Source organism: Glandiceps talaboti, chromosome 4 (assembly GCF_964340395.1).
Source record: "Glandiceps talaboti chromosome 4, keGlaTala1.1, whole genome shotgun sequence".
Classification (NCBI taxonomy): Eukaryota; Metazoa; Hemichordata; class Enteropneusta; family Spengelidae; genus Glandiceps; species Glandiceps talaboti.
This window is the reverse complement of record NC_135552.1, coordinates 15,629,694-15,684,693: the sequence shown is the minus strand read 5'-3', so window position 1 is coordinate 15,684,693 and position 55,000 is coordinate 15,629,694. Positions and strand designations below refer to the sequence as shown.

At 37.4% G+C, this 55,000-nt stretch overlaps 1 protein-coding gene across 4 annotated transcripts; it reads right to left on the bottom strand.

The window, feature by feature from the left end:
- Window positions 1-9,944: 9,944 nt before the first annotated feature.
- LOC144433952 (uncharacterized) lies at window positions 9,945-43,308 on the bottom strand. 4 transcript variants are annotated; one of them, XM_078122366.1, is made up of 3 exons: window positions 43,081-43,308; window positions 12,184-12,611; window positions 9,945-11,241 (listed from the first exon to the last, which is right to left on the bottom strand). In XM_078122366.1, the coding sequence occupies exon 3, from the start codon at window positions 11,222-11,224 to the stop codon at window positions 10,637-10,639; it is 588 nt and encodes a 195-aa protein (XP_077978492.1). In that variant the 5' UTR covers window positions 11,225-11,241; window positions 12,184-12,611; window positions 43,081-43,308; the 3' UTR covers window positions 9,945-10,636. The 4 variants fall into 4 exon arrangements, with proteins under 4 accessions (XP_077978492.1, XP_077978491.1, XP_077978493.1 ...); XM_078122365.1 differs by lacking the exon at window positions 43,081-43,308 and adding an exon at window positions 14,574-14,719; XM_078122367.1 differs by lacking the exon at window positions 43,081-43,308 and adding an exon at window positions 12,739-12,963.
- Window positions 43,309-55,000: the final 11,692 nt, after the last annotated feature.

Genomic DNA, 55,000 nt, shown 5'->3' with positions numbered 1-55,000 from the left:
TATATTAAACAGAAAACATCTCACTTAAAATACCCAAAATAATAGGAAACCAGTTATTTTGAATCAATTTTCTCTGAAATATGTACACAATGTAAAAGCAGATAGATACCACATCACATCTACATTCCAGTAAATATAAAGAATATCCTCCAGGGCGTTTACACTACCATTAATTGTTGGAAATTTGGAGGAGGATAGGTTCATAACTTGACATGAGTTGTGAGTTAATGTTTCAAATAATTAAAAAAAGAATAATTTAAGATATATATATATATATATATATATATATATATATATATATATATATATATATATATATATATATATATATATATATATATGGATGGATAAATGAATGAATGAATGAATGAATGAACTTGATGAATGAATGAATGAATGAATGAATAAATAAATAAATATATAATAAATAAATAAATAAATATATAAATATATTTATGAATAAATAAATAAATACACGTACATATATATTGATAAAATATACATACATCAATAAATTTGTAGTCGTAATTTTTGTTTACTTAGACAAGCTGTTACTTGAGATGTGGTGTTGTCTATTGAGAAATACAACACAAAGTAACGGCTTTCTACTGAAATGTACAAATAGCTTACTCGAACACAGACAAGATATCAACAAACTGTACAAAGACCCTTTTTCGCATGCTGTATGACTTATACAATTTGTACTGTGAAATCCGCCTTTCAGATTAAAGTAAATCATTCTACAAATATTGTGCCTGCCTAACCACCAAATTAGATTGGTTGGCTATCACTGCAGCTTAGCAACTGAATTATTTTTTATTGATATCAACTTGCTATTAATAGGAGGTCAGAGGTCGTGTAAACACTAAATGACTTATACTTGTTTTTGTCATATAATAAGGAGTCCAACTTCCGTGATTTCTTGATAATATTGCATCATTTATCAGAGTCTACTAACTGTAGAACAAGACAACCATGTATTCGTGGTAAAGTTTGCGCAATGCGCATGTCTGGGTATTGATTTGTTCTTGTTCAAGTTGTTGACAAATACGGTGCGTCGTTTACTTTAATTTCACACAGAGGACTTTAGCACACTTTATTTGACACATGATAGGACTTAGCACAGTTTAATTTCTCACATATAACTTAGCACACTTTAATTTCACACATAGGACTTAGCATACTTTAATTTATTCCACACATACGACGTAACACACTTTATATTTCACACACGACTTAGCACACTTTATTTCACACATAGGACTTAGCACAGTTTAATTTCTCACATGCAACTTAGCACACTTTAACTTCACACATAGGACTTAGCACACTTCAATTTCACGCATAGGACTTAGCAAACTTTAATTCACACATGAGTTAGCACACTTCATATTTCACACACGACTTAGCACACTTTGATTTCACACACACGACTTACCACACTTTAATTTCACACATAGGACTTAGCACACTTTAATTTCATTCACATACGACTTAGCACACTTTATTTCACACATACGATCTTGCAATGACGTACATTCATAAAATGATTACGGTCAGACCAAGCAAGTATGCGCAAACAACCATGAGCTATCAATCTTATGCGACCCCCATCCCCACCCCCTCCATCCCCATACCCCATTCCTTTGAGTATTTTACTTTTCCTCCGTAAACTTTTCACAACACGTTACCCAATGCTAAAATTGTTGCACAATGTACACATGGACAATGTACAACGGCAGACATTGTGAAAGCAGAGGACAGAGTAATCGCATGTCGTCCAAATTAATAGTTTGAATACCGTAACGAGCTGTCTCCTGTAGCGCCAATATATATGTTAGCAAATACAGAAGCTGAAATGTACTTCATTGATTCCATAGTGACAGTTAAATTGTATTAGGTAATCGACAGAATCTTGTAAATATCTAGGAATTTGTTCATTTCATTTGGAAATGTTATCTTTGGCATTGTTAATATAACTTTACAGATGATGGGAGTAAATCCGTCAAAGTGGCCGGTACTGGTGACCGGGACCGGTGACTACAATATGAAATGCTCATTCCACATGAATAGGATTAGACATTCTCTCTGCTATTCAATGTGATACAGTGAATTTCACAATACCGTGCAGCTTTTCTGTTTGACACACCCACACAGACTGAAACCAACAAGAAACTGCACAAGCCACATTTTGCTACATTTAGTCTATATGAAATAAACAATTTAAATGTTTTGCAACTCCATGCAGACATTCGGGCGCCAATGTTTTTCTTAGTATCAAACACCCCTATAAAGGGCGCGTAAAATGCGGTGTTCATTTGATGTCTGTATGGTGGCATGTGTAGTTCATTTCTCTTAGACAAAATGTAGCAAGAAATTGTACTCATTCAATCTTGCTATCTTAAAGTGTAGCATGTCCAGTTTCTTATTGGTTTCTGCGTGGTTGTATCAAACAGAAAAGCTGCACGGTATTGAGAAATTCGCTGTACTCCCTCTAGAAGTAGTTACAACAGACTGAAGACATTATTAGCTATGCATGGCTGGAACAAAAGTCAGAACGGACGCAGTTCTGTTGCAGTGGGTGATTCATATTGCTCTGTCTATTTGACTGATTGCAAGCACTATAATAAAATTGTTGCACGTGTCTGTCTTTTGCAGAGGGTGATACTAAACAAGGACTAAAGGCAGCATGCATTCCTGTCACAATTTTGACAGACAAAACAAACTCATGATTATACACTACATGCGGACTATACCATGCAACAATTGTACTACAAAATGTATATACATCCACTCTGCAAGAGGCAGGCAGAAGCAATTGTCTCCGTTCTGACTTTTCTTCCCGCGCAGCTCACTTTCTTCTGCTGTAAAAAAATATTTCGAGAAAGCACTAATTTTTCAGATTTATCTTGGCCGTGTCAGCGTTTTTGAAGCATAAAACAACATTTTAAAACACAAAACGTTGATTTGAACCCAATTCCAATTTAATTTATAATTTACTAGAAATCAGATTAAATTTTTGAGATTGGTTGCATAACATGCTACGTGGTTAACAGGCGATAAATGACTAATACGACAGAGTGTCACTTGACATTTTAGTAGTGTTGACTTAAAACCTGTTTGAGTAGTTTAACTGGCATTTATACACGCTGTCGTGACTACAGGATATGAGTTGTCCGTCGAGAACGAATTTAAGCATTTCAAAATGGCTTCCATAATTATATAGGAAGGTTGGATGTAATACATACCATTAGTGAAGACGTGCATCTATTAAATGTAGTACTTCGACACTTTATCAATAACTGTCAACATAATTTTTTTAGGACGTTATCGATGTTGTACCTTCTAAGCGTACATCCAGATCATTCTTTTTAGAGATTTAATTTTCCCCCGGAATTTTGTAAATCATATACATCTGTATCTATCGTTTCCCAATCATCCATGTTTTTAAAATTTGTAAAATAATTATCGTAGGATATCTAGTTTCCTAGAGAGGAGTGAAAATTTGAATGTATAGATTCTGTCTGTGATGTAACGAATGAAATGATTGGTCATCACTGGTGGTGTTTTTTTTCAACCACAGGGACGCGTGATGTTGCCCTGGATTGAGGATTTATACCAGCGACGGATACGAAATTTCGAATAATGTTGCTTCGAACTAAAGCTTATTCACTTGATGCTAGGAAAAAGGATGCTGGCAGCATAATTGGTAGTGGTATTTTTGTATCCATCCATCCATCCATCCATCCACCCACCCACCCACCCACCCATCCACCCATCCACCCATCCATCCATCCATACATACATACATACATACATACATACATACATACATACATACATACATACATACATACACACACACATACATACATACATACATACATACATACATACATACATACATACATACATACATACATACATACATACATACATACATTCATCCATCCATCCATCCATCCACACACACACACACACACACATACATACATACACACACACACACACATACACACACACACACAGACACACACACACACACACACACACACACACACACACACACACACACACACACACCACCGATATTAATGTACGAGTAATGATATGTCGACGTCGCTATATTAACATGTACTCGTGTAAGTTTCGGTTTCTGAAACAATCATGTCTAATTTGTTCTTTGGGTGGAAAGCCCGAACCGAATATGTCACCAGGTATCACCCATCAATCATGTTAACAGTGGACAAATTACATTTATATTGACCCACATACAGGGCAACGTTTCTGGAACAAGACGACCTTGAAATTCCCACTACACGAACCATCATGACACCGACATTAGCTCTAATACATATAATGTAATAATGTACGTGTAATAACAACTTCAGTTATCACCAAACCTATCGTGTGGGCTACTAGTGGTAACAGGTGTCTCCAAGTGTCAACAATATGGACGTTTGACCTTGAAATTAAATTAGCTGACTTGTTTTTCTTCCTAAGTCAACCCACGTTGCGCATATGTACAAAGAGATGAGTGGGCGCCAAAAAGACGTAGACGACGGTAGAGATGACAACATAAAATGGGCTGATTCAAACATTTGAATATGCATAGAGAGAGAATTGTTGATATGATAATAGCAATTCATTGACTACAAGTAGTAAACACCAAACTAATTATCTAAAATTTATGATACATATTGGTATTTCGAGCCAGTAATTATACTGGTTAGACGCAATCCTCACCCCATCTACACCACCTCACCACATCCCCACCCCATGTATCATTTTGTTCTGTAAAGCTAGCTTGGCATCCATGCTGTTTTGTTGCGTATACTAGATTATAACGCTGCCATCTTCTATTGTTTTCCCGTTATAGCCTGTAAGACCAAATTAAAAAAAATGTGTTTTCGATAACCAGACTGGCCGACCTTAGTTAATGCCACCGACCCTAATACATTTGTTGACGTTATAAATGGTAAAATGGTGAATTTCGAAGTTTTCTTGCCAACGTATCCCATTCCAGAGTAACCAGGTCTTTTCAGGCTGTAAGTTTGCAAGTTCTCAAAAAATAAAAAAATAATAAAATATCATTGAAACCCCGCCTACCTACCGTATTTTCTGAAGTCATGTTATCGGAAAAATAAGTTATGTTTGTGTATAACTGCAATACACACATCAGAATCACCATTTCCTAATTTGAAAACATAAGCACGTTTATCTGTAAGAATGTTCGGTTACCATGGTAACTGAGCAATGAGCTATAAAGAAACACCTGTTTTCGACACACGGTGACCTTGAACCTTGAATGTGTCAACTTGTTTCATTTCCTTATATTTCCTCTTCTTCTGAGTTCGTTTCCTTCTCAATTTTAAATAAGTAAAATAAATGGCTGCAATACAGAGAGATTGGGGCGTTTTGCAATTCCATTTCATTTTTTTAATATAGACGTGTTGACAACTTCAATTTACGATAAACGCTAGCTCTATTTTGATTTACGGGTAAGGCAACTGATCCTCAAAAACAATACAAAACAAAGTGAAGAACCGAATAAAATAATATAGCATTGTCTATATCTAGAAAAAAAACTCACGTTTGGTATAAGGCCTAACAAAAAAAATTGTGTGGTTCCAATTACGTTCATTTTTAGAATGGGTGGGGTAAGTGAGTGTCTAGTTCAGGTAGTTATGTTTTCCATTGTTTTCCATATGGTCTCTGTGTTATTTTTTTCTTGCCGTCAGATGTACAACCATTACATATTGGAAGAACAGTTTTATTTTGTCTTTTGTTGATGTCAGTTTTCTCATCCACTATTTCATGCGAGACTTCACAATTTTAGCGATTTTATATTTTCTCGAATACGTAAAAGAAAGTCTAGGGTCGGCAGTGAAAAAACTAGGTGGGGTCAGGTAAACGGAACCGAATGATATCTTTAGGCCTAATACTCGTACTCACCCCGTCGCGCAGCAGCCAGGGCCATCCGCGACAGACACCGATAATCTTATCTTTGTGATTATGCCCGTGGCATGTATTTCGTTTCCATTATTATACCGAATAAACTGTATATATCTCCCATTTATATATCGCACGGGGAACTAACTCACAGGCGAGAACAGTACTCTATCTTGAACAAGTACAACCCCTTGCCTACTACTAAAACGGGGAAGCTAACTAAACGTTAACCGAGTTCAGCGTAGTGTGTGTCACGTGGCAATTGCCCTGATCACAAGAGTCTGCCTAATGGTTCATTTCACCGTATACTCCTTGCAAATTACCTTCCATTGCGTCTCAGTCTAAGATGTATTACTGTGTTCAGTCGTTGAGTACGAGCAGTTTGAACTCCGTGGTCTACTCTACGGTGTATAGGGAAATTAACGAATGATATATGTGACTTGAGTCGACATGTTGACATTTTGTTTTTTCTCCCAAGATATTTAACATGTAATGTTGTAAACATGTAGTTGTACTTGTATTTTTTTTTTCGAAACAGGCAATACTGTAGTCTATAGTAGAAAAAACCCTGTACGACTAATGTGGGATGAAAAAAGTTTAAACAACTGATATTGTTTACTGTATGTATGTATGTATGTATGTATGTATGTATGTATGTATGTATGTATGTATGTATGTATGTATGTATGTATGTATGTATGTATGTATGTATGTATGTATGTATGTATGTATGTATCTGTATGTATGTATGTATGTATGTATGTATGTATGTATGTATGTATGTATGTATGTATGTATGTATATGTATGTATATGTATGTATGTGTGTGTGTATGTGTGTATGTATGTATGTATGTATGTATGTATGTATATGTGTATGTATGTATGTATGTATGTATGTATATATGTGTGTATGTGTGTGTGTTTGTGTGTGTATGTCTGTTTGTTTGTTTGTGCACTCGTATGCGTATCCATGGCCATAATAATATACTATAGTGTACTGTAGGAGAGACAACAACGACTCCACCCACTGGCCACCTCCAACACCTCAGATTGTCACTTTTGAATTCAAACAATCCGAGTTTTCGCACCGTAAGCGATCCTCACAGAACGACACATGTCAAGATTAACGTCGACTGGTGTGATTTGTACAGGTTTAATGTACAACGTATCAAGTATGTGAAAATGTATACCTGTATTATCTGTTTGAGGTCAAAGTTGAAATGTAAGACTTTACGATCGTCCCTTAGAGGACCACCCATCGAACAAAATAAAATAAAAAGCAATATTTTATTGTTCAGATTGTTGCTGAAAGTTGAAGCGTAACAATAAATAAATGGCGCGGTCTCATATTACTGTTCAATGTCAATCAATCACAAAAACAACCATGTTTATCATGTACCACTAGAGTCCAATCAAGGTTTTATTTTTCTAGATGCCATCAAAGTGTGGCTTATTTCTGGTCGAGGTGAACTCTGTCAGGCACTATAGTCATGGTCATGTCCGTAGGCCACGACATAATGACTTCGGTAAAGGATGTAGTCGGCGTAAACAGCGCGTAATAAACATTATCCCATGGTCATTTTATTTCCATATACAGTGCAAGTGTTAGCAAAGGCCGAGCCAAGCAGACTTAACAAGAAAGTCGAGCAGGCTACAAGTCAGTAGTGAGGGGTTAAAAGCAAATGCGCGCAATAAGCTTATACAAGTTTAAAATGAGGCAAATTTGGAAAAGGGTAGCTTGTTGATGACACTCCTGTGTTACTAAAGCAACAGTTACTGGAGTCAGTCGGCGTCGTAACAGGCTTATAAAAAGGGAAATTTGACTGATGAAAGGAGTTTTTAAATGTACAAAATGTAATTTTGTGCGGGTAGCCCAGACCCTAACAACTAAGTCCTACCAAGGATATATACACTGTAACCTGGTTAGGTGTGGTAATCACCTGTGTTTGAGCTTTCCCAAATCTTAACTTTTCCACCAAATTCACTTCAATCTGTTGATGCAATGTGTATGCGACATGCCAATGAACTAAGCATATGCTATGTATAATCACAGTGTCCTCCCATATTGCACACAACGTTTTTCTGAGATTTACTTCATCAAATTTGTGATAATTTTCACCAAGTTCGTTTTCCACTCGTGTATACAGGCATTGCTAAGTTTTAGGACGATGTACCGGTTGACAAACAACGGAATGTGTTAGGTATTTGTGTCAAGAAAGGGGGGTTTAACTGAGGTTTCGTTATGTTTGCAATACGACTTAACGCCACTGTTTGAATTTGTCAATAACGGGTAAATTCAAAGCCACAAGTTTCTCAGCCTGTCTGCAGTTGCCGGGTCTACTGTGTACAATAAAGAAAATAAGAATGAAAACCCGAACTCAGTGGTAAAAACGTGACAAATAAAAATAAGTATTCAAAATGAAAAAAAAATGAAACATCTGTTTGCAGTTCCAACTACTCGCCGAAGGCGATCTATCTACCACACATAGCGAAAATACAGGTAAGAACGAGAGAGCCATTTTTTTGCTTTTACGGGTACTTGGATTTGAGTTACGTCTAATAATACCGTCCTTGTTATACTAGGTCTTGGCACCACAGCTAAAATGCACATTTATGGTTACTGTTTTACACCTCAAATGACAGTGTACCGATCAACCGATATTGTGTTATATACCATCAACCAATGTTTTTCACAAAATATTTGTTTTGATCATAAATTCAATAAAATAGGGACAGTCAATGGTTACTAGGATATAGGCTCCGTCGTCGAGTTACGGCAGGTGGCACACGTAATGTGTCGATATTCAACACCAAAACAATATTGGGTATCTTTACTATCGTCAGACAGTCTGCAGGATTTCCAATTTTCTTGAAACTAATGAAGACGAGTGGCAACAGCTGTACCAGCAACTGCAACTCAACTATCACATACCGTTATCAAATCATCAAAAATAACCTTATTAAAATGGCGGGAAACAAAAAAAAATACGCGAAATAATTTCATCATCGATGTCACTTTCATAGTGCTATATCATTAAAATGTCGAAATTGACAATTCCACTCAATTTCGAAACGTACAGTGTATCTATATATATACCTGACCCGATAGCACCTATTTCTGATGTACATCATCTCTGCATATATTTATTCTACATGTAATGTGAAGAGATTTGCATCACGAAAGGTCAAAGTTCAATACCACGCATAGTTCCAAGGTTGAATATTCTTACGATAAGATATATCGTGTGATCCCTTTGCGATGATAAAATCTTCAAATTGTCATAAATACAGAATATTACATATTTGATTGATTATTCGGCTTATGCTTAGTACGAGATTTATTCCTGGTGTATCGAAAGAACAAGTTGTAATCGACATTCTCTACATATATGGGGATTTTATGTGAAGCCCTCGGAAGGATCCAACTGATTACAAGGCATATATAACTATACTTTATTACCATTGTGCTAGCTCGTATGTATGTATGTATGTATGTATGTATGTATGTATGTATGTATGTATGTATGTATGTATGTATGTAGGTAGGTAGGTAGGAAGGAAGGTCTGTCTGTCTGTCTGTCTGTCTGTCTGTCTGTATGTATGTATGTATGTATGTATGTATGTATGTATGTATGTATGTATGTATGTATGTATGTATGAGCTTGCGTGCGTGTGTTCGTTATAAAAAAAATAACAACGTTGCCGGGAGCATATAAGAACAACCCCTGTGAAGGGATACCCTCACCACCAACATCACCACCACCTTGTTGGTCAGCATTATATGGGTCTGGTGAACCCAGTCTGAGCTGAATATGAGAATTAAAGAATTGGTATGTTCTTTCCACTAAGCTTTGTACTATTTGAACAGATGGTTAATTGCTTTGTGGTCACGTGACATCTTTAATAAATCGTGAAAATCAGACTTATTTCGATCTCCATATGTTATCAGAATATTTTTTTTTAATTTCCAAATAATGCATATACCATGTCAATCCATATGAAATAATGAAGAAATATACATTTGTTTTCAAAAAGGCTAAAAATTCGAAAAAGTTTGAACATGAAGTGCAATATTTGGTAATGTAATATAATATAAGAAAGAGATATGAATTGGTTGCTGATTTCAAAGTTTGCAATTTGATATTTATGAATATTTAAATCATTAGTTAGTTGACGTGCATACACTTTGATATAGACACATATCAATACCATTGAAATGGACATGTGAAATGTACACCATCTTCTCGCAGGAGTCCTGTGTTCAACTCAGTTTTTTTGGATAAATATTACAGTAAACCGAAGTTCGAGATATGCTCACGTATGATGACAATCGTACACACAAGTTTGTCACCACGTTGCCCTTTTATCAGTTTTACTTTCTCATCTAGAGTCATTACGGCTCAGTTATAACGTCTGGAATTAACACGAAACGCGGTAAATTTCACTGTCTTCTTCTATGATCAATCAACGGTGAAATCGATCCATTTTCGAGTTGCCATCTATTTCAAAAGGTATAAACGTTTCTGGTTGAGCTGCATAGCGTTCATGTATCGGTCGTGATGGCGATGATTAATTAAGTGGTACGCATACACCTTCCACTGTCACTAATTTCGATCTATTCAGACTCTGGACAGGTTTCTTTTATCTCGGGTATTCCGTAACCATGGCAACGTACCACACTATCATTGCACGATTATCTCAGGTAGCACAAACTTCGTTTTGTTGTTCTGTTCGTTTTTGTCCGTTTTCTCCTCGTTGTTATTACTATTGAGGCACTCGAGGTCGCGTTGTTTTTTATGGGCAAACGCTTGGTTGAAAGATGAGGTGGTGAGAATGGCAGATTTTGGAAGTGAGCGACGTCCTAAAAGAGGGCTGTTCGGACAACTGACAGCACCCCGCACAGATAAACAATTGTCTGGCGTGTCTTCTTTTTCGTCCTCGCTCTCGCAGATCAGTGTCAATTGGTACGTCGATTTGGATAGTCCGAACCGACTAGCTGTCGATGGTGGTGGTGGTTGGATAGGGGCATTTTCTCCCATCTTTCTTGCAAGTCGAGGCGATGTAGACCTCTTTCCGATCGGTGGGAAACTCTGGGGTAGTTTATCCGACTTCATTAAAGGTACGGGGCTCGACGGTCGTGCGGTTCGTCTAGCGACAGGTCTTGTAGGGGGAAGTGGGAGGGGGTCTTTTGGTCGTTCTGCATCTTCCGGATGAAGCAGGTTTTTTCTTCCTGTCGGGGACAGAAGTCTAGGAGCACCAAGATTTGCCATGTTGTTGGCGGAAATATCTACATGGATGGAAAGAGAAAAAAATGAGATCAGTACCCGACTATACTGGAATCTACAGTGCTACAGAATCTACCATTACTGAAACCTGCCAATATGGATTTCATCCCTAGGCCATTTGCGTATAATGGACACAGCTTAGCGTACAGTTGGGTAGACAAGGTCAATTGTATGAATGCACACTAAACGAATCATTCCGTAATGTACATTTCTACTTCCTCGTGCTCAGTGTAATTGACACTATTCGTAATCGACACTATCGATCGAACTAAACACAATCTATCTATGCAAACATCAAATCCGTGTAAATACACTAATAGGTAGATATTCGCTCACGGGTTCTCCGTAAGTTTCAAAGGTTGTCCAAAGTCTACTATATTCAATTTCAGCAGCGTCAAAATGCTGAACAAAGGTGAGAAGTTACACAATGTATCCAGCTCGCGTTCCCTATACTGCTGGCACCGGTTTAAACAGTGAACATTAGCTACCAGTCCTGTATTATCTACCTTTTTCTCGCAATTATTCTCTAAATCAATCGAACTGTGAAATGTTCGTAGGCTTTACTGTTTTCGAGTGTAAATAAATTTAAAATAAATATAATATAAAAAGTACTGCGAAATATTTATAAATGAAGTGCTCACAGACTCTAACGACCTGACACACCTACGCCGATCGCAAAGCAAAAATTTTCCTTTGAAGTTTGAAGGCCATACATGAAATCGACACGCCTTTAACGTGACAAAGCGCACAGAGAAATAACTACTTACTGAAGTGTTACGCTGGAGGTAGACTATGTGTACAAAAATGAAACATACAGGCTTCAGCTTCTATTCTGGAAATACGTTTCCTGGACATACACTCTTTTAATTTCTGTATTCAAAAACGTTATTTCCCTAATGTTACACGGTTCGGATAAATTGATAGTAGTTCGAAGAAAGTCTTACTTGTACGTATTCCGGTCCTTTCAACAAAATGTCCTTGGTCGGTTCCTCGTCTAGTTTTCGCTTCTAATTGATATTTAAGGCACACGTTTCACCATAGCCGGGAAACGATACGTCACTATGCTTTGCAGAGCTTGACGAACATCACACACTTATATTGGTAGTCAAGCCGAAACGATGAGTTCTTGATAAAGTTCTCCGCTAGTTCTTAGAAAATTGTGTTACCAGTGTGTCGTGTACAGTGATATATCGACCCAGTCTATGTCTCAGACGCTTGAATAAAAAGAGCTCAGAATAGTCGAATGTCTTTACTTTCCACGATGGCCTATTGTGATACGGTGTCCGACGTCAACTCATCCCAGTCCCCACGGCCAATAGTTTTATGTCGTGTGTTCTTGCAATGCGTAGCCGACACTCGGTATGGCAGCAACCTGTAAAGTCAAAATAACACAAATTTTTGAGTGTCAAGGCGAATTAATAGCCCTTTCACTACACTACTGTAACAATATAATACAATACAATACGGAAGCCCATGTCGTAATTAAAAGAACCTACTACCTTTGTTTTGAACTTCTTTGACTTTCACTGAAAACCTGTAAACAAAATACAGAAGCTCGGATCCTGGGGCTATTATCAGTTGGAATGACGTCGGGGATTAACTGGGATTAGCGTCTCGCGGAGAAAACAAAGTAGTTTGGCAACGAGACACACAGATTTCTACCTCACCGGTTTCTGCGTAACAGTGAGAAACGGCAGCCGTACTCGTACCGTACTGGCAATCGCAATGGAGTGCGTCCGTCAATTAATGATCCGGTTTTTTTTTTTCAAGAGAGGGCGACCTCTATCTCTACGTGATATCTACTACATTGCGTCATTTGAGTGACTCTCCTGTATAATTTGGAAGATAGAATTTTCTAACGACCAAAAATTGCATTGAATAATTACAGACGCCATAGGGTGAAATTGACGAACGATTAGAAAAGAAGCCCATGTCACGTATTTACGTATCGACACCAACACTCGAGCTCTCACGCTAATTGACCAGCATGGGTTTGAAGGAGTGCGAAACTCGAGCTCTATAGTTTACGAAGAATTGAAAAGACGTTAGCGATTTGCAAAGTAACATGTTTTTTTTTATTCATAATTATATAACAACTTTTGACATTTTGGTCATTGCTATGACAAAGCTATCCCACTAATGCTAAGTATTTCCCGCACAGCTACTCGTATGAACATTTCCCCTTTGTTACGGGTTCCCTGGCAGGCATAGACAAGAAAGATCATGCATGCACGTCTGTAAAACAAACCCATTGACGTACATAGGTAAAAATCGTTTCTATTATATTACCGTAACAACAACTTTACATTTAAGTCGCCAGTCTCGTTATGCGGCCACGGCTCTCCTTCTACAGCATTGTTGTATAACCGTATAACTTGCACTGAAATCTAAATACTCGGCAGACACAGACACAGTCAAAAAAAAAATCCAGCGAAGGACAGATCTATCAATGGTATCAAATACCCGAAACTGTGATTAATTGGGTACAGTTGACATTGTCGACATGAGGTGTTTACGGCTTTTAGCATACATTAGTCGGCTTCCAATTTACTAGAATATCTCACAGCTACCTAGTAATTATCCGAGGTTACTTTGTTTGTTCCCAGCCATTATCAGCATTGTGATGAACGCACCCCCAGGCATTTCTCATTCGATTGGCCAAATGAGCATGGTCACTGACTCTGCGTACTAATAATATTTACATGCAGTTTGGAGTGAGACTGACCGGAACACTGTTGACGTCAAGTGGACAGCAAAATTGAAGATTTACGTTTAAAAAATTCCAACTATAAAAATAGACTTGATGGTAATACAACTCAACAGTAGCTCTGAGGAATAACAAGGGCATTTACTTTATTGTTTCCGTGACGTGCCGTATGGAACAGTGTTGTTCAGCGCTATTTCCTGGCAAGTATTATTGTCAAACATCAAAACAAATATGTGATATCGATCTGAAAGGTCGAACGATTTTATTTTGGAGTTGAACGCTATATTTGACTGTACCAATATGATTTGATGACGTTCAAGCTATTGATTTCAACGGGACTCGAACAGAGATACAAGTCACCTCGCCTCGCTTTGCCAGTTGGGTTCTACGAGCCACGGGAGGTGACTGACTCTGTACTAATATGTAATACTGCTACAGAAAGCAAAACTAGTGTTTCACGAGCCGGCCTTGAAGATTCTACCACTTATCAATCGAATTTGACCTCGACAGCTATGGTAGAAAACTCAGCGGGTGATAGATTATACACGACATGATAATGTGCGATATAATACTACTACTAAATACCCCAGCTCGGAGTAAAAACAGTTCAAAGTCCGATCAACTCACCGATTTACTGAAGAGTGGCTTTTGGGTAGAATCCCTTTTTTTTTAAAAAGACCTTGAATTTTGTCTAAGATGTTGTCACAGCTGTGTATACGTCGTTTATCGTGTTGCGTCTCCCACCACCTAACAGCGGCGTCTGTACAAATTGTGTCCCATTGAATTATGCGAATACAAACTGAATGAGTGTAAAACAGTAATTATTAACTCGGGCATGCGCAGAAGAAACTGTGTACGCCCACTAGCTTCACGATACATACTTATGTCTTTACCGTGTTTACTCTATACTTGATGTATACAACTAGAACTACTAGAAATTGTCAACATTATCAATATAACACTTATAAATAACCATTGAGAACATTTTAATTGCATTACACAAAGGTCAGGACGGAGCTCTGTCTGCACTTTCTCAATTTCGTATATCGTGCTATAGGCTGTAATTCATTGGAATGTGTATACATTCAGTGATATGTGTATATGTATACTTGGATACATACATCATGTATTTCTACAGTGTAGTTCAGACACAAAAGTGGCAGTATGAGTCTGACTATGAGCATGTCTCGATCGAACTCAATCACCAGACTATGTAACGATTCGTTCAACCTAAAGGAGGAAGCTATGGATTTTAGCGAGGACGATTACAACGATCTAAAGCGAAGTAAATTTTCTTGTCGATCGACTACATGTACAACGTTTACAGTTTAATAGTACCTCTACACAAAATATTTGGTCACAGCGGATTACTAATGAGGGGCATAGGGACGCGTAACATTTCTCAGATTGCTGTTTTCCTTGTCTACAGGCTAAAATATAATAGCGTTTCGACTTGAATATGTTTCCCTAACCTGTATGGAAAGAGAACCAATTGTTTTATGGTATATTGATACATTTGTAGCTGCAGGGTTCGTGTTGTATTTTCCCTCGGAAAACAACAATGTAAGTGATGATACGTGTCCCAGTGACGAGGAGGGTAAAACGGCCAGTTGTGTTTAAATATTAGTCTTATAACTGTACAATAGGAAACTTGCAATCCATACTGAGCATGCTCGGACGCAAAGGACTATGGGATTATCTGTGGTTATCGTAATACCTAATCTGGAGCTACCGATAAAATAAACCTTCTACAATGGTCAGAGTGACTATAAATCGACTATTTGTGGCTAAAAACAATGCAACATTATTGTTTCAATGCTAATTGATTAGTATTTATTATCACATTCCCCATGATGCAACATTCAACATGGCAGGTTTGCAAGTTCCTTAGTTCAAACACCGTGGCCACTCTACTGGGGCCAGATGTGACTTTTGTGAACCAGACAATATAGCAGTACGAAATAAAATGTCATATTACATGGGATTCTTACAGTATCAAAGCTGACCAGTTATTCCCACTGATATGAGTGACACAATGGAACCACGCAGTCAGGCACTACGACTACATACACAAGGCAACTGAGGTATTCATCGGTAAAATAATCGACGCAATTATATTCAACAATCAAAACTTTCTGTCTTTGTTACATACAACACAAAATACAAACGATGCAATGCAGTTGAATGCAAGCAGAGGCATTGTTCCGTGATTTCATATACAGTAATGCGTTATCCTAGTTATGTTGTCTGTGTTGTTAATATCAATGAAATTAATAAAATCATACATGACCTTGGTGTATTGTTATCAATGAAATTAATGAAAGCATACTTGGCCTTGGTGTTTACGATAAGTGATGATCAATCATCTGTGCATTTCAATCCTGCTTTTAATTCTGCTGATGGTCACTGGTAGTCTGCAAGATACAGATATTCGTGCCACGCTCAGGTTGAACAACACGACGTATTTTACGTACAGTCTAAGTCACTGGCTTTTAGTTCGTTTAACTTTGCTCCAATTATATTGAAGACATCATGACTTCGCTGTCTAAAAATACAATTTTTTTTTAAAAATGTAAACATATTTTAAAAAGCAATGATTTAAAAATAAATGCCAGACAAGATTGAACTGGATCTCGATCTAGGGTGTAAGCTGGCGATCCCGGGGATAGGAACTTTAGTGCGATTGAGTTATTCCGGAAGTCACGGTTCGAGTGATCTTGGTGATAAATGAGATACATTTGTAGAGTGGCTTTGGTGTATTGTTGCTGCATTAATATCATTTGGGTCGAAATAATAGGGAAGTGCCATACGCATTAATTAAGTGAGGGGACTCCATCCCTCGGGGGTGCGCGGTACAACTTCAAAACATCTGGACATGTAGAATCCAAATACGTCCATCGTTAGGGATTTCCAGTCACAATCACCCCTTCAGTTACCTTTCTTTACTCTGATGCTGTGAAGGTATCTCTACAGCATGAATACATTTCTCCATGTTATCAACCCCGTGATTTGGTAATTTTTAGATTAAAAGCCGACCCATGTTTAAGGATTTTTGATTTTTTTAATTTTGGGCTATATAGCCAGTACGTCAAATCAAAGTTTGAAACAGCCATAAAGGATACCAATTGTATTTCTACTTGTATACTTTCTATGGGATTACAACCCCAAGTGGGTGATCTTTTGTAGCTCTTTTAGAGTCATTGATGGGTTTTGTCTATTCATCCTAGCCCTCGCCAGGAATGACAGCTAAAGATGTAACACAGCAGCGCATGTAGTAAACAGGATATGTATGCCCGAGATCCAGCCATCGGTTGAAATGCGCTGCGTTCACCTATCTTAATAGTTTTCTTGCTGATGAGTGTAGTATATTTGTTCTTGTCCGTTTTCTATTTAGTGAGAGCGATACGAAGGTCGTTAATACTGACAACTAACATCTGTCATCCGGGTCTGTCTATTATACAGACCAGTATATAAATGTTCAGCTAAAACAGGAAAGTTCTGATATTTGCTACAATCAAATTGTGAAAATAGAGAAATATTGAAACAGGCTGCACCATCTGTTCCCAGTACATCGAATCAAACTTTGATACAGTCATACGAGATATAAATTTAGTTCTAACACTTTGTTGATGTAATCCTAAACATTGATAGTCATGAAATTTTAAAAGGATAAATTTGACATTCATTATATTTCAAATATTCACTCCAAATTGATAACAATGTAAAATGTCATAGTATTGTTATCGTGTATAGAAGCCTACTCACTGTCACTTTATATCTACGTAACTCGCTGTTTACCCAGCGAGTATTTTAAAGCGGTCATCGACCCCTACAATTTAATATATGTGGGTGATCTTTTGTAGCTCTTTTAGAGTCATTGATGGGTTTTGTCTATTCAGTGGAATTGTTAAATTACCACAACGAGTTTTTCTGTCCCAATGAGACAACAGTGTATCGTCGTAAACTCACCAGACCATTTTACGGCATTGGTATAAACTGTTTCTCACGAGGGGAGAAAAATGCTCTTGCTCGCGCGAGAATGCAGTAGTACAATGTTCCAGTCGGAATTGAAGCTTTTTGAAATTATATTTCACTCTGTTTACTGAGTCAGTTCTATTAGTTTGTGACTGTTGCTCTGTGTTCGTGACTCGTAACAATACAATCGTGATCGAATCTGTGTTATTGTACCCAAAAATACATCATGACAAAACATAGACCCAGGAGGAATAACAAAAGAACACCATTTTAATAAAACCAATGAATATAAATGTATAGATATAGCATGCCTTCATCGAACCTCGATAGTGTGTGTCAGGAGGGGTTGGGGACTGGGCATAACTTGAAATAACGGGGGGGGGGGCAGTGTTTTTTTAGAAGGCCGGTGAATGATGAAAACGATTGCCCCTCTCCCAAAGACGGTGCACACTATTTACATACCCTCACCACATCCGTCATTGGAATATTATAACGTGATCAAAAGTATCACTACACGCGAAATAGTGACCCTCCCCCAAAACTTGCATGAAATGGTGACACCCAAACAAAACCACCCCGCCCCGCCCCCTGCAATTTGTCACAAGCCTCTTAATACATCCAACGTCTTTAGCAAAAAGAGGGGTCTCCATACTGCATTTCCTAATGGTGTACCAATAATCCTTGCACTTTTCAACACACAAATAGTACATTGCCATGTCCTTCACAGCATTGTTCAATAACACACACACACTTAAACTCACAAAACAACCACGTATTTTGAATTTCGAAGAATTCTAAAGATGCTACTGAAGCAGATAACAATACTCGTCATAATCTAGAGTAGTTGTATACTGAAAGTGGAGTTATTGCAAGATTAACATTTAAAAAGAACAGTCGTTCGCTGCACAGCTACCGCTAGGCACGTTAAGTGCTTAACAAGCAGATGCGATATTTATATCTGCCATCAATACTAATGGTAAACCGACCGAAGCCAGTCTTTACTAAAACCCATGTCTATTTCAAAACAACTTGCGTTGTACATTTGTTACCATGGCAACACAATTTAAGACGCACGAAATACTACTAGGTTTTCAAAGACACCCACGTTTGCTACTCCGTGTTATATATCCGTAACTTGAACTTGAATTAATGATACACAAAAATTATCATTTTTTTTCGTCACGATTTTTTCAACATTACATTCGATATCAAAACCAGAACGACGAGTCTCGGAAAATCTGGAGTGAATTTGTGGTCGAGGCAATAGATATATGTGTAGAATTAAAAAAAAAAGAGAGAGAGAGAGCAACTACCAATTACTTGTTTTTTGTTTTCATTTCTAATGAATCAGTGTGTCTGAAGTGTTGTCTTTATTTACCGATATTGTATGAACAAAGACAAAATACTTAGGACACATACTGTTTCGACGAGGTTAAAAGAAATTGGCTGCAGTAGTATTCTGTTACTGAAATCGACGCCAGTGAGTCAATTTCATTTTAAGACAAAGGAAAACTTTAATATGTTTTACAAGTGGTAATCTCTGTGATGTTAGATGTAATACAATCATGTACGTGAAATTGACCAGTCAAGAGTGAAATCAACACGGGCGTTATGCCAATTGTGTATTGAAGGTAATTGATGATAAAAGCTTATCTACAAAGAATACCTTATCTCTACAGAAACCATTAGAGAGTCATATTAATGCTGACTTTACAGCGTTATTGGGGGGTGGATGGGAGATATTGCTGCCCAATAACAGTTACCAGTGTTGGCTGAAACCAAACCTGGTATATGTTACATAAACGATTTGACAACATATAGTTCTGTGTAGGTAGACTGAATTGCTAAGGAAACTGTAAGACTTATTTCAGTGCATTGCATTACTATTATGGTCATCAACCGTGTTGCCAACGTCAGGATATGGTTACCAATGGCATGACGGCACGCATACACACTTAGTCTAACATTATACTAGAGTGGTTTATTTGTTATTTTGTATCTTACTCAAGTAAAACAGCTTTATAAATGCAGTGTGTGGAACTTACATTAATCGTTTCCTAGCGACAAATATTAGTGTTTTCTCTTTCCGTCTGCCAGTGCCTGCCTCTCTCTCTCTCTCTCTCTCTCTCTCTCTCTCTCTCTCTCTCTCTCTCTCTCTCTCTCTCTCTCTCTCTCTCTCTCTCTCTCTCTCTCTCTCTCTCTCTCTCTCTCTCTCTCTCACACACAAACTCTCCCCTCTTTCCCCCCTCTCTCTCACACACATACACACTCCCCCCTCTCTCCCACACACACAAACTCTCCCCTCTCTCCCTCCCCTCTCTCTCTCTCACACACACACACACACACACACACACTCCCTCTCCCCTCTCTCTCTCTGACAAACATCAGTTGTTTATCTCTATTCACTTCCTCCATCCTCTCTCTCTCGCCCTTCTTCCAATAAAAGAAATTGATAACAAACAAACACATTTTCCACTGATCTCCATGGAAACTATTGCAACTTGAGTATAGACAATTTCAGTAAAAATCTATAAACTTTACACGTTTGCTGCTATCAGCATGCACCGATGCACTCAATTCGTCATGCACAGTAAGGCGGAAAATTAACCGTGTTTCGGTAAGGGAAACAACCGCTATTTCATCGCCGAGAAATTAATATACGTGTGTCTCCGTGTGAAATGCAATTTGTAATATTGTATATTTCACGGATCTGCGCATCTATGTGGAGCATAATGGATTAGAAATGTACATTTGTCGATTTTTATAGATATTTTTTATGACCAAAGTGACGTCATAATGAACTGTAGTAATTAGTCAGTTACAATACACTGTAGAATTTAAAAGTGGAACAAATCCATTTGGTTGATTTTATTTGATTAAGTGATTACAGACTGCGTGACAATAATCAATATGACTAACAATACATGTGCAGGACTGTGTACATTTCAAGGGGCATAAGCTGTATTTATCAAATGTACGTTTGTTTGTGTGTTTGTTTGTTTGTTTGTTTGTTTGTTGTTTGTCACAAGATATTGACATGGTTCGTAAAAATATATGAACCCAGTTATTGACCTAGGGTCAAGGATGTTTACATTTTATGTAAATCGGTTGGGAATTTAGCATACTAGACAACCAGATGGTTGACTTCTATGGCAAATAAGTCTACCGTATAAGGAACAATGTAAATAGTCCATGGGCACTGAAGCGCATAATGTTGTCTGCAATTGATCAAGTAGACTGAAGTTTACTGTGGAATCCCGGATGGAGAAATGCTGAGCCCTATCCCTGAATGCAAGCTCAACTAGTTTGTTAGATTAAGTAATAGTTTTGCTGTAAAAATCATTGTATTTTCATTTTACTCAGTAACAAGACCAGTTCGAGTTAAACCTTTCACCTAGAGTGTGCGTCTATTCTTTCCTATGTACTGTACTCCAAAACTTGTGGTCCCTACCCCATCCCGTACTTCACAAAAAAACTCTTGGCTTTCTTGACACTGTTGTTCTTGTTGTTGTTGTTGTTGTTGTTGTTGTTGTTGTTGTGGTGGTGGTGGTGGTGGTGTTGTTGTTGTTGTTGTTGTTGTTGTTGTTGGGGCGCTCTCATACATCGGTCAACCCCTCCCACGAGAGGAGGCCGATGAGGGCGAAACGACACGACGTATCTTACCGTTTAACGTCCTACACGAGTGATCTGATGATACAGTTTATATTACACGTACTCTAAAAAGGTAGACGAAACCATTACTGTGCCATCAACTCGATCTTTCTAACAACGTTGGGAAGATGACTTTAATGTCATTACATCGAAGGCATGCACCAATCTCAACATTTACAAAATTAACTACAATATATACTGCAAATCATACTACAGCGGAATGGCAATCTGGGTTTCGGTTTACTAAGATGGTTTAGTTTGTATGTGTCTATCTTTGTAAGCCGAAACCTCGATTGCCGCTGTCATAGTTTGTAATCCACTCTTTGATGAAAAGCTTATAGACTTGAAAACTGTGAAATGTCTCTAAAAGACTGTGGTCCGCGGACAAGGTATCTATACATTTACGCTGTTACAGAGTACACACCCACTGTACATACATTTTATCAGACGAATAGAAATCTGGTCTGATTGCATGTAATAGTCCTCAAAGTACTAGCAATCATGTAACAAGAATGTATTAATTGGGTGTGAAAAACAAATGTCTGACAGAGTTATACACAAACGTTGGCCACGAAAGTTGTCTTGTCTAATTCTTATGATGGCTTCAAGGAGAAGATACCATTAACACGAGAACCATGGTAGTGAATCGTGGGGTTTTAAAAGCAATATAACTAGATTTGACATTTATTTGCCGTGTCGTTTCATCACCTGTAAACGAGAAAACAGCTGAGGACAAGGTGTGCACATTCCGTTGAAGTTATTTGGACAAAGAGATCTTGTTTCACTTTTGATCAATATTATCATACATTTCGACTAGAATCATATATATAATTGTTTCAAGGACATTTGAATCGTATGATTAACATTTTTTACGATGGCCTGCTAATGACAGTTTTTGCTGTTGAAAATTTAAATTTTGCTGTACAGTTGAAAACTATTTTAAAGTTTAAGCGTTGGCACGAGCAGGCAACTGTACATTTTTCCAATTTTTCAACATATCTTTCACCTACGTGTGTGGTAGAAAGAAATAAAGCGAAGACTGCACGTCAGCAGACAACACTGGCAATTTCTTATCTTCTGACCGCAACACCAAAGACGAGTCAATAGTTTTTACATAGTCTAGAGAATTTTTTTCCTCGGCCTACGTGTGGTAACGCAAACTGCCGAGTCGCTTATCCAATTAAGATATACTTTGCACTTTAACATTATCAACTTTCAAACTCTTGTTCCTAAACTTTTAAACTTTTATTTGACATCTTAGATCAAGACTTTCTTTCATTGTTCATTGGTCATTAATTAAATGTAAATGCAATTATTTGGCATTCTCTACTATTATCTCTAACTATCTTCATTACCCCCTCTACGGTCAACCAGTCATGGGGTTAGGAAGCCTTATCACCAACAAAGACCCCGCCGCAGTCATTAATAAGTATATTTGACATCTTGCCAAGTAACAAAATCCATTTCATGATATAGAGTAGATAAAATCGTTAAACGTAGAAGCAATTGTGCCAAACGATGTTAAAACACACGCCAAACACTTCTGAAATTGGTAAGAGAGTTTACTGAAGGTCGTTCCGAATTATGCACAGACCATTTCTATCTCAAACTATCGTATATATTGTAGCAACAGAGAAGTCTCCCTCCAAAATCTTTGAAATCAACATGTATTGCCTACGATGACGTCGACGATGACGACGACGACGACGATAATGATGATGATGATGATGATGATGATAATGATGATGATGATGATGATGATGATGATGATGATGATGATGATGATGATGATGATGATAATGGTGACGACGCGTACGACGACGACGACAACGCCGCAGCGGCGTCGAAGACTACGCGACGACGTCGACGATCGATAACGATAACTGTCTTGCAACCACTGCGGATCACTGTGTGTGGGATAAGGGATAGTTCCTGTTTCCATAGTACATGCACGGCTTCCGTTTTAATGTAATTTAATAGAACATGTAATTGGGAATTCGTTTTTGATAGTTACACTAGACTGTGATATTTACGAGAACAATCGACACTTGGAGTTTTTACTGTATATATGTACATCATTCATCTAGTTAACATTTGGAATGCATTCATAATACTCTGGGTAATATAGGTAAATATAATCATGGTATTAACCTAATTTTTTATATCAGCTTACGCCCCCGCCAACCTCCGTACAACCCCACCTCCTCCCAGAAATCCTTGATGTACCACTTCACGAGGTTGACCTTGAATGAGATTGACAGCCCCGTGTATTGTATTTTCCTGGTTTCACACGCTGGGATATGCGATGCTTCGAATATCATTTCATGCCTCGGGTATACGTAAAATATATCCTTAAGTCACGTGTTCTAGTAATCTCGCGTGTCAGTAAAAATGCTTAATAGAAGCGTTTACGACTATATGGTGTTCCGATGTGAATAGGTGGTACCGTAATGATCATTGATTATCATTGGCCACATCTCACGACAACGGGCTATGAGATACAGTTACAAATAGTGAGAACACCCCCCGTACAAGTGTATCAATTTGTCAGCAATGTCCTCGATAGAAATCAATACAAAATATCAGTTTGTTTTGAACATATATATGCCGAAATTAAAGCTACTAAGAATGAGAGTGGGTAGCAACCCCACACATTGTTGTTGTTGTTGGAGACAAAAAAAAGTACACGATTCACACTTAGATTAGAAACTGATGACTTGATGCATTTTTATTATTCACCATATGTTGGTAATGTGATTGAGGAGACATCCAGTTTTATATTGCTTCTTTAGTGACGAAGCCACGACACTGGCAACGATGACGATGACGATGACGATGTTGGTAGTGATTATGATGATGATGATGATGATGATGATGATGATGATGATGATGATGACGATGATGGTGGTGGTGGTGGTGGTGGTGGTGGTGGTTGTGGAGGTGGTGGTGGTGGTGGTTGTGGTGTAGGTGGAGGTGGTTGTGATGATGATGATGATGATGATGATGATGATGATGATGATGATGATGATGATGATGATGATGATGATGTTGAGCTGGTGGTGGTGGTGGTGGTGGTGGTGGTGGTGGTGGTGGTGGTTTTTTTAAAGGACACAAATTAATTTGTGTTAAATATCTACAGTTCTGGTCATCAAATTTGTATTTAGTTTGATAATTGTTCAATCTAATATCTTTAGTGAGGAGACGTGGACGTCTGAAGGTCCCGGTAATACCTATCAAGGTGACGGACAAAATGTATCCTTTACCATTACGACTATAGCGTCTAAGTGTACATTTAAATACAAATTGTATTCCGTCATCATCAGTCACTCAGACCTCACAGTGTGAAAATGATCATAGTTTGACGCTAACAAATCTTGCAAAAAATTCACTTATATAACCCATGTTTATTACTTTCTGTATAAATCTTTCTAAGTAATCGCAATGCTTTCAACCTCTTGACCTTTAGGTGGAAAAAATCAATCAGCCACTTGAATAGACTACCTTATCTCTCAGGCCATGACGTAGAGTCTAGTTTTGCTCTCGCTGTCTTTGACAAAGTCAACACCTATTTGCCAACACGGTTCTCTAGATACTCTCCAAATGCAAACAGAATTTTTTTTGCAGGTATTGAAGTAGGAGATACAAGTGGTCATTGAGAACGCTGTCATTGACGGAAAATGTACTCTCCGTCTTCAAGAGATTAATGGAGGTCGGGATAGGAAGGTGTGATTTTTATCGATGGCGACACCTAATTGTCAGATTACAAGGAATAGCATTGGGTACTAACCTAGGTACGCCTACGTGTTGTCATTGATGGTGTTGATGTCCATTCAGACAATATTGCTGTCACCGTCTTTATGATGCACTTGAAGAATAAATCCTTACTATTTATCCTAACAACCTCTGACGTTTAATATTCACAAAAACACAAAACGAGGGCATGCAATTTTTTATATTTGATAATTTTACACCCAATGCATTTTCTGATATTGAAGGTTAGTCCCTTGTGTATCATAGCAAGGTAATGTGTTAGATACTACGATAGCGAATCGATTGGTTTTTAAGATTGGAATCGTTTTAACATAGCACCTCTCTGAGCGTCTACGTAGATACAACAAATCATTTCAAGTAACTGCATTGATGATACGATTGTACTATCATAGTATCAGCCATGCACGCACATTCGATTGCACAAGACCGTATTAGTCTATTACATTTAGGACAGCCATCCTATTTATATATTTGAATTCTAACCGAAAGATGTAGAAGGGGGTAATAAAAAAACCTTTATCGTTTCTCAATAATTTCCTAGATGTTCGCGTTTCGTACATGAGATTGAAAAATGCGGCGACTGACCTAGATAGTGCGCGATGTATGCAAGCCGATAAAGCACACGATGATAAGGGTTCGTGAACCTCGTTTTCGAACACTAACGTCACTTCCGGCAGATTGCAAATATTGTCGGTTTTCGCACTTGTACTGTAATGCGACTGGTAAATATGTAGTCACATAAATGTCCAAAACAAAAAGATTAGTATTCTGTTCCTGCCGCATATAGCATACATTTACGTTTTTCCATCTCGAGGGGTTATCAGACACGTACTATTCTTGCTTTTAAAACGTTTTTCTCAGACAGGCTTTCCACATATCTTTCTTATCATACATAGAAAAGTACCACGACGGGATTATATATCTTTACATGCGTGTTCGACAACACTGACTTGTACCGAGATATGTATTCATTGAAAGTACATGTAGCTGATAGGCTTCATCGTAAAAAACCCAGGCCTCTTTACTGTAGAACAGGCGCCCCTAAACAACGTCGCAAAACCTTCAGCTCTCTGTGGTAATGACAGAACTCTCCTCCCAATAAACAACAACAACAACAACAACAACAACAACAACAAACCCACTGTCGTAATAACCAATGACCTCTTTGCGGTGATGGTAGAATATACTTCTCCTAAACATCGTCGTAAAATAACCCAGGCATCAGATTACCAGGCCTTTTTACGGCAACGGTAGCGCACAATCCCGGTAAAACTACCAGGCCTCTTTACGGCAACGGTAAAAGTACTACTTTTGCGACTGATCAATTACTCTCAGAGCGGCTGACAAGAATGAATCATTGAGTAAACCCAGTCCCTTGTCTTTGGTTTAGGTGTCAAAATACAAGCAACCTAAGAATTGGTCGCATTATTAAACATGCTACTCCATTTGTTCACAGGTTAATTTCTTCCCAATTCATAGTAAAGATATTTAACGTTTCAGTTATATGTCACTATTGACCCATTCCTGAGTAATATAAAAGTGTTAAGTATCTGTTTGTTTCACCATAAAAAATGCGGACTGTCTAAGACTGAGAACAATTCGTTTGTCATCTGTTCATGTCACTTCAAGATGGAGTCTTCTGTTATTACATTCATGAATGAAAGGGGAAACACCACCTTCTTCATACGTTAGACTTGGTTCAGTACAGTTTAAATTAATAATGTCTTTTGTTTTGGCATCGATTGCTTTGGTGAGGTGGGGGTCAGTAATTGGATGGTTTACATTGGGTTGACTTCGCCGAGTGTTGTCGGCATGGTAGGTAATAGCATAGGATAGGATGGGTTCGATGAACTTTCTACCGTATTTTTGTAATGGCATGGGATGGAATTGGATGGGATGGGTTCGATTGGGTAGGATGGACTTTGTTGAGTTTTGTTGGCATGACACGGTATAGCATTTTAATGGGTTGGGAAGGGTGGACTTTGTTGACGTTTGTTGGAATGGCATGACATCGCATGGGATAGTATTGGGTGATGGTCTTGAATGGGTAGGGCTGACTTTGTAGAGTTTTGTCGGCATGTCATGGGATAACATTGGATGATGGGATGGGTTGGATAGGGTAGATTTCTTTGAAATTTGTTAGCATGGTATACGTATGGGATATATTTGGATGGGATTTGTTTGAGTGGGATTGACTTAAGTTTTGTAGGCATGGTATGAGATATTATTGGATGGGATTGGGTGGATGTTTAGTTCTGTTTGCATGACATGGGATATCATTTGATTTGGACTTTGTTGAGTTTTGTTTGGATGGCATGGGATAGTACTAGTATATGGGATCCGATGGGTAGGGTAACGTAAGGTGGGCCCACTTGAGTTTTGTTGATAGTTGGCATGGCGTTGGATAGCATAGGATGGGAATGGTTGGGTTGGATAGGGTGGACTTTCGTGATTTTGTTTGGTATTGCATGGAATTACCATATATGATGGAATTGGTGGGGTTGGCTGGACTTTCTTGAGTTTTATAAGCATGGCTAGCATGAAATGGGATAAGTCGAGGAGGTGAGATTGGGCTTTCTTGATTTTTTTAGCATGGCATGGGATAGCATAGGATGGGATGGGTTGGGTAGGATGGACTTTCTTGAGGGTTTTTTCGGCATGACATGGGTTGGATGGGGTAAATGTCGAGTTTTGTTGGCATGAAATGAATAACGTTGGATTGACGAGTTAGACAGGGTTGACTTTGTTGAGTGTTTTCGGCTGGACATGGATTATCATTGGGTGTTATGAGCTGGGCTTTATTCAGATCATTTGGCATTGGCTGGCTAAGTGGACTGCCTTGGAAGTGGTTTGTCAAGAATAGCAGTGTTGTTAATGCTATTTATAAAGTGAAAAAAAGGCAAACGTTTCGTTAACTCAGATTTATCTTCATTTCAATACTAGTCTCAGGAGAGATCTAAACATTGTCAGCATCGATGTCAGTTCACAACACATTTAGTAAAAACCAATATAAGTGCTACTTGTCATTCACTACAACCTTTTACTATATATGCCCTTCAAACGTAATCAGAATCATCACCATTTTCGACATGATTACATATAGCTTATTGAATTCACAACTCTGGGCTACAAAAATGGAAAGCAATGACTGTAGAAAATATACTACCTTCGAAATGAAGGCGAACGACTTGGTTGTGCCGTGGTCATGGCAACAGTGTGGACAATGATCGAATGAAGTGCTAGGAGACGAAGCAAAAAACTTCATCTTGTGTTTATAGGGAGGCGACTGTAAGGGCTGCTAGACGGAGTCAATGGTGATATGTGCAAATAAACAACTTCAAATGTTGGATTTATTGCGAAACTGACAGAGACACGACCGCTGCACCTTTTTTGATAACGACTAATAGGAAATATCCGTTGTCGTGGAAGTGTGAAATAGCGTTGACGTGATCAAAATCGATGAAAGAGGGAATGGAGCAAGTTAATTTTCCTCATGCAAAGCTAAGCATGTTTATATATGTGATGCTATAAAAACATGGTTAGTGTTTCAACAGAATTTGTTAGATGTTTATAGAACTGTGAATATGTCCCTATATATCGGAGACCTTAGTAAGAAGATATGAAGCTGTCCACCTGTTGTAAACTCGTTTATGAATCGATTGTCGATGCATCTGGAGAGAGAGGGGGGGGGGAGGGAGACAGACACATACATACATACATACATACATACATACATACATACATACATACACACACACACACACAGACAGACAGACAGACAGACAGACAGACAGACAGACAGACAGACAGACAGACAGACAGACAGACCTAATCTTTGTCACTACTAATAGAAAATCGATTAGAGAGATAGGTCGAATATTACATTCATTGACAGTAGTAACTTGAGCTTGATACAAAATAAAGAAGATTAACCTGCACACTTTGAAAAGTCCAGTTCATCTGGCACTTTGTTTTGTATAACAAACACACGAACTGTATTCATAGAGGAGTACACTTACCAACATTTCATCACGAAAGAATTTTAAACAAATCTACATTCACCTCATTCTGTCAATTGGCATTTGGTTTCCGATCGAATACATCTTACGACTATATGTCCCTGTTTGTTGACATGTCGTGATTAAACTATAATTCTTGCATGTTCAAAGGACACTATTACAATTTTCTCATGGATTATAATTATATACTACATTCCAGGCGATCAGATACAATATGCAGCATTCTCTATTTGGGTATATGTAAAACAAACATATGTAGACAACAGATATCAGATATGTAATATATATATATTTTTTCCGACCCGTTTTATGAATGTCTCCTAAATCAACAGGCCTTGAGTCTGGCCTATAAATAAACCATGTAATATAGGCACAGTGCAATTATGTCTGCATTTGATTAATTTCCACTATGGTTTACATATGATTATTTTTAGAGGCGATAACCTACACTACAATGCAGCCATTGACTATAGTTATTACCTACTAAGTAAAGACCAGAATGACTGCTTCCGGCAACATCTCGTAACATCTCGTAACATCCGGCAACATCTCGTAATATTTTACATCGTCTCATTGGAGATATCGCACGTTGCTTATATGGGATGACGTCACTCTGAACAGATTAGAACAACAAATTAACTTGAAGTATATACATCTATAACTTACTGCCATTAGACTGTACCGGAATGGCTGGTGACTTACTACCTTCTGTACCGGAGGGGTTATTTGAAGTCGAAGGTGGCTTATTGCCTTCTGTACCGGAGGGGTTATTTGAAGTCAAAGGTGACTTATTGCCTTCTGTACCGGAGGGGTTATTTGAAGTCGAAGGTGACTTATTGCCTTCTGTACGGAGGGGGGGGGGGGTTATTGGAAGTCAAAGGTAATTTATTGCCTTCTGTACCGGAGGGGTTATTGGAAGTCAATGGTAACTAACTGCCTTCTGTGTCCGCGGGGTTATTTGAAGTCATATAAGATATAAACCTTTGTGTCTTACTACTTTCTGTAACGGAGGGTGGAAGTCATAAAAGTTATGTACCTTTCTGACTTATTCCCTTCTGTATTGGCGGGGTTATTTGGACGTTGTCAAAGTGCGGTCTGCCTTGAAGGGACATCAAAAAAGAAATGTGACGAAAAGATATTGCACCGTTTGTTAGTAGTGTGGTGATGTTTCGTGCATAAACTCCGTTTTTATTAAGTTTATATACCATAAATAGTTTAATTATCATGGTCAATTTATTTATTAATCAACTTCCTTATTGTCTGTTTTTCAGAAATATATAACTTTAAATATATGCTTGGTGGGTTCCTTTTGTTCCATAGCAATGTATTCTTTTATTATCAAGGACAAAACGTGATGTCTAACAACTATCACAGCCTTCACCTGGTCATTAGGTATTAAATTTTAACATTATGACTGTCGCATGCTTTGATACAAGAATAAAAAGTCAATCTTTGTAAATAATTCTTTTTATACATACTCATCACACACACAAAAGCACACGTACGTACGTACGTACGTACACACACACAGACATGCAGACAGACAGACAGACAGACAGACAGACAGACAGACAGGCAGGCACGCACGCACGCACGCACACACACACACACACACACACACACACACACACATACATACATACATACATACATACATACATACATACATACATACATACATACATACATACATACATACATACATACATACATACAAACATGATACATCACTTCTAACTTTTAATACTAGGGGCGAGGAGAAGTTTAAATGTAAATAGTGGCATAATATTATGAACAAGAACGGTGGTAGATATGAACCTAAGGCACGTTAACGTTTTCACTACTGAACTCACGTACGCATGCGGCAACAATAAAACAGATCAAGGAAAACGGTTGTATGCTGAAACTAATGAAGTGGTGTGTGAATAGTGTCGTGTCATATATCGGATATGGTTCAATAACATCTGTAATGAACAATATTGTCCGTTTGGTCCTCTTTGACAATTGGGTATCTACTCCCAACAAAATGGTTAATCAGCTGATAATCCTTTCATTCAAAATCGATCTTCCTCAGTGCATAAATATTCATTAATTGTGCCTATTAAAATCTTCATGTTCATTTCGATATGTTGGAAACGTGCTAAAATAGAGTAATCGGTAACCTGTGTAACCTTGACCACAAGTAATAGACAAGGGATCTGATTTCTTGTTAGTTCTCGATAACTATTATATATGTCTCAGGAGATTATTGATGGATACACGGTCAGGATTTGATGGACTAGATGAAATGGACGCAGTTGTGTTTACTGAAATGAAACAGGTAAATCTACCCAGATCACAACAAATCGATCCCTTGATTAAATTGTACATTGAACAAGAAGTGGTGCATACACTTCTACTAAAGGACTGTTCAACTGAAGGAGTATAATATTTCCGCCTGCAGTTGAGTTTCATCTCAACGTATGTTGAGAAAGGCGATTGACATTGCACATGTTGGATTTTGATAATGATATGCATGACACTGAATGATCGGATGTAACATGATTACAACCGTAAGAGATCTACGTTGTTGTTTTTCCCAGTCTGAATAACATCCTTTGTAGTGGATGGCTATTTATTCATTCTTAGCATTACCTTTGGTTTTGTTTCAATAGTGTCCATTGTATTACATGCTAACGTTTTGATCCTAGGAACTCGGAAGAAGGTATTCACATCCGGAAAAACAAAATCGAAAACCAAGATAGTATAAGGAAATAGAGGTAAATAAAGAAATCAAGGCGTGTAGCTATATCGGATTTTTATCAGATTTGGGGTTTCAATAAGATTGTAAGAAAGAAAATAGATTCGGTTATCTCTAATGTATGTATGTATGTATGTATGTATGTATGTATGTATGTATGTATGTATGTATGTATGTATGTATGTATGTATGTATGTATGTATGTATGTATGTATGTATGTATGTATGTATGTATGTATGCATGTGTGTATGTGTGTCTGTATCATGCATGTATGTATGAATATATATATATATATATATATATATATATATATATATATATACATATATATATATATATACATATATATGAATACTCAGAATAGTCATAAAGGCTTTTTAATTCATCGAGGATGTATAGAATACGTCGCTATAAGATACACATTCGATTGCAGTAAATGCCCTTTGATGTATTTTTCATAAATGAATGTTTGATGATTTGCGCAGATAATCAAATTTTAATGACAATTGTCAATAAGTACTATGCATAATAGATAGAACTGAGAAAAGAAAAAATCCACTTTCTTTGTAATCGTCTTATTACATAGCCGCCAGTGAACATCTTACTGGGTGAGTAGTTTTTTTAATCAGTTTTAATATCAAATATATACTTTGATATGAAAAAGGCGTTGCCTCGCCAGTCTGTAAATAGTCTTCTAAAGAAAATTGCTACTCTTGACAGCCGATGGAAAAATTGGTCCTCTCAAATGACATACACTTTTAAAAGCCATGTTTTCTAATATTCAGCTTTTGTGTACTTTCGAATTCCTTGGAGATAGTGTTAGTTAAAAATTATTATTGGAAACTTTTTATTCATACCCGAGTTTCTCACAGCAATGGCCGAGGTATTATTGGAAAGTAAGACTGGGGCCATTTTAATTACATTGGATGGTAACACTGAAATCCACCTAGTGCAAATCCCCTGGCCAAAAGCAATTTGATAATTCTGTCCCAGCCAGTCAGATTTTGGTCTAAAATGTTTACGACAGACATCGGTTAGTTTAAGTAAAGGTACGATTTTACTAGACCATCGAAGCGAAAAGTGCATTCATGATTGTGGTGGTGCTGATTGGTGATAGTGGTGGTTTCGTAGTGGTGTGATGGTGGTTGGTGTGTGATGGTGATGATGATGGTGGTGGTGGTGGTGGTGATGATGATGATGATGATGATGATGATGATGATGATGATGATGATGATGATGATGATGATGATGACGAGTCTTAAGAATGCAAGCATCAAATTATATATTCATTCAACACATACTTTGATACTGACAAACGTGTACACTATACAGCCTGTTGATATAACTGTAAATTTGAATAAGTAATTTGCATAATTAATTATTTTTGGCAATTACACAATACCTTAACGATAGAAGCTTCGAATTTCATATAATTTGCATATCCATCGACGATAACAAGACACAGTTGTCTGATGTAGGTTGAGGGTATATCCTTTGTAAACATGCATTTACATACTTAATTATTTATAAGTAATTCTGCAATATCTTAAGACTGCAATCTTCAAATTTCGCTTACTTCTCAGTGTACGTACACTGACGATGACAAAGTGTACTCTTCCTTTAAAGCGCGCGTGTTGTAAATTGTAATTGGTCATTTGCATAATTGATGATTGTTAGGTATTATATCAGGTGGTTACTTAAGGTTGTAAGCTTTAATTCTCATATAACATGATATATTCAGCGGGGATATTAAAACGTTAATGATATCAAAGGGATATATGAATCAGTTTACTTCTGGTTTGACCTTGTATGATAGTGTGACTGTCGTAAAAACCAAGGGATACGTTGTGTATTTCTGTATAGATTATTTTTGCAAAAGGATGTCTTACAAACAAATCGCTTGAAGGCAAGTAGATAAACCTGGATGTAGCTTGATAACCCTAGAGAACAAATCAATACATCAAACCATAGCCTACCGGGCTTTACTAACACGTATTTGAACTCGACATGATCACGGACTCATTGAATGAGATCATTGCACGAGGTCATTGCCATGTATGGCTGTGACGTCACAGCAGGACCAGCCTTGGCACACTACACCTAGCAGTGAACCTATATAGAGTCTGTCTTACAAACAAAAACACAATCAAACTAGTATAGCACTTCGAGCACTATTATGAGATATGAGAGAGAGAGAGAGAGAGAGAGAGAGAGAGAGAGAGAGAGAGAGAGAGAGAGAGAGAGAGAGAGAAATAGAGAAATAGAGAATACAATTTATTAGAACAAATCCGTGTGTGCTCTGCGGGGTACCGTTATCTGGTTACAACTGCTTCTCATGATTTTTGTTTATGTTTTAATGACTCGAAACTTATTGATTAGCCTGTCTACGTCATGAACATGTGACTACGCTAGTGCTTATTCTACGAAAGCTATATAGCAATGATAGCTCCAACGACATAAACAAGCAACTTATAAAGTTATATTATAGTTGAAACTTACGTTAATTTCTTTTCTTCAAATCTGTGTGCTAGTTTCTATTTTTTCCAAAGTTCCGAAATCATGATAATCATATCTTGCAACATACATTTACTGGTAGTTATCTTGGCTGTCAAGTATGTCATTTTTGAAATGGAAAGATTGATTATCCACAGACCAAAGAAATTACACCACCTTAACTACATCCTGAACCGCATATTTAAGCGGGCATGACACATTGGTTCTTCTTAGTTATTTGTCAGACTGGGTGTTTAAAGTAGTCATAGTCGAGTCAACCACTTACTCTCTGACATTCTATACATGGAAACCCTATTGGAATGTAGAATTTCACATGTTTAATTTTATTAAAGTGTGTGCATTAGGTAAGAAAGTACACATTTCGTCATCCTAGAAACGAAACCTGATCACCAGGCTGGTATTACCCCATAGGATATGTCGCAATAAATCACCCAGAAAGTGTTGACACAGTCTTATTATTTCACGGTTTTATAGGAAGTGTTTAGAGTTGTGTTTATTTTACGATGTTGTCCACAGAATAAAGAAGCCCGTTGTGTTTCGACTGTTTACTCTGTGTCGGACTATAAAACCTTGTATTACTTCACAGAATGCATACTCATATATCACTATATTTCTGTCTTCATCGTACCATGAATCTATTAAGGAGACAGTGACAAAGGAGCATGCCGCAATTAACAATGATGGCATTTCTTAACTATTTAAAAAAGGCTATTTTTTGTTGACGAGGGCAGATATATAAATGGGTTGTAATATTCAGATACCCGGGCTATAATAATGAATCTTGTAATTAATGTGATATTCAGATACCCGGGCTGTAATAATGAATCTTGTAATTGATGTGATATTCAGATACCCGGGCTATAATAATGAATTTTGTAATTGAGGTGATATTCCGATAACTTGGTGAGATATTAATGATGTTTATTCACCAATATTATTATATCCTTAAAATAGATACACATACAGATATCGCGCACCAATAAATAATGATGGGACTCCTATTATCAAATCATTTGACATGATATTTCGATAACTTGGTTAGGTATCCTCTCATCTAATCTAATCTAATCTTATCTAATCAAATCAATAAATTTTGATAACTTGACTAGATATTCCCGTTATCCACTCAACTGACGTGAGACTCCGATAACTTCACGAGATATTCACATTATCCAATCAATTGACTTGATACTACGATATCTTGGTGAGATATTTCCATTATCCAATCAACTGACGTGATACTCTGATAGGTTGGTGAAATGTTTCCATATATGGCAACAAAAACAAAAATTTATATTCCCCTTTACAGAGTTGTATATTAGAATCACTCTTGAATATTAGAATACCTGGTACAAAAATCAACCAACAAAACGTAAGCTGATAGAGTTGTTAGTCCATAACACTATGTGTGAAATATATAACCCCATTGCATTTTGTATTTATGAACATTTTAAAACTAAATAGTTTTTAGTAGTTTAGCAGATTTATGTACTACTTGTCTTATACACACATCACCTCATTCAAATTTTATAGATTTAACTTTTATAAGGATAAATTGACGTCTTTATTTCGGCCCAAAGGATGACAACCTTGTTCAGATGTTCTTGTATATTATGTGCCTCTGTGTCAGGTGTGCCAAAAGGAGAAAAGTTACCATGCCACATAAGCCTGCTGCAGGCAGAGATAACCACTTACAATTGATTCTAAAATTTCTACAAATCGGTTACGTGCATTTTGTGACACCAATTCTCACCATCTAACAAGTGTGCTGTGTTGCTAAACTTGCCAGCGAGAACAAAATAACATTTGTCTAACCCTAAGGATTTAAAGGCGAGAGTTTCAGTCTCTGGTTCTCGCATTAGTGTTATCTTACCAGTAAAACCATGAGAATTAGATTAGATTATTTGTTTGCACTGAGCCAATGTTTTCTTATAGATCTACCAGATAACTGTATTCTTACATCGAATTGTTATTAATCCAAGCCTGGCTTTTAAACCTGTAGAGTTGGTCAGAGAAAGCACCGGGGCACGTGTTATTGCTTAGATTGCCGTTTTCTTAGGAAAATATCGTACGAATCCTGCTGCTACAAATGTATCAATCTCTATACATAGTACTAGTAGAAATATTTTTTCTCCTTACAGGTAGGAATATATCGTCAAAAGGTTGTTATATTTAGTCTGTAGACCCTGGAAACAACAATCTATGAAATATTACACCTCCTATGAGAGAAAGTACGTCACACATAGCTAATTGCATTAGATCGCTTTACAATTGTGTAAAAAACGATACAATATCATTAATATTCAAAATCTAATCGTCGGCGGGACTCAGATAAAAGGGAACATAGACGCCAATGTACATCTTAGTTCGTCTGGTAGACATGCGTAGTCGTTGGCAAGTATCGGACGGTCCCTACTTGGGAGGAGACAGTAGGTTTTAGAGAAGCGTAGATGCCTGTGGCACGTGAAGAGAGCAGATAACTCGTTACAACTGTTATTATGAACAGATAATCTGCCTGTCAGCAAAAAACATTTGTCTGTATTCATATAACCCTACTTTACCCCTGGCATCATCACTTTCTATTTTTGTTATGCAATCAATATGCTTTCAGTCCGAATATCGACGACACGGCTTTACAAAACGATATGTTTAAATACTGGTGTTTTTGGAGGTTGTGGTTTTCGGCATGTATAAATCGAAAACTGTTTTCGGATTGACATCATTTTCACAGCCATCCATTATTGATGCCCGGATGTTGTTCACATGACATTCTTTGATTGAAAACGAGTAGATGTGACGTCACGGTGGTAATATTGTATCGTTCTTTTCCTGAACTTGTTTGGTTGTTGACGTTCGAAGTTAAAAGAAATGTCATTCGATTTATTTAGACGAGTACAGATTTGCTTTCATTTGCGGATGTCAAAGATCAAACATGTTTCTATTCTCAGTCAATATCCTGTTGTCAATGATATCCAACCAACTATTTTTAAACATTTCATAAAAATGTCAATAATTCGATGTTGATAAATGTAAATTAATGACGTCAGTGGCATTAATGTCTTATATATACATGCAAAACACATTACAAATGACTGAATCATACGTTCTACTAATATCTGTTGGTCAACCTATTCAATATTTCTCTGGATGTGAGTAAATTTACCAAAAATACTGACGAAACCTTTTTACTACATCTCCACAATACGTATGGTCTTGATGAATTCACACACTTTGTATGGTTTATATGCATTCACACACACTGTGTGTGGATCTAAAAAAACCACTATTAATTGCATGAATGTACACACACTACAAACAAATCGTATGGTTAAATGAATAATGTGTGTGACACACTGCGTATCATTGTATGGTATATATGTATTCACACACATTATGTATGGTCAATATGATTTCACACTGTATTCAAACACATTATGTATGGTATATATGAATTCACACACGTTATGTATGATATATATGAATTCACACACATGTATGGTCTATATGAATTCACACACATTATGTATGGTCTATATGAATTTACACACATTATGTATGGTCAATATGAATTCACACACATTATGTATGGTATATATGTATTCACACACATTATGGTATATATGAATTCACACACATTATGCATGGTATATATGTATTCACACACATGTATGGTATATATGTATTCACACACACATTATGTTTGGTATATATGAATTCACACACTATGTATGGTATATATGAATTCACACACATTATGTATGGTATATATGAATTCACACACATTATGTATGGTCTTTATGAATTCACACACTGTGGTTTATATAAAATCCACACACACTCCCAATCATTGTATGGTTTATGTAAATTCACACACTATGTATGTTACTATTTATATGGTCTATATGAATTCACACAAACACACTATGATTTGTATGAATTCACAGCGTATGGTGTATGTATGAATTTTCACACACTGTGTATGGTTTGTGTGCATTCACACACACTACACTTGCAAACTATGGCAATACTATGTCAATATTCCTAGATTGTATATACACATAGAAACCTGCTAAAGACAGAAGTATTCATTCTGATCCCTACCAACATGGTATAAATCACAATATGTCACGTCATTCTAGTTAAACATCTAAATGATGTCAAACAGATCAGAACAGTCCATTAAATGGACTATGGAGAAGGGAGGATGGGAACATTAGCACAGATTAATGCGGTGATGATTTATTATCTGTGACATTTATAGATCATTCTAACAAAGGCATTGGTATAAATATCCCCTTTTACTCTATTTAAAAGATGCAGACAGATAGATCTACAAGTCATTTTCCAGACTGTTGCTTGTGTGACCTCCAAACTCTGAGTAATTTATCATCAAATTGTGACAAGATGTATTGCAAGGTATTGTCTCTTGGGATAAGTAAAAGGTTGCTATATAAGCCAATATGAAGTAACCTTAGCATCTAGTCCAGAGTCATATTACAAATGGTATTGTAGCAAAACAATAACGCCAGGTGCGTTTTGAACAGGAGTCGATAAAATCCACTAGATAGCGAAATAATAGTGATGGTGATATACTTGCTAAATGTATCCCACGCTGTACTCGATATTCAATGTGGACAGCTCTCTCTCTCTCTCTCTCTCTCTCTCTCTCTCTCTCTCTCTCTCTCTCTCTCTCTCTCTCTCTCTCTCTCTCTCTCTCTCTCTCTCTCTCTCTCTCTCTCTCTCTCTCTCTCTCTCTCTCTCTCTCTCTCTCTCTCTCTCTCTCTCTCTCTCTCTCTCTCTCTCTCTCTGGATTGGTGACACGGTTCAGTGTGTCGATCAACCGCTTAACGCAGAGCATCGTAAAACGATATGGTACAAATAACACCACTTTACGACATTGTCGCGTAAACGCCTGATACCTTTATCCGTCCACACTTTGCTGTAACTGATGATACCCCAGTGACAATATTATACACCAAAGTCGTTCTTACAATTGAACTTAAAAAACTGTCCTGAATTTTACCAAACGTTTCAGTATAATCTCATACCACTGCAGAAAATTTATACATGTAAAGTTCGGGATGCAAGGTATGACATCCGGGTATAACAGGGGATGGTCATGAGTGTCGCATAAAACGAGACAGGGCGAGATTCTCCGAGATCTGAGCCGCCATTTTAGATAGAATGTCAGAAAATTATTATGACGCCATAACCGATTTTACATTGGTATTGTTCGTTCAAATTGTGTCAACACTTCATACTAATGGAATTCGCTGTAAGAAATAGATACCAATGACAATCTATCTCCTTTTTCTCTTTATCTTTATTGAAATATTTGATATTTTGAGGTTAGCCAGGGAGGTTAATTGCCTCTCTAGTGGCATAAACTGGATCCTTTATGATTTTGGTGGTGAGGATATGCTATCATAATTCTCAACGATGATATTTACATAGGCTAAATAACATATCTGCAATCTATGGAATCATGAAGCTGTCCATTTTCTGAGCAACATAGGGTTTACCTCACAAAACATTCTCAATACATGACTTTTTGGCGACGAAAGCTATGACAGGTTAAATATACTAAGGGATGAACTGATAAAAAATTATATTTTGCAACTATTTATTCTAAACTTACTTCCTGGTTTTCAAAAACAATGGAAAGGTGTAAGTTACCCTACATACAGCCATCCCCCACACCCCCATCCCCTCCATTCCTACACGTCTGAGATAGAGTAGCAATTTACGTCATTCAAGGGAACTAATCACGAGAGATATTACTTGCAGCATGGACGAACGAAAGGCTAGCAGCAACACGGTGTTCTAATTTTCTAATGAAGGGCGTGTCTAATCACAATAACCTTGCAGTATCTCTAGATATCCATTTGATTGCATTCGAGTGTATTTTAGAATTCAGTATTAGACTTAGTTTACTTGTACAAATGTTACTATTGTTAGTTTAACGCTAACATACAGTTGGTTTCGTCGCAAATTTGGAATTGATACAGTGGATATGTAACATGGCCCCACGATATGATTTGGAACGATGGAAAAGAAATGGTATGACGAGTACCCAAAGCTTAAGACTGTCAATTGACTCCTCATTTAAACTGTCTATCAACCCCATCATTAAACCAATCCCATGCGTGCAGAATGAAAGGAAGGCGCTTTCTCGCCCCGGGAGAACGTGGTCACTGTCCTTCATTTCTATTTTCAATTGTTCAGAATAAGACGGAGAAGGAGAATTAATTTGGTTTATTTACCATTTTCTTCTCTACTCCACTCGCTATTGTTATATTGACGTATTGTGATGCTGGGGAGTGAAAGACACCGTGTTTCTTGTAGTATGCAGTCTTAATTCATCCAATTGAATATGGGAGTCTTTTTTTATCGCATTGTAGCCATATTTGATGATATAAAAGACTTTTGATGGCATACCACTGAAATTTCAACGTGTGAATCCTAATATGGTGGGGTTTTTTTTAGCAGCCTTATGATTGCATGCAGGGTGTGGTAGCTGTATTTCTGAGCTATATCACAAATTAGGGGAAAATATAATAGTTGTTTGCATCAAAGATTGTACGACTTATTTATTGTCTTAACGATCATGATATTAGTTACGGAGAGTGCCTACTTATATAACCAGTGGCATTGATCGAAGCAAAGTATGTATTCCTTACTATACAATCTAATTGAATAGGAATTGGGTCACCGTAATTGCATTTTTAATGATGTTTTGCAATTTTGACGTCAGTCATCATATTATTGGAACAGATGTGACTTATGATTGATGGTTGCACTGATGGTTGCGTGGATGGATGGATTAATGAATGAATTAATGCACGAATGGGTGGATGGATGGATGGATGGACGGACGGACGGACATACATACATACATACATACATACATACATACATACATACATACATACATACATACATACATACATACACACAGACAGACAGACAGACAGACAGAAAGGCAGACGGACGCCATACGCACACACCACACTCTACATACATACATACATACATACATACATACATACATACATACATACATACATACATACATACATACACACATACACACATACACACATACACACACACACACATACATACACACATACACACATACACACATACACACATACACACATACATACATACATACATACATACATACATACATACATACATACATACATACATACATACATACATACATACATACATACATACATACAAACATACACACATACACACATACACACATACACACATACATACATACATACATACATACATACATACATACATGATCTGTAGAGTGCTTTATACGATAACTGATTTAGCACTACTGGTGAAAAGTGAATATTTCTGATCATTAGGATGAGATAGAGAGTCTGTGTCTAGACTCAGAACCATTGATGTCCAGCCCGTACCTGACATAGGTCAGCTATTTTATGTCATGATGTAGATTTATATGCAACTGTATATCACGACTGTCATATCATTGGCGATAACGTTATAAATCAGATAATTGCACACATAAAGGGAGAATAACATGTAGTACTTGTGCTATGTTTTGTTACAATGTCACGTTTTCTTATAATGCCATGTGTTATATATAGTGCTTCAACAAAAGCCTCTCTCTCTCTCTTTTATCTCCCCTCCCCTCAAGAAATCTATCGTTCGGTGGTCCTCTTCAGTACGCGTCTTTTGATATGTCCAATATTGATAACCGTTCATCATATTTTCCTGGTTTTCTTGGTCTACTCATAGACCCTACATGTAGGGTCTATGGTCTACTCGAAGAAACGTCGTTTGTGTGAGTGTGGGGGGGGGGGGGGTAACACGCGGGTCTGTTCGATGCCTAAAATTCAATATGAAGACTTGGCCCATCTCAAGCTGTTCACCGTTAAGAAATACGTTCGTCTTTTACATTGATGACTGTTAATATATATATCGTTTTCCATCAAAACATCAGTCCCTGATGGTTACACACTACTAAGATGATGGGTTCATATGACATGTTTGAATTATTCACGTTCGCTGTCTTCATCACATTGGATATACTGTCACCTTTACTCTTATCCCCGAAGTTTGCATTAAAAAGAATGGCCTGCGGATATCCCTTGTTCAAGACCTTTCGTGCCAAGTGACAGCAAATGGATTCGAATATCTCTGTGTGTGTATGGCTAAGTTGCGATGTTTCTATGAACTACAGTGTATGTTATTCCTTGATTAATAATCACGTGGACGTTTATCAGTGCGTGCATTCATATTCATGTACACTCAGTATTGTTTAGATATGCATTTGGCGGGAAAGTTCCAAATGATTCAAACGCTAAATTTTGAATTATGAACCACTATGAAAGTGCTATGTAAATAACATGCAAAAGGTATATACTGCTAGTACTCAACTTCTTTTTGAAAGATATTTATGGTGACACTTACCCAAGGTGTGATTCTGTCAACGTCTCAGTTGTTTGATTCTGTTGCAGTATTAATCCCGACAATACATGTGCGTTGAGAACACCAAGCTGCTATCCCTAAAGTATGCTGTATGTACTAGTAGTAAGAAACGCACATTCTATGTGGACACTAAATATAGAACGGCTTACATGCTACATGAACGACCGCCGTCGTTTAACTCGATCGTCTTTGCCCCTGTTTAACGACAGCTAGCGTTCGTAATGCATTTTACCGTCACCCGGAGCTGCTTTTTATCCCTAACAACACGTGACATTTTGAGCATGCAATTAATTTGAATAACGAATCATTCTTCGTGGGATTTATATCATTTACATTATCTAGCTCAGCTTCCCCAGGTTGGTGAATATCGGCGATTTTATTTACTGCGTGGGTGGTTTTTTTTTATCAAGGCACCATGAGTGAACAGAAAGAAATAAGAGTTCATTTTAATAGCGATCGGTGACTTCTCCTTGCAAGAGCAAATCTTTCTTCACCTGTGTACGTATACTCAAATGTCGTATAAAGAACCGTACACGCTATATATCTCCAAGCGAGTCGTTTGTTTTGAACTAGATGTTGAGTTGGATGTCATGCTATCATCATTTTCTACCATCGTTTACGACTTTATTCGGCTCTAGAATCAAGAAATGAGAACGGAGATGACATTTCAATATGGGGTAAATCATCATTGTCGACGTCCTTAGACCGTAACACAATATTAGTTCATCTGAAAGGAAAGCACACCGAACTATAATTTCTTATATTTACAGATGGAACATTTTAACTTTTGAGCCTATGAACTCATTTCTGATTTATTGCGTATATTTTTCTTTAATGTTTCTGTTTGTACATCATAAGGGAATTGTCTAAATCTAGATTGAATGATATTCCGTATTATCAGTGCCTCGAGCCACACGAGACCTTACGAGTGAATCCCCTAACTCTGTGAGGTATTATGACTTCGCCCCAAACCACAATAGAGATTTCTGAGTGTATCCTGTACAAATTGCGCAATCTCAACTAGCTTGACCTATTTCATTTCGCAACCAATCGTCTAAAGACAATTTTCATGCCATGGTCTGTATATGAGAGAGAGAGAGAGAGAAAATGCAATCATCATAAAACAGCATACATGTACATAGCAACTGCTTTCTAAACTGAGCATGTTATTATATCACGTGTCTCCAGTTCCCAGATTTTGTAAGTGTGTTTTCCTCACACATGTACAGTCTATTTCACAATAGCATGCAGCTTTTCTGTTGATACAACCACACAGAAACCAATAAGAAACTGGACATGCTACACTTTAAGATAGCAAGATTGAATGAGTACAGTTTCTTGCTACATTTTGTCTAAGTGAAATGAACTACACATGTCCTTCATTGGGTGTTTGATACTAAAAAAAACACTGGCGCCCAAATGTCTGCATGGAGTTGCAATACATTTCATTTAGTAAATGTAGCAAAATGCGATCTTGCTATTGAAGTGTTGCATATGCAGTTTATTGTTGGCTTCTGCGTGGTAGTATCAAACAGCAAAGCTGCATGGTATTGTGAAATAGACTGTATGACAGTTTCATCTGTGCTTCAAAAGAAGAGAACTAAATATGATCAGGCTCTCTATTTAAATATTGTTAATTTCACTAGTGTGTGAGGGCGCTATTCAAATAATTATGATGTCGCCCGTCCTTATACTAGTAACTGCCCGAGAGAAATCTAAATCCCATTCATTTTGTTGGCCTTATACTAGTAACTGCCCGAGAGAAATCTAAACCCCATTCATTTTGTTGGCCTATATCGGAAGAAAGCATTATCTGTAAATGTTTTAGTCATCGCTATGCATTGGCCATATGCCAGTCACATCATGGCTATCTGGCCTATACTAGTCTATATAGTCTTGATGCGCAATACTGTAAACGGTTGACAGCAGAGTAACCTGTGTAATCGGGGTTCCAGCTAATGTGTTTTTGAGTCAACATACAGTGAACCACTTAGGAGCCTTCAGTAATTACGAGGGGGTGGGCCGGGGGGATTTAGGGTACGGATATGTCTGAGCTGTAAAATGTGAATGGTTGATTGATTGATTAATATATCCGCTGACCCCCATCCCACTCCTCAGGCGGGGTAACTGATTTGTCTCTGGTGATGCTGACATCTTCATATTCATTGCCCTCGAGCTCTCCCTACTACGTTTATTTTACAAAGACATAGCCGAGAGAGGGCGCTATTTACTATCCCGTCCCTATAAGTAATATCGGAAATCTCAACAATGAACACAGTATGTTGAATGGGAACATTATTGGGGTCTAGGGAAAGTTGAGGCATACTACAAATTGATACGAGGCACATGTAACGCTCGGAACCCACTTTATGTAGTACTTCGGTTCCGCTTCGAATTTCTACGAGAGGTACAGCTAATCGTACCGTACAAAGTGTCGTGAATAAAGACTGGCCCTTCCCAAAGTTGAAACCACGAAATGCCATGCTGCAAAGTTGATCAGGTTTCTGGTGCTACTGACATGCATACAGCAAGACACTCAAACTTCTCAACAAGAGAAAGTTAGAGTACTCAATACGCTGTCGAGGATTACTCCCATCTTCCTAGCTAGTTTTCAACTTGGCCTGGTTTACTCTAAACAAGGGCGCGGCGTCCGGAACCTGAAGCCACCAGTCCAGTCAAGTCAAGTCACAGACTACCGTATACCAGACAAGGGTCTTAGGTTCCGTTATCCTAACTACCGTATACAGGTATACAGGTATACAGGTATACAGGTACAATTCTGATTATAGGCCTTATTTAGGCCTCTGATATCAGATCATGTTAAATTAAAGTCTTGTCAGTGCGTATGCTAGCATAGTCTTCAAATTTAAATTTCATTTGCAAGTCCTTCCCAGTGTCTATCTAAACGTCTCTCAAAATTATATACATTTGGTGCATCAACCACATGATTGGGAAGACTATTCCATTGGTTTATACTTCTATGTACAAAAGAAAATTTCCTAATATCCAGCCTAGTATGGACTTTGTACAGTTTATATTGATGCCCTCTAGTGTCACAATGTCTGGTCTTGAGAAAATCAGTCACTCTAGTGTCATATTTCCCCGACATAATTTTATAGAGTTCAATCATATCTCCCCGTAGACGACGGTAAGCCAAAGTTGGTAAGTTCAGATGCCTTAGTCTTTCCTGGTATGACAATTCTCTATACACTCATATTTGTACTGTCATGATCTTTGGGCGTGACGGGGTCACGGGGACATGTATAATACTTCAAATGAAGTTATAAATCTACATATATCATGGATGGATGGATGGATGGATGGATGGATGGATGGATGGATGGATGGATGGATGGATGGATGGATCGATGGGTGGATGGATGGATGGATGGATGGATGGATGGATGGATGGATGGATGGATGAAAATGTACACTGTAGTTTCCTGGCCACGTCAGCGAAAGTAATATCCATGCAATATCCATGCAATATCCATGCACCTACAAACAATGATATATCAACAAAGACGACCTTGGCATTGTTACAAGAATGGAAGTAGAATCTGGAAGAACTGTGTTTCTATCTCCATGTAAAGTAACTCCATTACCGAGATGCAAACCACATAGTAGTTATCTTTTGTCTCGAGTACTAGTCAACGAATTGTTCCATTGAAAGTGTTTCTCTTCCTTTACTATTGTTTTATTGTCATTGATAACTTTATGAATTGTACCTGGATAAATCACAACCGTAACTTGTTCGATATCCATACATGGCCGGTAGAACAGTGCGACCTCTAGAGTTGATATATACTCTTCCACGCACGTTCCACGCGCATTTAAGTTCTTGATATTAAACAAAAAAAAAGCGGTAACTGCAATCCCCGGGCTGCAATCATCACTCTACCTATATAACAGAACACTGTGACGTCAAATTATAAGACACTAGACATAGATTACGGGGGGGGGGCGGTATTTTTCAGAAGTTCAGTGTGTGAATGAAGACTGACCCTCCCCCAAGACCGTGCACAAAACTTACTTACCCTCTGTCATTTGAATAACATCGATAAATAAAGCAAATCATTTCACAAAAATAGAGGCCTTTCCCCAAACACTTAAGCTTGTACGAAAAATGGTGACACCCCCCCCCCAAAAAAAAAAAAAACCCTCAGACCCCTGTAAAGTATGTCTAAATCCAATGTTTCCTGCCAAAATCGTAACGTAACACACTGAGACTAAAGAACAGAATTAGAGAATATAATCTTACTCTTTGCCCAGGAGACAAAAACGAGTGAATCGTAATACAGTTTAAGTTTGTAGCTTTTTAATAGCCATTCTTTGAATAGAAAGAATGGACATATCAATTGGGAGGAATTCAATATTTGTCCTATCATTAAACGTATCTTTTCTGAATCACAAAGTCCGAATTCAAATTTGTTGGTATCTCTTCTTGGTTTTCACACTTTTGTTGATTCGTCCACTTAGACACTACTAAATTTTATGTTACGCTAGTTTTCGGTAACTCATAATGCACTGTGACCACATATGATCAAAGCTGACATTAGGAGTGACTCAAAGATGCATAATTAATACCAGTCATAGTCATATCATTATGCTTTGAAAATAGAGCACACCTTTTTTTTAGCAATTTCCATGATGTGTATATCAGTATATCCAATTTTTTGTTATTTTATTTTTATTTTATATCATTTTTTTTTTTTGCGATATTCTTGTCCATTTATCAGTTACGCATGTGCCTTTTAGGTAGCTTGTCATTCTGTTAAGTCACATGTTGAAACAAAAACAGAACATGTGAGGGTTCTCCAAGCACATGGCTGATAGTGCACTGATGTATTGAAGTAATTTGACGTTATGATTGGGTTCATTGCAACAATAATCTGAAGGCCATGTATGCACAAATGTAGGCACAAATCTCTAGTATACAGCACATTGTAATCATTGCGATCACTGGTGATTGAATATAAACAGAATCACAATGAGGTAAAGAGTTTCAATATAAAATGAAGGAAGTGCACAAGGACATGTTGATGATAACAGAACTCTCAGTGTATACGGAAAGAGCCTTAAGGTAAGGGGAAAAGGGTAAACAAAGGATATTGTGTCTTAAGTATGGTGTTGATATGGGGGCGTAGTGATACAGGAAATAAAGAGGTTTAGATGCACGTATTTACGTGTGTTCTATACGTGTGGCGTCATAGTCACGTGATTCGGAGCAACCCACACTTTCTGTAAATATGTATCAGACGCGTCGCGATGCTACGTCAAAGTGGCAGTCTACACGGAACTGTAAGTCCGTGTTGGGTTTTTTGTCATTTTTCTTCTATTAAATGTCGTATTTTTATATCAAACTTCGGAAGCATAACTTTAAACTAATTGTTCGGTGTTTGGTTTGGGTAGTTGCAGGAAAAATGGCAAAAATACGGACAAATTTAGAAAACAAACTTGGCATGTGTTTGGCCTTTGAACAGGAGATGTCAGTTCGCGCGCGTTCACATTCCAATGTTTTTCACGTTTGTGTTCAGAACGCGTAACTAAACACAACTTTTAGACTGTCGACAGTCGTCTGTGCCTTTTTTGCTATGTCTTATCTAAAACTAAAGTCGTTGCCTCGCTCCGATCCGGCGCAATACTATAACCGCATACTGATCAGCGAGTGTCGGAGGCACTAGTCTTGTTCGTGCCTTCGGCAATCTTCGGCAGTCGCAGTTCCTATTGTACATATATTAGTATTCAGTGCTACGTGTACGCCTGCACGACAAATGCTCCCGCAGGCGTACGCGTTCTAAACGCGACGCGATGTCTCATGTTATCTAGAGTCTAACATGTAATTGTCTACGTACGAATACATATCCCGTAGTATCTATACTATTGTGCAATGTGCCTTGTGTGTTGAGTGCTGTGTGTCTATGTCCGTATCCGTGCCTGTGTCTGTGTCTGTGTCTGTGTCTGTGTCTGTGTCTGTGTCTGTGTCTGTGTCTGTGTCTGTGTCTGTGTCTGTGTCTGAGTTTGTGTATGACTACGTGTATGTGTCTGTGTATGTATGTCTACGTCTGTCAGTGCGTACATGCATGTGTGTTGTGTGTCTGTGTATCCCAGTCTCTGTGTGCGTATGTGTGCCATACTATTATATACATCACGATAATGATATACAATTATCTGTACATGTTGATAATGATATACCAATTATCTGTACATGTCGATAATGATATACCAATTATCTGTACATGTTGATAATGGTATACCAATTATATGTCCGTGTTGATAATAATATACCAATTATCTGTACATGTCGATAATGATATACCAATTATCTGTACATGTCGATGATGATATATCAATTATCTGTACGTATCGATAATGATATACTAAATATTTAAACATATTGATAATGATATACCTATTATCTGTACGTATCGATAAAGGTATACCAGTTATCTGTACATATTGATAATGATATACCAATTATCTATATATGTTGTCATATACTTTCCCAAGATAAAATAGAACTTAAGATATTTTGTACCTAAAAAAGCGTTCCGATACTGAGGAAAGACCACTTCGGTATCGACCTAATGGCTTCTATTACCTTTCACCAAGCACTTTACCAATACCAACTTAACAAGGTTAGATACAAAGGACGGCAATTGATACAACAAAACATGAATAGCAAAAGAAGGCAACTGATTAAACAATGGAGAAAGCTATTATTAGTGAGAACAGCGAGAATATGAAATTGATCTCCGGTTGTATTTGTATAGCCTTTGTTAGCAGGAAAGTCAATTTCAAACTGACAGTGCGGCAAAAGAAAATATTATATGTTATACCAAGGTGGACGACAATGTCTAGTGACGTCATTGACGGGTTGATATCAAACAAACTTATTACGATTTCAAAGGAATATAATTTGTATGGATCAAGAGTCGGCATCACCTGTCATTAGAATATCTTAATAGTAAAGTATTTTTGAAATATTTCTTAAAAATAGCATTTATATAGTATTCAGCGTCGGTATACGGAGATGATAATCTGAATATCACGTCATTATATGCAAATAGTGTGAACTTCAATCCAATCAACTATCTCAACTGACTAGTGACGTGAAACTTGACATTTAAATAAGAATTGTGATATGATTTTAATATGCTTTACATATTGAGAAACGCCCCTTTTCTGGGCTATATCTGTTGTAACGTTGAATGGTTCTGGACCTCTCCTATACTGGTGGGCCAGACGGTGTGCAACGAAATAAATCATCCAGAAGTTACATTCTGTTGTGCAGAGATCTTGAGTGTGCCTCTTGCTGGTTAGTTCCCTGCGAGAAGTTGTCATTATTGTTAGTATTGACTTTGAAAAGAGATACCGTCAATAACAATGTCGATAATGATAATACCAATTATCTGTACATGTTGATAATGATATACCAATTATCTGTACATGTTGATAATGACATACCAATTATCTGTACATGTCGATAATGATATACCAATTATCTGTACATGTTGATAATGACATACCAATTATCTGTACATGTCGATAATGATATACCGATTATCTGTACATGTTGATAATGATATACCAATTATCTGTACATGTTGATAATGACATACCAATTATCTGTAAATGTTGATAATGATATACCAATTATCTGTACATGTTGATAATGATATACCAATTATCTGTACATGTCGATAATGATATACCAATTAACTATATGTTGAAAATGATATACAATATACATGTACGATACATGTTGATAATCATATACCAAATATTTCTTCCCCGTGGCTTCATTTCCATATCTATAAACCCTTATGAAGCCAATAAAATGTACCCTATTTTAAGAGCGTAATCATATATATTTTCTAAAAATCAATCATTTATCGGGTTAAAGTTATATGTTTTATACACCAAACATGAACTCCCTAATAAGCATATTGCTTTTGTGGTTCAATTTTTAATACGATACCATTTCTTTCATGTATTTTCCTTCCTTTATTTCTTCTAATTATTGCCATGATTCTAATTAAAGATTTTATTCAATATAAATTCAGACATTGTCATAGAAGTAGCTGCCAGGTGTTGAATGTACATTGCCATGTCAAGAGAATACAGCTTGGAAGATGCCAACTCCAAGCTACTTAGACCCCCACGCACACACACACACATACATACATACATACATACATACATACATACATACATACATACATACATACATACATACATACATACATACATACATACATACATACATACATACATACATACATACATACATGCATACATACATACATACATCCATGCATACATACATGCATACATACATACATACATCCATGCATACATACATACATACATACATACATACATACATCCATGCATACATACACACACATACACAGACAGACATACAGACAGACAGACATACATACATACATACATACATACATACATACATACATACATACATACATACATACATACATACATACATACATACATACATATACACACACGCGCACGCACGCGTACGCACACACATACACATACACATACACATACACATACACACACACACACACACACACACACACACACACACACACACACACACACACACACACACACACACACACACACCAGTACAAAGAACTATAAATTATTGCGATTAACAACAGAGGTGTGGGTGGGTGGGTGCTGGTATACTTATTTTAATGTTTGTAATTTCCAGACAAAATATGTAAACAGGAAGAGAAAGAGGGAGAAATCAATCTTTTGATAATTTAGGAAAGGAACTAAGGATAGACAAACTAGTTTCGTTGTACTGAAATCGACACGGTGAATTAATTTGGCATTTTTTCGTGGGCGTACCTCCTCCCTAGTAATGGAAAACTTATACAGGCAAAGATTGGCTTCTTCATCATTAAAATCCCCAGTAATTGACGTGATAGGAAAGGCTGTAAGGGTAATTATATTCTCTTTATTTTCCTTGTCATTGTTAGGGAATTTAAACAAAGCAAGCATTCACATTGACGAAACTTTACGACCCGTGAGTCCCAATTTCCGGCTGATGACGTGAGTAGTTGGATAAATATGGAACGTAAAAATGACTAGAACAAACGATTTTCGATACGACGTCACTGGTTGATTACCACCCGAGAGAGAATCACACGGTGTTATTTTGCAATATCCAACTCGAACACAGCAAGAGTCCACATTACATCTAGTGAATTTATGTTTGGGGTCTGTTTTAAATACTATGCAGGGGAATAGAACTCAACAGCGCGTGACAAAGTCGATTTTCTGCCAAAACAGCGGTGAGTTAATTTGAAATTCATAAAATTTGATACTTTTTGATAAAAGTAAACGTTTTTGACGGATGATATAAGAAACATTCGTTTTATATAATCGTATTTCATTAGGAAATCTTCAAATGTATATTTCAAATGAATGTTTTTTCTATTATGCATTATGCTATAAGTATCAAAGTACTAGTAACTAATCCTGGGTATCAAGTCATTGAACTGTTAATATCCAGGTGTTTCATGTAGCTAATAACTTTACCCCGGTTGTATACTATATGGTGCAATCTAATTCTTTCCTTTTGACAGTCTGCATAAAGAATGTATATGCTGGATAGCATTATTGAACCAGTTTATCCAAGAAAAAAATGAATCACAAACTTTCCGTATTTTGTTCTGGACGACCCTTTTCTACAACTCTTCCAAACAACAGTATTTCACAAAGCCTAAAGATACAAAGCGATAGCCTAGAATACCTCAGGCGAATGGGGATTTTGAATTTTGATTTCCCCATCTCATGGGTGCGGGGGCGGATAACGAATTCAAAACCCCATTAGCATGAATTCCAGGCTTAGTTGAAATTCTTGCATCGTCGTAAACCATAGCCTCTTTTACGGCACCGTCCCAGACGCACTGCCCGTGTCGCGGAAAAAAACCCCAAACAAATCTGGTTTGCGAGAATGAGTTTCTTGTTGACGAAACTGTCGCTACCGACCCATTTCGTATACAGAAAGGATGTACACGTGACGTGGTCGTGACGTCAGTAACTACTTTAAATATACTTTTCGAGTGTACTAATAATACCCAGGGGTATGCACTCTCCAGTGTTCCTTCAAAACAAGCTTATTTGTAAATTCTCCCAAAGGACAGACTTTTTGTTGGTGTTTTATGAAAGAATACTGAGTATTTGCTACATTTCATACATAATGTACTTATAAACGTGTAAAGTGTTCATCAGGCCTTCATTCATAATATTGTTTGTAGCACATTGAATGAAGACAAAAAGCAGAAATTATGTTCTGAAAGATTTTTTTAAAAAAGGATTGGTGTGTGAATTATGATTCAAACTGAGATTGGTTTGATCACATGTATTTTCAATGCTTTGGGAAATACACTACGAATATATTTAACTGTTAAACATCGGTATCATTTTCCAAACTTAGCCACAAAACCAGCAATGATAATAGATAAGACATCATGAAAAGAAGAGATGTCTTGTTTGATGGAGAGTACAAGGAATGTGAACACAATTTAAAGCCTTTATGGCAATGTTGTCCTCAATTTACATCATACAATTTGTTGACATCATACCCAATGGTTGACATCACACCCAATGGTTGACAACATACCCAATGGTTGACATCACACCCAATGGTTGACATCACACCCAATGGTTGACATCATACCCAATGGTTGACATCATACCCAATGGTTGACATCATACCCAATAGTTGACATCACACCCAATGGTTGACATCATACTCAATGGTTGACATCACACCCAATGGTTGACACCATACCCAATAGTTGACATCACACCCAATGGTTGACATCATACCCAATGGTTGACATCATGCCCAATGGTTGACATCATGCCCAGTCAGTTGACATCACACCCAATGGTTGATATCATACCCAATAGTTGACATCACACCCAATGGTTGACATCATACCCAATGGTTGACATCATACCCAATAGTTGACATCACACCCAATGGTTGACATCATACCCAATGGTTGACATCATACCCAATAGTTGACATCATACCCAAAGGTTGACATCATATCCAGTCGGTTGACATCACACCCAATGGTTGACACCATGCCCACTGATTGACATCATACCCAATGATTGACATCAAACCCAATGATTGACATCACACCCAGTCGGTTGACATCACACCCAATGGTTGACACCATGTCCAATGATTGACATCATACCCAATGATTGACATCACACCCAATGATTGACATCACACCCAGTCGGTTGACATCACACCAAGTCGGTTGACATCACACCCAGTCGGTTGACATCACACCCAGTCGGTTGACGAATGACAAATAAAACGTCTTGGGTCGATGGTGCCTTAAAAGAGGCCGTGATTACGATTATAAATTGATCGACGTCTTCTTAATTACGCAATTGCGATGACGTCATAAGCTATCATTTAAAGATAATCATAGGATTGTCTAATGTGTGAAATAATGACGCCATTGTCTATTACACATTACAGATGATGTAATGTGCTATCGTTTAAGATAACGAAGCGATTGGCTATTGTGTTAAATGATGACGTCTCCGCCTATTGAATGAAGATTATGATGAAGATGATTAATAAAAGGACGTTTTACTCCTACGTCATATCATTACTGCAGCCGTACACAACTGTCGAAAAAATACTTTTAATGCTAACGTCAAACTGAGACAAACGTCGTAAGATTATAGACAAAGGTATGACTGAGATAACAAACATCAACAAAAGTATGCTTTCAAACAATATATCAGCTGTAGAGAAAGTATTAGCATTGAATGACGATGATGATGATGACGATGACGGTGGTGGTGGTGGTGGTGGTGGTGGTGG

Bases quoted from the DNA above. Each gene is read 5' to 3' on its own strand.
- LOC144433952 (XM_078122366.1), bottom strand. From the start codon at position 11,224: ATGGCAAATCTTGGTGCTCCTAGACTTCTGTCCCCGACAGGAAGAAAA.